Source organism: Thermobia domestica, chromosome 7, assembly GCF_964235325.1.
Source record: "Thermobia domestica chromosome 7, izTheDome1.hap1.1, whole genome shotgun sequence".
NCBI classification, from domain to species: Eukaryota; Metazoa; Arthropoda; class Insecta; order Zygentoma; family Lepismatidae; genus Thermobia; species Thermobia domestica.
The window spans coordinates 205036708-205108796 of record NC_137460.1 but is presented as its reverse complement, the minus strand read 5'-3'; the positions used below and the strand labels follow the sequence as shown (position 1 = coordinate 205108796).

Sequence of the window (72089 nt, the reverse complement as noted above, 5' to 3'; positions counted from 1 at the left end):
GCTGTGGGGGTTTTGACCTAGACCCCATTTCTGCCGTTCTTTTTCTTCCCACGACCAACTTCTTTCTCATCTCCAGGTTTTACGGCTTTTTGATAACTTGCTGAAATTGTGCTAGATTTGGGCAGGATGCTAAAAGCAAGATGCTAGATGCTAGAGACATGCAAATTATGCTAGATCTAGCATCATTATGCTAGATCTGGCAACGCTGTTCCCCACAGTAGGCGTGTCGTGCAAGTAACCAATCACACGTCAGGTACTAGCTTTTACCTATTGCTTCCTTCTCACAGCTCAGAACATTGGTAACTATGGATAGACGTACAGCAGTAATTACTTTATGGGAGTTGGAAGGTTATTCTGCAACTGCAGCTAGCAGGAGAGTAGGTGTCCCGGCCTCTACAGGAAGGCGATGGATTCGGAAATATGGTGCTACAGGTCAGACTGGTAATTTACGATCTCCTGGTCGTCCGCATGTGTCAACCGAAGCTCAGGCCGTGTCCAAAAGATACAAGTGCACATTTGAAGTACGCTTATTTCCGGAAGTGACGTCTCCTAGTGTGCGTCAAAAGGTCCAAGTTCACAAGTGTGCGAGTGCATAGTGCGTAGTGTGCGAGGATGTACACTACGTTAGTATACTTGTGTGCTTAATATGGCGATTTCTCGTAGAATGGCCCAATAAAATTTTAATAGGCATATTCTTAATATTTCTGTTTAAGTAAATATATTTGTGGACTGATTTTATAATAATTTACTTGATAAACATACAAGTTAGTGGTTTTACAAGTCGAATATAAAAATATTACGCAAATAACAATTGTATTTACGTTATGTTCTTTGAGTATGCAATAGAATTTAAAATAGTATAGGGAAAACAAATAGTTTCTTTAATAATGCTATAAAGACATTTCTGCTTAAATATTACATGGTTTATGTAGCTTAATTGAAATAGTTGCACTATCGGTAATGCGGCTAATTGCACGTAAATTACAAATTTTAATGGTGTATGAATATATTAAGTTCTAGCATAGTATACATAGATTATTCATTTCTCTATAGCTACAGCTACAGCCGCAGCCGCAAATGTTAATTCATAGACACATAAGCCTAATTTTATAGTTTTGATTCTAAACGAATTCCTTTCAACGATACCATATTTCCTTGCACTTGAGAGAGACTGTAATATACCAATTACCGTACATTGTGTATTTTTGACAGGTACCGAAAAGTGAAATACAGATCAAAAATTCCTTTCTCCACATTTATCAAAGATTTCACAAATTACTCCTGGTAAGTCTTTACTATGGCCATTTCACTTTTTTATTCTTCGTTTTAGCGATTTGATCTCTCGGTTCCGGTTTTAAGAACTTGCCTCTTCACCCATATACTGTATATAAGGTAGTAGCTAGGTTGGTTCCTTTTTGTACCAAAGTATAATATTTAATTCACATAATATTGACTAGCGAGTGAAGGCTGGTTGGAACCCCGCAGAGCACTTTCTTTTCCGTCTTCGTTACGAATCGGTTCATTGAACGATTCATTGAAAGAAATGTCCAAAGTAAAGACTTGCCTTCCTCTTAATTCATATAACCCCATTACTGTACCCAGTATTAAAAGATTATGAACAAATAATTTCTTCCGTATAGTTGAACAATGAGAGCCATTACATTACCTACTGTATTTTTTCATAAAACCGTCTCTTAATTTTCATAAAATTCTTATTATATTTTTAGTAGTTTATTTTACGTTTATATTTGGAGCAGGGGATTTGTTTCGTTACTGAATAACCATTTTCGCAGTGGGAAGCATGTAGGAGAGTATACTTCAAGAGAGATGTAGTAAAAGCGTAGTAAAGCGTAGTAAAATGCACGTAAATGTTGAAGTGTATACAATGTACAGAACTCCATTCAAGCAGGCTTATAAGATAGTAATCTCACTTTGTTTTGTTATTTTTACCATACTACTTTAATTAGGGTTATCCGCCCTGAGTATGCATTATCCTTATAAATTGGTATTTCATAGCGACATAATAGCTTTTTCCTGTAATTTTGGTCCTCATGTTGTTCAACTTTACCATTTCTTTCCTTGTCATCCTTCTATGTGTTAACTTTTGCTGTAGATTAAGAATACAGAGACACTATTTCGAAGATTTCCAGGTAAAATCAATAAATTCACAGAGAAAGAATAACATCTAAGGAACTTTAATATTAGCGCAATATGGTAGAAAGAGTTCAATCAGTATGCCTGAACTGAAAGAATACAGTAGAACTACAACAATTATACTGTCATTGTTGTGTAATCTACCGTACAGGAAGCAATTATACTCAGTATCAACCCTCTCCCAAAGTAGTTTTGTGCCACATTATTGTAAATACCGCTCCCCTCGGTGTCCTAACGCTCTTGTACGTTGCCTATTTTCAGTTGCAATAAAATTCCTAAACTAATTCGCAAAAGTGTCTTCAGCTCCCTAATCACCAGTGCTACTCTTCTTTCGGGAGATTATTAAATATTCCCTCCGCAAGCATGCCTAATAAAGTAGAATATCGCCAATAGTTTAGTGTTTTTTATGCTGTTACGAGTTTATTGTGCACATAAGACAACGCACACATATATTATATATGTATTGCATTTATGCTCCGCTCTTGTTAATCTGCGCGTGAAATACCAAAATGATAAATATTTGCAGGCACGGCAAAGCTGAAGCTGTTGGCATACATGAAAAAAACTCTTAAATCACTTTATGGTTACCCCATATAGTCAATCTGTACGGTTTATTTATCTTTAATATAACTGGAAAGTCATTCATTTAAAGAAAAAAAAGCATGCTAATTTTTTCTAGTACGCGAAATTCTCCCTTCTTTTGTCATCAATGTTCCATATTCCACCACAACGAGGCGCTGTAACCAAGTGCTGATCAAAAGCTAATTTTACGAAGTGTACACTATTTAGTGTGCACTCCATTTGTAGACTTCGAGTGTGCATCCTCGAAGTGTGCACTATGCACTTTTGGACACGGCCTCAAGATGCGAGATTAGTAAACTAAGCCCGGTTAGACCCACTAAGTACGTCTAGACAGCTAAGGGAAGCTTCTCTCTTTCCTGGTAGTAAGCATACAGCTCTGCGAAGGCTTCGTCATGCTGGGTTACGTGGCCGTGTTGCTGCCGTGAAGGAAAAACTCTCAGACGACCACAAAATTTACCGTCTCGCGTTTGCACAGGCGAATGTGGGTCTCAATTGGGAAAACTTAGTTTTCTCAGATGAATCCATATTCACAACATCAAAGGAGGGACGCCGTTTTGTGTATCGTCCGAGAGGCACCCGAAATGACCATGGATATGTGGCTGCTTGCAATCGCAGTGTCCATGTATCTATTTTATGTTGGGGTTGGATTTCCAGTCGCGGAGCAGGACAGCTTCATAGAATTGAAGGACATCTGGACAATGCTCAGTATTTAGACATTATCAGTAATATCATGGTACCATCTGTACGAGTATTTCAGCCTGATGGTGTAATTCAGTTCCAGTAATACCAGTCGCCAATACATACTTCTCATGTGGTTCAGGAATGGTTCGCAGGGCACCCTGAGATTGATTTAATCGACTGGCCGCCTCGTGGAGCAGACCTCAATCTCATGGAAAATATGTGGGCAGAAGTGAAGCGTACTCTAAGGGAAAGTTGGCCTGAGGCAGATCCACCAAGAACTCAGGATGACCTGTGGCATCTTGTTTCCGAAGCATGGCTGGAGGTAGGGGAAGGAGATAGATTTGTCACCCATGTAATAGATTCCATGCCCAGAAGAATGGAGCGTGTAATAAATTCAGAAGGGTCTTGGACACAATATTAATGCCCCCGCCTTAACTCCCGAAAACAGCCCTTTTCAGGGCTACCTAAACGCTTCTGAAAATATTTGTAGAAGTAAACCACTCCTTGTATCCGATTTCTGTGCAATCCTACTAACAAAAAAATGATAATTAGCTGTAGGCTTTGAACTCAAGACCTCTTCAGTGGCAAGTCCGTACTCTACCAGTGAGCTAACATGAACTCGCAAACCCAACCTGAAGAAACACGACTTTCAATTTCTGGTATTCGATGACAATGATGCTCATATACTTTGCAAATGTTGTATTCAACTTAAGATATTCCGCAACACACACACACACATAAACAAAGCGAAAGAGAGAGAGAGAGATGAATACACAAAAGCATATTCAACGTATTCGAATGAGACTCTAAGTAACGACATTCCGTTCTAAAGAGAACTTGTGTTTCTTCCCGTGACGTTAAGGGGATCGGGAAAAGTTATGTGTCTTGAAGCAGGATACGACTTTGGATACTCTGTTTATACACTTTCTATATCCGTAGGAATATACTGCATTTCACGAATATAAATAACATACTGTAATGAGAATATTGAGAAGTTAAATCTGTATGACAAATAGCTGCAAATAAATACACTACATAACTTATTTATTGCTATTAAACGATTTTCCTAACTTGTATTTAACATTCTCATATATAATACCGACCTACTGTGAAAATTATCTCAGATGTTATATTTTAAACATAATAATTACTATGTTCTGCAATGATTATGTTATATATAAACAACTTATGTATTTTAATGTAATTATTTTATATAATTTTTCATGCATTGCGGAAAATATAATCTTAAAAAAGTATTAACGCAGATGGGGATCGAACTCACAACCTTATGATTTGAAATCCGACAGCTTACCAATGAGCTAACACAAGAACTTCCAGAACTAAGCTTCTAGCGTTGTATAACGAATCTCAAGATAATTATGACATTCATATCCATTACAAACGCTGTTTCTGTTCTACTTTGACTTTTATTTTAGTACTCAGGCGATAATTATGTTCTATTTCTTAATTTTGAGCATTCTTTTACATATGGAAAAATTCTTTAACGTATTTAAATTTTCCATTACGTATAGAAAGCTAAACGACAAAGAAGCATGTGCTCACATTAATAAAAGGTTTCGAAATATTGTATCATTAAGTATTTCAATCAATGTTGCTTTTTTAAACACTTGGTAACAAGTCTTATTATATTTAAAAGAAGAAAAACACATCTGCAAACTTTTTCCCGATTGCAAAGGCTGGCTTGGAGGTTCGAACCTGGCTTACTTTTTCCCGAAGATACCCGAAGCTGGACTTAGAAAATTTTTGCCTCAAAACACCAATAAAGAATGCGCTCAACCTTTTTGAGACAAGGTGTACCATGATCCTAGGATAAATAGGGATGATGCTGTAGCTGCTTGACTGAAAGTCTATAATTTACCTTTAAAAAGAGCAATAATTTAAAAGGGTTAAGAAACATTGCTTGGGATTGATATAGGTTAACGACTGGGGATAATTCAAAATTCAACCCCAATATTTTCACTTAAATGGCATAATTAGCATCTAATACTAATTCCTAATGCTTTTTCTTCAGTTCGCGACTTGTATTATACGAGGAGAAAGATTTGATTTAAATCAAAAAAATCGATTTAAATCAAAAAAATCAACAAAAATTATTTTAAAAAAAAATCATGATTTTTTTCCACCCTGGCTATGACACTGTTAAACTTTGTAAAGAGTTCTACTGGTTTCAGAAAATTACCATTATTACTTGTGTAAAGTTTATGTGATGTCCCGCGTAACGGTAGATTTTGATAGTATTTTCTTTTTCAAATTTTGCCATCCATTAGACTTGCCGCCCGTCAAAGTAGACCACGTATTTTCGTGGAAGAAACTGTTGGGTGGGGCACGGACCCCTCCAAACATTTGATCATAAAATATCAGGGTGATTGTCGTAAGAAGCACATTTGGAATTCTTTTCTCACTTGGTATTGAACTTTCACCCTTCATTTTTTTACATGATTGTACCCAATATTGGCGTACATGTGAAAATGTTTTTTTTTCAACCGTACGACAAATAACAGTGTTGCCATAGTCCCATAAGTTTCGAAAAGTGTATTTTTTTTTTAATTTCTTCTTTTCTTTTACCGGTTGAGCACGGATGGCACATAAGTTACTTCATTGGAATCTGTGTCCCATAAACTTTCCAACTAGGTGCGGCTTATATCTTTGTGTCAATTAGGGGAATCAGGGTAGACAAAAATATTTCGAAAAATATATACAGGGTTATTCTCGTAGGAAACACGTTTGGATTTTTTTTCTCACTTGGTATGGAACTTACGCCTTTCACTTTTTTTTCATGATTGTACCCAATGTCTGGCGTACACGTGAAAATATTTTTTCCTGCGTACGACAAGTAACAGAGTTGCCAGCTTCTCACACATTTCCAAAAACAAAACCTTATTTTTTACCCAAAAAATCTTTTTCTTCGTCTTTTACGAGTTTGGCACGGCGGCAGAAAAGTTAGCTCGTTGGAATCTATGTTCGATAATCTTTACAACGAGATACAGTTCATGTCCCTGTGACAATTAGAACGGGTACTAGGGCCACCAACATAAAGTTCTACGATTTTCTTGAAATCCCCATCCGTCCTGTAAGTGTTTGCTCCATAATAACCGGTATTGTGATGGATCAGTTTTCGGAAACCCTTTTTTCCTCATTTTGATATCCGTTGTCTGCAATTCCTTATAAAGATTTAATTATGCAGTTTCGCACACTATCTATGATGGACAAATACAAAAGTCAATTCCAGGGATACTTATGACGTGGACCAATAAAACTGCCTTCTTTCGAGTGAGAGGGGAGAATTCGGAAGACCTATCTTTACTTGATATCTCCAGATATTGAAAAGTGTTTGGAGAAATATTTTAAGGAGTATTCTAAAACGGCATAAGTCTTAAACGGCAGATCTAAAATCTAGGGCTTATGACGTTTAGGTCTTATGAACATTACCCAGCTGATATATGCCTCTGCAGTGGCGACACCAGAGTTCTACACGAGAGAAATCAAATTGGCAGTAGAGGCACAACTGATTTTCCGCTTCCCCAATTTTAGCTTCCATTGTTTTTCACTTTTAATGTATATTTTAGATTAATACCTCAGTTCTAACGCCCTTTCTACACGGCGACAGTCATGGCTTCGTTCAGAACACTACTTTTCTTTCTTCTTGTATGCGCCAAAAATGGTCTATCACAGACCAAAACAACAGCAAATCGTTGAACAAAACGAACAATCACTCTACGCCATTTCGAAGAACAAAATTAATGGGAGGCACTTCTACAAATCGATTTTAATCGACCCGCACAATCGTGTTTCCCCGTGTTTGAAAGGAATATGTAGGACTCCCAGACAACCCGGTTTAACCGGAATAGTCCTGGATTTACATAATCTTTCCCCAGAAATGTTAAAAAATAATCCCAATGTTCCGTTTTTCCCAAAAGCAAAAGTTAATATAATTCGTGTGATATTAAAAAAAAAAAAAAAAAAAACCGCTTATATTGGTAATTGATTAAGAATGATGTCAGGGCCGGCCCTACGAAATTTACCACTCCCTTTCTCCACAACGAATAAATCTTAAAATTCAAGATTTTAAGTATGTTACCTCATCATTAACAACGGAAAAGGAAAGAGCACTCTCACTCAGAAAGGGTTAAATAATACAAATACAATCTCGTTGTCTGTTTTTTCTTTAAATAATAATCTATTATGTTAGTGAAATATAAAGCAAACACACAGGCAGAGGAAGTATGGTAAACCTTTTTGTAGAATTCAATATCATGCTTCAATCTGAATATGTCACTTTGCAATTCCAGTGCAACTAGCTCTTTTATCTTTATTTCTTGATTTTCCTTCTACATTTGTTAAAAAGCTTTTTAAAAAAATTGTTTCCACCTTTAATGATAGGGAATTAGTTTGTGACAAATTCAAGACAAGTTTTCATATCAAAATTGTGATAACTAACTAAATGGAACAGGTGTTCGCTACTGCTTGAGAGCTGTTGTTGCATTTGACAACAATCAGGCAATTCATGCTGGGATTTGTTTGACCATTTGCTGTAGCACTGTACATGTGACCTTAAACTAATGCGACCTAAACATGATTTATGAATGTAGTATTGAAATAGGTCAACTTAGTATGCTTAACTACCATCAAAATGAAATGTCTCCAACAGGAAATATGTAATTTAAATAATATAGTTATGACAGATTTTGCCGCCCCTTGAAACTTGACGCCCTGCGCAAATGCACGTGTTGTACAGTACATATGGTAGAGCCGGCCCTGGATGGTGTCAAGATGAGATTGTAAATAGTCCTGGATAAGCATCGCTAGGAAATATCAGGATTTGCGAGCAAGGGGGTATATGTATACTGTTTGCTATGGAGGGCCGGGGAGGAGTAGCAGGTATACGCTATTGTTGTAATGTCATAGAAATGGGAGCGGGTGTTTATACTATATATAGGATATGGAAAGCCTTTTCTTGTACCTATGTAAACAGTAATACAAAGGATATTGCCAAGATACTGTGCTTATGTGTCTATAAACATGTAGAAGTGTCTATCTATGACCAATACACAAATAATAGAAATAATATGCAAATATTACGAAATAAATAAAATTGATATGTAAGTATTATGATCGAATTAATTTTACCTAGAAGTAATAGAATAAGAATATTACGAACAAATTATTGTATACACTAGTACGTAAACTTTCTTTATTGAAAGGATAATAAAAGTAATATATAAATATCAGGTAACCAAGAAAGTGCATGCAGATTTCGTTACTCATCAAACATGGCCCACAAAAATCTTAAACACCCATTTTATTCTTCGAAATAATGTCTATTGGCTTCAATGACATGTTCTAAACGCAGCACAAGCTTATAAACGTGCTTTTGAAATTATATTTTTTCTGGAGTCCAAAAATTGTGATATAGGGTTTTTGACATCGTCGCGTTTTAGAAACTTCTGTTTCCGCAGGTGGTTATCCAAGGCCAAAGACGGTAATAGTCCGATGGAGCGACGCCCGGGGAATAGGGTAGATGAGGCAGAACTTCCCACCCCAGTGTTTCGATCAGCCCCTTTTGGCCGCTTTTACCTTTTGAGGTTTAGCAAGATCGTGGAGAAGGAGAACTCCCTTTTGTTAACCAGTGCTGACTGCTTCTGGAGCATTGCAGCTGAAACTCTGCAATTGTGACGAGTAGACCTCAGCTGTTATTGGTTTTCGTGCTTTCTAAATATTCATAATGGATTGTGCAGTGCTGGTTCACAAAACACACAACATTATCTTTTCTGGTGAATGTCCGATTTAGCGGCTAATGAGACTGAACCAGAAGTTGACCAATGATATTTCCTCTTCCGGTTGTCGTACATTATATATTTTTCGTCACATGTTTAAATTTGGTCCAGGGTGTAGGCTTTATTATGGCGCAAGCAGATATTCAACCGTTGGGGCTTGTTTCCCTCGGACAGGACATGAGGAACCCACTTGCTTAGCTTCCATGCTTTATCACAAGCTTATGAGGATGTGATCGAATGGTTTCTTCAGATACTCCAAACCTGTGTGCAACCTCCTGGGAAATTTAATGGGAATTCTGCTTGATTTCCTTCTCCAGCTGGACTTTACCGAGGATGGATAGACGACCAATACGAGGCTTGTTTTCAAGGCTCTCGTCTCGACAAGAAATGCGGCTGAACCACTTTGGAGCAGTCGTCTCTCCAAACGCGCATATTCTTCTAGTGGGCTCTGCAGTTTATTTCCTAATTTGTACCCTAAAGCAAAATAGGCCTCAAAATCTCCCTTTCTGACGAAACATTCTTTCGAAGATTGTGTTTTCTATAAAACCATTAACGAAACATGCGATGCACTGAACAAATCTCTACTGAATAAAGTTTGAAAGGAATGTAAACATATGATTCAATCAGAATCAATTTGACCACACTAACGCAACAAAAGTTACTGTTCTCAAACACCGCCCGTACTTTCTTGATTACCTGATATTATGATCTAATTAAAATTTATATGCAAATTACCCCTTCGGTGTTTATTTGAAGCCGACATGTAAAAGCGTCTACATTGTATACCTTTCCTTGTAAGACTGATTGAGGGTTTTCTGCGAATATATTGAATATATTGAAACTGGTGTGATTAGAAATTTTGCCGCACGGGCAAACGAAAGCGATGTGTGGGTGCGGCCAGAGAACCGGTGCACGAGGCATGAAAGCGAAATCTGGGTGGTCGGTTCGTCTACCGCTTGACGAACGAAAACTGGTGTGCGAAGTGTGAATGGGAAGGTTGATTGCGGCTGATACTGCCTGGCGTCTGGTGACCGTCCCGTGATGCGCAAAGCGAACCCTGGGCGCGACCCCTGATGTCTAGCAGATGGGGACTGGGCTGCGATCCACGAACGCGAAGTTCGATGCGCGTGGTGGTGTGGTGTGTGCGGAAACTGGGTTGGTGGCGCGACGCGAACTCACCCGAATGTTGGATGACGTAATTTTGATTTTTTAAATACCAGACTTTGAAATTTTTAGTCAATACATCGTGGTGGAAAAGCATCAGTTCGTACATGACGTTCGTACTGAAGAGGTAGGTGCGAAAAAATTAAAGATGCCAGATTACCCGAACTCAATCTTTGACGAAAATTTACCAGAGGTATACAAGTTAACGTTTACCCTTGCCTATCTTCAGACATAGAAGAGATATACATTTCCGATAACGAAGTGTCGAAGTCGAAGAATAAAACAAATTTTAACCGATAAGAGTTTTGGTTTCCCTGGTAGTATAACCACTAACTTCACCAGCTCCCATGGAGTTAGCCTCGGAACCCAGCAGTTGCACGTTAAGTGCGTAAAAGTATTTCAGAAAATGGCGATCAGATACTTATGACATGTTTTGCATGCTACTACGATGAGGGCTCGAAATAGCCACGAATGTTCTTACGATCCAACGATGATGTTTTTGGTACATTGACATGGTCCGTGTTAGTGAGTTTTACTGTGTAAAACTAAATTTTCAACATTTACGCTAAATCCCATACTGTTGTTCAGCTAATACGGGAATAATTTAATATTGTGCATCAAAAACTTAACTTTTAACCGGGCGAGAGAAATAAATATGGTACATTTTATTAAAGAAAGACTAGGATCATCAAGAAGGAATATGCCCAGTTTGTCGAGTTCGAAGAAAATTGTGACTATATATATACTAATATTGTTCCCATTACATAAAATAAACACACCTTTACTAATATATATATATATATATATATATATATATATATATATATATATATGAGTGTGTGTAGTGGGGACAATATATACAACTTAATTATATGAACTCTCCGTTGAATTTTCATAATGTCATTAAGTAGTGATCTAATCCCTTGTTGAATTGTTTGAACAAGAACATAGTGATATATCAATCACAAAGTGTGTGCGTACAACCTGTGAATTATTAAACACGGAAATTTTTAGAAAAATTATTCAATTTTTCACGCAATGTTAATCTGAAATAACACCATGTGTGAATCAACATATCGATATTCAAAGATTTAAATATTCAGACCACTTAAGGATTTTGCTTGAGTGCATGAGACGATACAGTAAATTTCCATTGCTTGGTAAAATCACAAATCTAATATATGTTATGTTGTTAAAAAGAAAATGATTTGGTTAACTATAAATTTACATGGACTAAGTTGGAACAAGAACGGATATACTGGGTCACAGATACGTAATCTTGTATACCAATCATGAATGTAAGATGCAACCTTCTATTGTAAAGGTGAAGAGAAATCCATTAGATTAAGAAACTTTTCGCATTAGATAACATTACTGATCTTGAAAGTAAACAATGTCCACCATTGAATGACTTGCATGCTAATGTATTTGATGATTTATACTCTTCTCATCAATGTTACAATGATATTGTAAAAAATCAGGATGTGCATAACGTAAGTACAAGAGTTAAATTACTGGTGGAAGGATGAGCAATCAACAGCATTTATTAATGCATTCTCAATATTGTAAACACATATACCTTGATTTTTGTTGTATTGTATGAATTTGTAAAGGAAACACACCAATTAAAATTTGTAAATAAAAAAATAATATAACTACTTGTTTTTCTTTATTATTTTATATACATTGTTATATACAATTTGATCATTGTGTTCAAGATTGATTTTATCGGGTAATTTTAAATATTTTTTTAAAGAATTGTTCCTGGTTATGTCATGGAAAAAGACTAACATCAAACGTCCGCACAATACTGACTCATCGAACTGATATAGCACGCTGTTTGCAAAATATATTTTATAAATTCTATTTTAAAAATTAACCTGCTTTTGCTGGGTATTGCGAGGCTTTGTAGAAAATATTCACGTTGATTTTTATCAATAAAGATGCATATCCAGTGGGTATCGTTAGAACGAAAGTATCCTATTTGATGATGAGTTCAACCGGTGGTTGCACAGTGACTGGAAGTTCGTAAATACCACTAACACTAGCCTTTCACTTTACAGTAATTAACAGTTTTAGTAAATCGCCCATACATATTTTTGTCTTTAAGCACCTAACAATTACTTTTAATCACACTATAAAACTTAGTGGGGAAAACTAAGCAGTCCTCCAAAAATTATTAACGGTACTAACATTAATATAGCTACCACGTTATACAATATGCTATATCTGCAGGATATTTTGTATCAATGGAATAAATGACAAGCTTCATATAAAAAAAACTGTCAGGCTACTCATAAAAAACTTATAGATGTGAACAACTAGAATAGATATACTCTTTAGAGAGGTTCGTAAGTTGATAATTGCACATGGGTTATGTTCTGGATTATTTTGTTTTGCAAATATTTCTATAATTAAAAGGTATTATTTGTATATTCATTTCTTTCTTTATCTGCATGGATGAAGGTATTAAATTGAGTATAAACTATCCAAGTAATAGGTTGTGATAAAATGCGTGGAAATGGAACTTTTAGATTTACAGTGCATCGCATACAAGATCCCAGGTAGCATCATTTAACTTACCAATGGGAGATATAATAAATGCATCCATTAAATGATTTTCAGGAGAAATAGTATATATACTACTTTTATAATGAATATCACTAGCCGAGATCAGAGAATGGTAAATTAGAAGGTGTAAGTGGTTTGCAAAATTGGTAGTGATGGAATTAATAAGGAATGATATTGATCTACTTGTAATTATACTTTATTAACTTTCAAGTGTTGGAATTCGAAAGAATTAACTTCTGATATCCCACTAAAGGCTGCTTTGGAGAGAACCATACCTTTAGGAACGTTGCCCAGAAAAATATTATCAAGATTGTAGAACTTTATATTTGTTGGAATTGTATATAATCTTATTTGTACTGTTGTAGAGGTAATTTCGCCGTATCCCGTACTATTTTACCATTAATTTCTATTGCTAAATCAGCAGCAACATCTAGCAGCGTAAATACAGGATGAAATCTTCGAGTTCCACTTTATATGCATGATCTGCACCAGACATTAAACAAAAGGTATGTTTATTATGGTGTTACTTTACGAGTAGACCTACCTTACTTATAAGTGCACGTGGTAAGCTTATAATGTCACTATGAAGACGTTCGCACATTTCAAATATTTAACGTATACTATTTTTAACATAACCTGAACGTTTTTGCAATTCTTCATTATTTTCATATAGTGTATTAAATTGTTTTGCACTGTTTATGTACCATAATGATATTTTAAAATGTTTTAGTAGCATCTCTACAGTAATTTAGTAAAGTTACCATGAATGAACGATAAGGTTAAAATTCTGATGAAGTAATTAATTTATTATTTACTGAGATATCAATTCGACTGAATAGTGAATGAAAGAAATCATTTGTTGGTGCAACAAAACCAGTTGCAGCTAATGGAGTATCATTACGTTTTACAATTTTACATCTGACATAAAGATATCCAAGATGAATAATTATCCCATTTCACCAGGAATTTGAAATGCAATGCGTCCTTCAAATTTTAAGAATAAAATTGGATAGTGTTCAGGAAAGGGTACCTTCAATGGCAGTTTGTGTCATTGGAACCAAAAATAAAATAAATTCATTAGTACATCATTCTTGACTACTTGCATTAAGTAGAGAAACTATAAAAGTATGTTTTTCCATGTTTTTTCTACATTTGTTTTCCTACGACTTTTAGTATTTTGTGAACGCTTACGTTTTATTGGTGGTCCGAAATTTACAAGAGGGGAGATTTACGTTTACAAACCCGTCTTTTATTGTTAGCAGTTAGTAACAGACCAACTTTGTTATCTTTTATCTTTATTGTATCACAAAGCTTTTTTACGCGTACACGAATTCATTCTTTAAATGGACGATCTTCTAATACATCACCAGCTTATATCTGAGTTTGTAACGCCCTGCAGCTTTGGTATCCTGCTCAAGAAATTGTAATGCCAGACGACCTACCAATATTATGTCCCTTTTGATACACAGGTAATAAGAAGTATGATATATCACGACCTCCATAATATATATATATATATATATATATATATATATATATATATATATATATATATATATATATATATATATATATATATATATATATCGCTATCATTATTTATGATTAGCAGAGCACTTAAATGATGTGTTACACTCAGTGTCCCAGAACGAAATAACAAATTTCGTCTTGAATAGTCTTTTAGTACTATGTCAATAGTATTGAAAGAAAATTTTGTGTTAAATAATATCTTGAAATGCTAAAGTTCAAAATTTTTCTTGTTTAATATTTGATATGGTTACAATACGTAATAATTGTGCCTTTATATCATCAAAAAATTTATATTGCATAATATCATAAATAAAAATATGTTGTGATATCCAATATCGACTTACAGCTGTTTAATACTGCGATATTGTACAAGATTTGAGTTTTCAATAATAATGATAATAATAATTTTAATGCTAAAGTTGGTGACTATGTTGCAAATTCAACCTGTTCATTAATTCAACATGTACAATATTTGGTATTTTATTCAATTCTTCAATTAATAGATGAATTGTTGCACAATATTCACTTATGAATTTACTTGCAATTCATTTTTATAATTTATCATATATAACATGATGCCAATCGGTTGCATTATGGTCTTTAAGCTTCCTCGTTAGCCAAGATATGTGACTGATCTATAGCACGCGAAATATGGGGTGATATCAATAAAACGGAGAAGTTACTCATTATTCTCAATTTTGTAGTAGTTACTCGCATTGGTATCAATAAAAAGAGAACTGAGCAATATTCGTCTCGGCTGACCTCGGAGAAGCCCCGCCATTTTGAAGTAACCACACCTCTATTCTCGAGCCGAGTAACTACTCTGCGTTTGATATCAATAAAAATCATAGACTCCTTTGTGATGCTAGTAACTTCTCCAAATTTGTGGAGCAAGCTAAATAGGTGACTGTGCGAAATATGGCCGAGTATATGATAGTTTTGCTACGTAGAAAACAGTGGCGGCCGGTGGATTGTGGTTTCGGGTGTTGCAGTACGAATAATAAGAGACAGAAGATATAAAGTTGACTCATTGGCTAATTAGCATAACTTTAGATGCAAATGCTATGTGACATATTAAATTAAATAAAATTCTGTTTTAAAAAAATAATAAATGCAGAACATTTTATCCGATTAATCACCTTAATTCATTATCCTCTCATGTAAGTTCATTATCCTCTCTTTGATTGGAGCAAATCTGTCTAATACATGCTGGTTGAACTCTAGTATTCTTATTGTTAGGTCTTTTTCGATGGAAAGCATAACAAATGGTGATAACCTTTCTTGGGACATTCAATTCCTTGAAAGTGTCAATTCTTTTTCATGTAGAAAAATACTTTCATCTTTTGCTGACGCCATAGGTACAGTTAATATTAATTTCAGAAGCTTTGTAGATTTACTAAATATTTTTTCTAGATTATTGCAAACGATTCATTTTAGCAAACTCAGTCCCTGACAGTGATCCGAGTTCCTTTACAGTGTTGACTGAAGAGAGTTTGTAGCAGAGATTGTTATAAAAAAATGTACATTGAACACACTTTATTCACAGTTTATTCAGGAAAATTTAAAATAAATTGAGGAAATGTATCTGGTGCAAACAACACTACTGTAAATTTAAATTGGATTTTTTTTTTCGAACACTCTCCTGAATTGCCCTTTGCTTGTTTTGTCTAAGTCTTAATTGCAAATTTTTCCTCAGTTGAAAGCTGGTCAGTGTTTTTTGTAAGTTATTTACGGAAGTCATGGTATACAATTCATTCAGAATTTGTAGGTTATTTACAGAACTAAATCACACACAAAAAATTAAACCTAATAATTAAAAACCAAAACAGCTGATATAAAAGAGGTGCTGGTATATGAATTCCGAATGTCACATATTCATACATCAATACACACACATGTGCGTAAAAGAAAAATGAAATGAAATCTTTGAGTTTTACGTCCCACGGTTATGCCGGTTAGACTAAAGGAGACGGTGATAATGAGAGGTGAGTGAAATGGTGGAATGAAGAAAGTGGGAGGAAACGGGACAACCCCGAGAAAACCCACGAGCACGGTGTTTGTCCACCACAAAGTTCACTTGGCGGGGGATCGAACCCGAGACCACAAGCACCAGAGGTGAACGCTCTACCACTGAGCCACCGCGCCCCCGTGCGTAAAAGAAAAAACTACATTCCAAATCATACGTTTTAGTTGTTACGCAATGCACGATGAACACAATATACTTCCACATGAGGCGAAACAACGCTTACCAATGTGATATGTTCTGGAAAGGAAACCTCGAAACCCGCCAGATGAAGGATCAGCATGTAACAGAAGCCAAAAATCAAAGAACATCAAAACAAACAGCATTGCCAATTCTACACCCAGAAATGTTAACTGGGAGGGGTCCAAAGTATTTGAGGGAGGTCCAATACGTCTACATAATATGGAACCTGTCTTATTCTGCACCCAAAAAGACGATAAGTAATTCTTACTTACTGTCACCTATATTTTTAGAAAAAAATTATAGAACGATTATTTCTATAAGAAAAGAAAGAATACATGATGAGACGTAAAATAAAATATTTAGCCTACATCAATCGTTTCTCTGTTAAACATGTATAGTTGGTTAAGAAAATCTACAAATGTTAGTCAATTTCAAAATTTTTGGGAGGTCCGGGCCCGGTGGACCCTCCTCATGGATACGCCGCTGAGCATTGCTAACTAGTCCCAAATTCAATGTGGCGTTCCCCATCATACAGTTTTATGTGGAAATTATCAAGAGTATAAAATATACTTATTTTATAGAAGAAATATGTTTATACTAAAATACTATTCATAGAGGGGGGGGAGCGATTCTACATACTGACTTATTAATATTTGAGTCACGAATTACTGTAGAAGAAGCCTTCATTATCAATATAAGCTAAGAATTAACTTGTAAATGCGGGTCTACTTTCGTTTGTTTTCTTCCCTACTAGATATTTTCTTTCTTATTTTGTAATTCTGCAATCACTTTTTTAATTGGCATTATATTGATTTGCTTCAGTATGGTCCCGTAATTTAAAAATATGAATGCATAAAAACAAATTCCATTTGTTAATTGCTAGTGAAAGAAAATTCAGAAATCTTATTTAGCGCGAAGAACCTTCTCGTTCAATGGAAACCGTGCTGTGTTGCAGAAGCATTGCAACGACCAGTCCCTTTAACTTCTGAGATAGGGGAAAGGAGACTTAACATTCGCTCCATTTCCCGCGCTGAAGGAATCTGGTCGTTGTATGCTCGCTGCAACACAATATAAATTAGACTCTGTGACGGATTATATTTCGCTTTTTAAAACGGATTAACGGAACGGACAGTTACAGAAGTAAAAAAATATGTTATTTAAAGTGTATATATGCGAGTATTAAAAAGTATTTTTTCTGTTCTTTACTACTATTGATAATAATATTTTTTCTTGAAATACTTTGGTCGTTGCGCAACGCTGCAACACTAACATTAGCCGCCACTGGTAGAAAAAACTTATAAACTGCATAGAAATGTTGCAAATGGAGATTACAAAAAAAAAAAAAAAAAAAAAATTATAGGTTCATGAAAGAAAGTGTAAAGTGGTTAGTACTTTTTTTTTTTTTCGAGAATCAACCGAAATTTGGGGTGGTGCACTACATAATGACGAAAATATGCGGGTTTTCTTGCGTTACGTGAGTGATCCGGGATTCCAGGTCGGAATGTCAGGGGATTCTGGTGTGGCTTAAAGTACTGTGTCTATGACTAGTACTAGAAGTGTAATGGATGCGATTATTGCGAAATCTGAAAATTGATTGTTTCCGGAAGTGCGAGTAATATACAAACAGCAAAGGCAAAGTGGCAAGAACAACATACATTTCCGGGTGCTATCGGAGCACTTGACTATACACACGTGGCAATAAAGAAACCTAGTATTTTGCAGATAAATACGCTAATAGAAAGAGCTCCTTCGTGTCTAAGCGGTTAGCGTACATGCCTTTGGCATGAGAGACCCGCGTTCGATTCCCGGCGAAAGCTCCTGTGATTCGGATTCCACGTTAATCAGTGGGTCCCGTTTCATATAGCCTCGCTACTGAAAAGGACGTTAAACTCAGAATCAACTCAACTCAACGTTGATAGGAAGGGTGTATACATGAGAATGTATTTTGTTTATGTGAAGGCGAAAGGGGACACGTATGGTGTGGAAAACGCAATTAGATGGACGTGCTTTATGACGTAAGTGGCTGGACTTTTTTTAAAAAAAAAAAAAAAAAAAAAGGAAACAAAGGAGCCAAGTGTCTGATTTCGTTCTTAAAGCCAAACAATCTACAAAGACCTTGGACAACACGTGATATGCGCTTGTCGTGTTAATCTTGATATTGCTGGATTCGAATCAACATCCATCAGCTTCAATACGTTCGTTCTCATGGTTTCAGTATTACTTTCTTGTTTCCCGTTTTTTCTTTTTGTTTTATTCTCGCTCGAATATTAAAGATTCTCTTTTGGATTTGTCTCTCAGTCGTACATGTATTTGATATTTCGTTGCATTTCACTGTAATTGCCTTCAAAGCTTCGGCTTTCCTTCGTTTACTTTCTGGTAGTTGTGACTTTGAAAGTACCACTGAAAACTTTTATAATATCCACAAATGCACTTTGATTGAAACTGTCGTTGCTACTCGCCTCTTTCATGGCGTTTAGGATACTACGCCATAGGTTAAAAACAACGAAATGACCGCGCGACGCATGGGAGAAATGAGTAATCACTTCCTTTATTGATAAGACTCACTGCTACGCGCAGAAGAAACGCGAGTGAGCGTTCATAAATCTGGAGCAGTAGAGTAGTGGCTTGTTTTATTGATACGAAATTGAGGGAGGAGATTACTCCAGATGTAGTTACTCCGATTCTCGAGCAGGACTTCTCAGGGGTAGTTACTTATTTTTATTGATATCACCCATGTTCTTTATTTTGAAACTTAACCCATTAAGGACCAAGTATATATATTTTTAAAAAGTTTGGAATTTCTTTCGTATTAACGATAAGCCTTTGCAGTTTGACAGAATTTCTAAGGACCAAGATGAAGCGGGGGCATGAGGGGCCCGTTCTCATTTGAGGACAGTGGGTTTTTATGATATACTTTCATATTTTTTTCTGAATTTCTTTATTGATAGTTTTCTAACAATGCACGCAATTGTAAACATTTATTGTCTTTAACATAAGTTAGAATATATTATTTTGTAAATAAAAATATTTATCTAAGTTCTATTATTATTTGCACATGCAATAATAAACGCATCACATACATATGGAATAAACATATATTGCATTCCAAGATACTTTTATTTTTTATCTTCTACAATGCTTTAGTGTACTATTTAATACTATTTAAAATAATACATATATTTCAGGAATTAGAACAATAAACTTTGTTAGAATACACTCTTAGTCAGTATGAGAACATGACATTTTTTAATTGCTGTTTATTACGTTATTTCTTAATCCTAGTTTTTCATATGTAAACGACAAAACACTCAATACTCAAAGACACGTTACATTTCATACAAAAGGTCTGCGGTTTTCCTTTGCAGTTTTCTTGCTGGCATCTCCTTTGCTTTTCCCTCTTCCCAGGGAAATGGTTTCTTCCATTAAATCTAATGTCATCTGGTAGACGAGGAAGTTGGGCTTTGGATTTGGTTCTTGATACAACTGATGTAGAAAGTGGTCCTGGAGATTGTCTTGATCAAGATAAAGCAATTGTTCTTCTAAAGTTTAGCATAGTAATTGGTTGCGAACTCACCCTTTTGTCTAACAGCAAAGCGTTGACGATAGCCATATCAAGCATTCGCACGAATATTGGCCAATTCAATTTTTTGCCAGGGATAGAAACTTGATACTTTGATACCAGCCAATCATGCATATCAACTCCTCCCATATTCTTGTTGTAATTTGCAACGAGTTGAGATTGCGGAATAGTAATTCTTTCTTTTCTTTCACGGGAATATCTTCTGGCTTGTCAAGTCGGATTTATCTCATTGTGATTTGTTACTAAGATGACACAATTTTTGTCATTCCATTTTACCGTTTGTTGAGTCAAATCTGAAGTCATAGGCTCCCCTTCCTTTCTTTTGGAGCTCCTTGTTGTTTGTAAGCGGACATTTCTTCAACCTATTTTTACGAACAGTTCCTGTTGCTTTGAACCCTAACGAACTAAGTTCACACATAAGTTAGAAACTAGGGAAATAATTATCAAAGAATAGTTCGTAGGAGAGCGGGTCACTTACAATACTGATAAGGTTTGCAACAATTTCTGTTCCAAGTGGTATCCTATTCTTGTTATCGTCAGATGCACGTCCACAATACATATCAAAACTGAAGCAGTAACCATCAGCTCCTCATATAGCCCAAAACTTGTAACCAAATCGAATTGGCTTTCCTTCCATTCTGTGGTGGCCGAATTTCTGACCACCTGAATTTAGCATATCTACCAAGGGTCGAACATTGAATGCCTTGTCAAGATTTACATCATTGTTGTCGTTGAAATGTAGAAATGATTTCAACTTCTGAAACCGATTTCGTGGCATTGACTGCGATACAATGGAAACACCTAGGTTTTCACTCTGACTCCAATATAGTTTCTGTTGTTGCGATCTATTGTAACCTGAAAGGGTAAGAATGCCGAGGAAATCTCTAAGTTCTTCCACTGAAAACACGAACTTGGTATCATTCCTGATAGTAGTAGCATAGAGAACACTTTCCTTCACAATATATTCTAACACATCAAACGTTATGAACTCTTCAAAAATTTGGAGCGGACTATGGCTCTGTAGTTTGTCCTTGAGATTCTGAGATGCTACAGCAGCAGCATCATAGTCACTATTCACACATTTCGAATAATACGGTTCTTTCTTCCTCCATATAGGCGTTTCATACTCAAAAGTACATTTACTATTGGTGAACAGATTATCGTATTGGTTATCAGATCATAGATGAACAACAACAGTACACTGCAACTCGAGTTCTCCCGGAACATCGACAACGTCCACTTCGCCAGTGTTCTCGTCTGTAATATCACCTGTGGCACTTGGCGGCAGAATAGTAACAACAGCATCGGTTATGGTTTCTGCTGAATCAATTCGAGCACTCATCAGTATTTTCTTCCACTGTTAGGAACCTCTGATAACGGTATCCTCAATTGTCTGCAGTCATAGCTACTGGGCATAATATAGCCGGACACCTTTTCACTTTATACCTTGGAAGCACAATTATCATAAATGTAAGGACAGGGATCAAAATAACTGCTACGAGACTTTTGTATACATCCAACAAAAGCAGTTTCCATTGATTTTGTATTAAAATTCCACATTACAAATAAACAGCAATATATTTTTCTTTATTTAACTGATAAGTAACTTAAAGTAGTTAACCCGCGTCAGGTACCATGAGGTCAAAATTGACCCCAGTGTTCTTCACAGTACTGTAACTTTTAATATAGGCTATTCGAAATTGCTTCTAGCCTTTTTTTTTTTTTTTTTGTATTTTCACTTTGGTTTCAGACAGAAATTATGCTTACTACAGACTTGTGCTCGGGTTTACCTAAGGATATTTGTTAGTATAAGTGTTTGGGGTCAAAATTGACCCCATGGTACCTGACGCGGGTTAAAAGCTCCTGTGTAAAGACTTAGTAATAATCAACTAATAGATGTAGTGCCATCTGTTGACCACAATGTAGAAACTAAATGAGATCATGCAATATAATAGCAATAGAGAACGCACTTAAGCATTTAAGGGAAAATGCCATTCAGGAGCCCACTATCTTCATTTGAGGACACCGATTTATTTTACGCGTTGACGGGAAAAAATGAAATAATTAAAATAGCCAAGTTTCCGAATGAAAATTACAATCCCTCTAGCATGTGTTCGATTACAGCTTGGTTGACTGGGAAGCATCACCAGAACAAAATTTAATTTATAATTAATACATGAGAGAGCACTTTAAACGGGCAAAATATATTTTGGCATTGAGATGAAACGTAACTTTCGGAGCATATATTATTTTAATCTCTTTGACTCTTCTTTAAGCTTTATTACAACAATATTTTCCCTGAAGAAACATTTCTTTGCTCTAGGATATTATTATTTGGCATTTCCTCATTATTTGATGCAAATGTCATTGTTATATTGTTTAATTCATTGTTCATTTTAAATACATTTTATATAAAAAAAATATCATAATAGGCGAAAGTAAAGGCTTATAATAGATACTGTTAATAATAATGACATCGGGTCGTTTGAAATTTGAGAGATGAAGTGTAGGGATTTATTGTTATGTTTCAATGTGTTTAGCTAGGTTTTAGCAATTTATTAGAAAAAGTATCTAAAGGAAGAGAAAATGATGGATAAGAAATAGGCAGAAAAAATTTGTTAGTTAAATTACGAGTTCGTCGCATTTCAAATTTTTTGTTTCTTATTATTATGGACTCAAAATCTTTGTATACGAAAATATAGAGAAATTTTTATGATTGATTTTAATGTTGCTAATTACTGGGTACATGGAAATTCAGTTTTCTTTTAGGGGGAAGAAGTTGATTTTATTTTAATTTTCTAATCTACCGAAAGATGGAAAAATACAGAAAATACAATGTTACGAGAGTACTAAATTTTATTCAATGTTTGCCAAAGATTTGGACTACATTTCTACAGACCAATTTTCTACAATTGACGTAAGAGTTTGGTTGGATTTAAAGAAGAGCGCTTTAGATACGCTCACCCACATTGAATATCATTTAGTACGAAATAGATTATTACTGCATATAAGACTAAGGCGTATGTTGTGGAGGAGATAGGGGACTTTTGAGGCTCTTTTTTTTTTTTTTTTTTTTTTTTTTTTTTTTTTTTTTTTTTTTTTGCAAGAAATAGATGCTTTAACTTATTGTTTTCTTGTTAATTAATTTTGGTATTCTAGACATAAAAATTCTTTCTGCACTTTTCTTTGCCAAGCATATCGTGGTTCATTGGTTGTACATCGAATGGCATTTGTTGACGTTTTTTCTCTTCATGTCCTTTATCGGTGTTTCGTTAGTAATTGAGACTTAGAGGCTGGTTGTTTAAAATCTTCGTTATTTTCATCTCGTCCAGAAATTCTTCTTTCGCATCTTTAAATGCTACAAGATATTTGTTTGAACTCAACAGACGTGACACGATTTCACTTTGCTTATCGTAGCGAAAATCAAAGGGAGCTGGTGTCCTTTTGTGTCTCGTTACATTCTGAATCAATACTTTTTGTTCCGATTCAAACTGCACTTTCATATTATGATCTCCATGTTTCTCCAGTTATTTTAAATATTCTTTTACAAGTTCGGATTCGCTTAATCTCTAACTAATTCAAAATTATCCACTCTTGAATTAGAACATTAAAATATTGGTCGAAGACGATCCTTGGGTCAAATCTATGCAGCAGAAAATGTTTGAATATTTATAGGTCTGATTTTGAAGATTGTTTTGGTCTAAAATAATATATAGTAACATGAGAACTCAGTTGTTTTGATATAATGACGCAACGCTTTTTGGATTGTTTCATTTGTTTCCTCTGCCAAATTGAGAGAATAGTGTGAATTCACCGGAATAAACTTCATTTCTATTCCCTGTATTTCTGCTAACATTATTTTACTTCCATGGAATACACAATCTAAGATCAAAGATGGCTTTCCAAATTGTAAATAAGACTATTATAAATAGTAGTTGAATTGTATTACTAGTTAAATCCGGAATACCTTAAGCTATTATGTACCTCCTAAAGAGATGACACATAATTAAAATATACTTACTATATTGAAGTAGGAAAAGGGCCACATTGGTAAACGCTAATCACTGAAAATGTCGTCGCCTTTGGAAAAATTTGGGGCTTAACCAAGGAATTTGATTTCCATTTTTGTTTATTTGGCAAGACATGTTTCACTTTTTGTCTAAATTTAGTTCGCATATCAGGAAAACACACCTTTTGTAATGCAAGCCGATATAAGCGATTTTGTCCTACAGTTAATGAGAATGGAAGTAATTGAAAATTTTATCTTCAAAGGAATACCCAACAAATGTTTTATGGTTTCCAAATCTATGTGAGCAGTACCATCTTTTATCCATAAATTCAATTGTCTTGGCTTGGCTTTCTAACTTATAATCTTCGAATTTACTTTCTTAGGTAAAACCAAACTCAGAAAGCATCTAATTCCGACGAAGCAACTTTAATGGCAAATTTGCTGCAGTCTTAAGATAAACCAAAAGTCGATTATATATTTTCAAATAGAAAAGTCTTCTTATCAAGTGGTATTTAAACGCTTTCGTTGCAGCCAAAACACATAAGTATTTTATAGTACATAATTTTTGCTCTGCGTGTTAACATCCTTTAATAGACTATAGGATGCCAATCTTGCAATTTTTCGTCTGTACATATTGTTAACACACTAGAATTCCTGTCTTACTAGCATATATCCATTAGCACAAAGGTTTATCCGGCCAAGAAGATAATATTGGCTTCTGAAGTAATTTTTTCCTCAAAATTTCAAACTTCTTGATGGATGGGCTCCCATGTAAATTTCACTCGCTTTCCAGTAAGCTCTGTAACGGGGCCGCAATATGGCGTAGTTGTATAAAAATTTCGTGACAAAATTACACTAGCAATGAAAACAAACGCATTTGAGGCTGTCGATGTTCAAGTTCCAAGATTTCTTGAAGTAAAAATTAAGAAACGAAATGAAATATTTGAGTTTTACGTCCCACGGTTATGCCGGTTAGGCTAAAGGGGACGGTGATGATGAGTAATGAATGAAATGGTGAAATGAAGAAAGTGGGAGGAAACGGGAGAATCCCGAGGAAACCCACGCACACGGTGTTTGTCCACCACAAAGTTAACTTGGCGGGGGCTGGGATCGAACCCGGGACCCCAACCACCAGAGGTGAACGCTCTACCACTGAGCCACCGCGGCCCTCAATAAAAATTAAAACTTTTCTACTCAAATTATGAATTCAGAGTTAAAATCTCAATTCGTTACTGCATATCAGCATAAATGTACAAATCGTCTACTTAACATGCAATACTTTCCGGATTATGGCATTGCCAAAATCATTGGTATGAATCTATTATACATAGCTTCCCTATTTACGAACTCCTGTGGCACAGAAAATGCAAATATGGATGTGAATGTGGTGTTTAACTCTGTATTAAAATATGCCGACGAAATATCTAAATTTACATACCATATGTGACTGATCATAGTTTGATCAGTCTAAACGGGCCGCAATATGGATTTCATGTATTGAAGGCAATGAAAGGGATGGTGAACGACTTTGGTGTTCCGCAATCTCATATTCGCTATCTTCCTCAATTTCCTTGATGGATTATTCTAAAAATAACACTGGCGAATTGAATGGGAAACATGACCCTTCCAGCACAACTTGCTGTATCAATGTATTCAAACTTCTGCTTGCGAAGCTTTCGGAATTTGAATTGCTTGTGTCAAATAGGAAGCTCTGACTTTAACTCCATCCTGTATTGACATCCTCACGCACGTCCCAGCTATCATAAATATTGTTCGCAAATTGCTACATCATTTTCAATGTCAGAATAATTTAAAATAAAAATAAGAGTAAGCATTTATATGGGTATGTCAACAACAAATTCTACTGACACCCGTTCAGAACCATTTTAAAATTAAGAGAAAACTACTGTTTTTAAACTTACGAAACGAATCGTCATAATCATTACAAATGCATAATTATCGATGGGAAATTATTAAATATGTACCTATAAATGTTAACAATAAATGCTGCATTACTAGCATGAAGCAGAAAATATACTTTGGTATCTATAGACGTACCTCATATTTAACGATCAAGAGTCTGATGAAATTAGTCTGGGTATCCATTAAGTACTGACTCAATGTATATGCTGTTGTGCAACTTCATCAGTTATTTTCGTAAACTCATCCGAAATAAACCCCTTTACAGATTACAATACATTACAATCAAAACACAGAAGCTCCAATACGAGTAACCGTATTCCAAAATCTTTTTATTTGTGTGATATGGTATTATCACTTAATACAAAACAGGAAACTGATAAAATTGAAACTAGTAGGAACTAAAAAGGCAAAAATTGGAATTATGCGTGTGTTGGAAAAAAAACTTCCCATTGGATCGTTAATCCAACTTAATTTTGTGGATGGTTCACCAAAACGATATTCCACTGCACAAATGAAAGAAAAAAGATAATGAACACAACTACATAAATTCGTTACACATCGTTAGTGAAAAATACAGATAAATTTCTAAGTTTGAAGTTGGCAATTAAAAAACTAAATACTTACCTACATCTGAAATTGTCTAAAAATTTTCATTTCAAATGTTTTTAAAATCTCATTTTTAGCAAATAGAAATTTTCTGACCTTTTCCGTTCTTTCATGTGTGTGGCCACCCTAGAAACTTTTCTTTATCCATCGTATCCTCTTACCAACTATCATCTCTTCTCCCATCCTCATTTCCTTTTCTACCTTCTACTTAAGCAAGAAGTGGTAGAAATCAACCATCTGCGGTTTCAACTGGATTGAACACAATTGAACAAAAACAGTAATCGACACCGAGAAGTGGATAAATCAGTCTAAATCCTTATCCCTTTACTGAAACAGGAAATAGTAGAAATTTGTTACTATTTCCGGTTGCAATAATGATCTCCAAAGATCAAAAACGGTAATAGCGAGAAATGGCTCTGATATGAATTCAGTGTCCCAAAAATAAGTTGTGTAATATGTATCCCTCCATTTAGGACGGAAGTAATGAGAATCTACGATTTCTGGTTTGAATATTGATAGTGTAATAACGGTAATAATGCCGTTTCTCAGTAATGTGGTACTGTTGCTACAGTGAGGGCCCAATAACAGCCTGCTGAACTGGCAACGTTGACGTTTTTTTCATATTGAGCGGTTTACCAGAATGAACTCTAAACGACTGATGCGACAGGAAAGATTCCACCATTTTAAACTGAAAAACCACCTATTTAAATTGAAAAACCACCTATTTCTAACAACTTGCCTCCTTCCATTTTTTTCGTGTCCTTACTCAAAGGCGTTGTCCTATGGCTCCAAACTTTTGATACACTCTGTATATAACCTACTGGGCAAGTCTTGAAAAACAAATTGTCCTGGCATTCCAAGTATATCTTTCCGAGGCAACATATCCAACCTTAAAGCCAATTCAACCTGAACTCCCTCTACCTACATACACGCTATAGACATTATCCGTAAATCATACCCTTAAAGTACTACCATCTGGATCAAGAAAGGACTTTATAAAAACACTTGTTTTCAAGGTTTATACCTTTTATTATGATTTTTAAAACATGGTCCGTTTCTTACAAAAAAAAGATACCACATTAACGGTTAGATTTGGCTACTCGCTCCAATTCGTCCTTCTTCTTGATTGCATAGGAGTTGGACGAACCCTGAAAGTATAAAATAATTACATCCATTTTGTATAAAGCGTAGACAATTAATTATATTTTGGAGAACTACTTAATGATCCTTAATAATAAAAAGCTTATTACAAGTCGCCATAATACATTTCTCTAAAATGAACTACGTATAATCAGTGGCGTATCATTTAAAAATGTGTTAGAAAAAAAAATATTTTAAAAAATATGCACGTTAAATAATACATGTACAAAAATTAAAACTGGTGAAAAACCAAACATACATATATAGTCATCAACATACATATAGGCTTCTGGTGCCATTTCGCACTCATTTTCCTCTACAAAGTCATTTTCTATTGCTATTCAGAGAGGAAATCCTTCGTAATTCCTACAGGCTAAATCTCTTGTATGCATATTTTTTACTCAAATTATCTGCTTCTATAGGTTTCATGTTTTACATGTTTATTATATAGTAGGGACAAAATTATTAGAAAGTACAAAGGTTATTAGCAGGTGGAAAAATACAATCCGATATTTACGGAGTGGTTTGTAACTTATACAAATAATTATTAAATGAAAATATGTGGAGCCAGAAACAACTAAGATGTTTTTGTCGGCAACGGTCACGCGCTAGCAGCGCCGGGCTGTTGGCAGTGCTGTGTTAGGGTAAACTCCGTACTATGTGAGGAGTAGAACAGCAGTGTGCACTGAACTCAGTAGGAGGTGTGAGTGTAAAGTTCGTGACGAAATTATGTCCAAAGAGAGGAAATTGTTAGTGCTCAGTTATGTGGTGCAAACGTGACGAAAGTGGCAAGTATGTTGAGTGTGCCGCGAGGTTAAGAACCATCGCGCAACTGCCATGCAAGTAACGAAGGAATTCAACCTGTGTCGACAATCACAGTTCGCCGTAAGTTACATGACATGTATGTACAGGGTCGGCTTGCACAGTGAAATCTGCTGGCAAGGGACCTTAACGCTTTAGTACGACGCCAAAGGTACCAGAAACATGAAACATGGACCGCTGATGACAGTAACCATGTGATATATTTGGAAGAGTTATCATTTATCTATTTCAAACCACACAGTCCGTGTTTGTTTGGCGCACGCTCAGAGAAACGTATAACTCACAGTCTCCGCCCAACCGTGAAACGTAGTGGTTGCTTGGTCATGTTGTACGCGGAATATCCTGTTTTTCAGTGGGACCTGTGATGATGCTTATCAGTTGCGTCCTTCCTGTGATTGTATCGCCATTTTAGGGGGACTATGTGCATTCTAGGGTCAGATGTTTCCAAGCAATTTCAGGATAATAAGGTGCCCATTCACATAGCTGGAGCTGTTGCGAGGCGATTTGAGGAACATTGGAATGAAGCAGAATATCTTTCGGAATCTGAATGTAAACGAATATTTGCGATCCGTTCGCCAAAGATTTTCGCCTTCATCCACTCTCACGGAACTGAGTATTGCATTCCACGAGCACGAATGCTCTAATATTCCACTTGCTACTATTCACAACTTTCATGACTCGATTCCACGTTGCATTTGTGTCTTTACCGGCCTGAATGATCTGCCAGTGCATGGATTTCTTCAAATAGATATTGCTGTATTCACTTCAGATGCTAACAGGTAACTATTTCTTTAGCTTTATTTCATAGTGCTAGATACGCTTCTAGTGTAGTTCTGCCGAGCAGTTACCACACTGTAGTTGTAATATGATGCAGTCAGTACTGGAATGGTGGCTTGGTATATGTAGTCAGTCTACTGCTAATACGCTTTCCTCTTAGGAGGCAATGGTTGAAAACATGTATTAACTAACAAGTCGTTTATTTTTTAGTTAAACTCGCTTCCTAGTTTTGAATTCATAGCTTTCCTTACTTTTTAATATAAAAATTAAACTATATAATGTACTTCGTTCTTTTATGTTTTATATGCATCATTTATAGCAAATCAAAGTTTATTATATAATATTAATAAGTTTTAAACTTTATTAATTCTTACTATATATTTATTTCAGGACATACATATCGAATTCTTGTTATGTTGGTTTTGTCCTAAATACCAGTACACACGCTTCTACTTATCTACAGAAAACTATTTTCTGACACATTATCTATAGCTGACAAGACTTCCTTTACAAGTTTACTGTTAATTTTGAATATGTAAATTGTTAACTTCCAAAATATGGTACATGAAATGAAATTTAGAAGTAGCAGGACACTGTTGGGTCCGACTCAAACTTAGTACTCCATGATCTGACTTTCAATCATCATTTCGTAATAAAATTTTTTACAACTAAATTACCTTATTAAGATTATATGCTGCTTGAGTTACGTTACTCGCATTACAGTTGCACGATAGTTCTGAGTAACATATCCGTTTTAACACTCGGCAGGACCCTGCCACTGAAGGTTTTCTTCTACCACTATTTTTCTTCGCTGAAGTGATTTTTGACGTGAGTTTTGTACGGCGTTTTCACTTTGGACACTGTCCCTCGTGTTACACCTAATAGATTTGCCACTTTCGTCACGATTTCTTCATATAACCAAGTGCCAATAATAAGCCGCCTTCGGAAACAAGAGAGGTTGCCCATTTATACTCTCACCGTCTTCTGAGTTTAGTGCACACACAGGATTTCACGTAGTACAGAGTTTGTTCTAATACAATGCTACCAAGAGACCGGGGCTGCGTTTGCCACCTGATCATTGCCAACTCAGACAATTGATGCATTTCCATTAAACTGGCACGTAACTCTAATTACAGTCAATTTGCAATACAATCCTTAGATTATATATTACTTAGCTTAATACGTAATTTCTTGCTTTCTAGTACTTCGTCAATTGTATTTACATTTGGAAAACAGTATAAGTCCAGCTCGTTTAAGGTAAAATTTGTGGTACTTTTACAAATTTACCGGAGATTGATCGCTTGAACAGTGTCCAGTATGAAAATAAAATGTTACAATTTCAAATTAAAATTACCTAAACCTTCAATATGACATTTCGAGATACCTTGGGCTCGTTTGGCTAGTGTAAGAATCGAAACGAACGACGAAGAAACAGAAAAAATGGGTATAATGCCTATGCTCGCTAATTAAAATTACTTCTAACTTGGGTAGTGCCTCAAAATTACAACTTGCCCTACTGTGAACTGTCCAACATTTGTCCAAATCTCTCGACTATAGGTTTAATCTAGTGTTCTTAGTTTTAATGGAAATAAACGCTTTCTTTACCATCCTTTCATTATGATTGCGCTCGAAAAATTTGGTGCACCTATTCATTCCTGATCAGTTCTTTTTTCATGCTAATATTTCACTTTCCTTAATCATTTCTCCATAATCTGTTGGGGTTATTCGTGTTTCTTTTTTCTCTCCTATTTTTACTATGAAGCTACTGTCTTCTTTTTTATTTTGATTTCACGCAAGGAGATAGAAACCTACGAACGGGCCACCGAATGAGTGATTCATCACTTAATACCTGATTTGAGAGACCGAGGGACGAATATCTTAAAACTGCTGTTCCCATTTAAAAAAGATCAACATTAGTATTATTATTTATGTTATGACTGAAGATGATGCTTGGATCTGGATTAACTGAGATTAACATAGTCGGTGCAGTGACAACAGAGTACTTTTACAAAAGCATAAGAATTCCATAGTTCAAGTGCTCTCATAGTAGAGAGCTCTTGTATTGTCAGATTAGAAACTTAAAAAATATAACTTAAAAATTAGCGTTATCCTGCTTCGTTAAGGTTCCTCAACCGCATATAGCCCTGATCTTGCACATTAAGATTTTCATCTCTTTGATGTAACGAGAAAGCAATTTGAGGTATCAGGTTCAGTGATTTAGAAAAGGTGAAAAGATGAAATTACGCTAAGGATGCTCTTCGGGCATAGCTCAACCGCATTTGCACAAGAAAGTCCGGTAGGGCAAATGTATCGAGTGCAGTGGAGACTATTTTGGATAGTAATGCTTATGCAGAAAGCTCTTGTGTACTTGTATGCATACTTCAACCTTTGTACTTACGTTAATAAACTATGAGCCAAACTTTCCTCCTGGCCTATGCAACTAAATCCTTAAGCCTAATCTTTTCTCTAAAAAAATGAATCCTTCTTCACAAACACTTTTCTTCTTCCTCGACAGAAGTACTGTAATGTCTTTTGCACCCATTCAACAATACGAGTACTACAATATTAACATGATACTAATAATCCATTTGCTGCTTATGTAATTATAAAGTGCGCCCATAAAGGAACCGATTTTTTTCCCCTTTTTAATTGCCAAACTCCTAAAAAAAACTTGTCATAATATGACGCCTCTGGAAAGAGATATCTACGCTTTTCGTTGATATCTGTTCAAGCTGATTTCATGCAGCTGTACCTGGGTAAGCCTGGGACAAATGCAAGTAGTGTGAAGTCGTCGTACGAAACACACACCAAAACAGAACAATGATCTAACATAAAATTTAACAACAAATTGGATAAATATTTTCTCGAAAAGTTGCAAATGATACAAATAGCGAATGTTGGCGCAGCACTATCAAGAACCCAGGCGTATCAATGGTAGAACTATTTCAGATGTGCACGTTAAAATGCTGACGATGATGATGCAAGATCAGAATGCTCTGCACCGTCAAGGAATGAGCAAAATGTGGAGAAACTTTGTGCACTGGTGAGAAATTCCCAGATTTACTGAATACTAATTTTTTCCCCTTTTTCACCCCAGGCTCAAGATGGTCATGAAAAGTCAGAAGTTTGCACGTACGCAGTTATTAAATCAAATGTTACGGGTATTTTCTGAATATTTACGTCAATCCACTATCAACAGTATTTCGAAAACCTGCACAGACGCTGGACAAATTGTCTCCTTTGGTATCTTCTTAAAATAAAGGTGATTACTTTAAATGGAAGAAATTCATTTGAATATAAATACTTTTTTTTTTTTTTTTTTTAATAAAATAAAGTAATAAATATGGTTTCTTTATGGGTGATCCATGTAGAAGTAAAGTTACAGCCTACAAAGACGAAGCACTGGTAATTTGTGACCGTTCGAACTACGATTAAGAGGACATATGAAGTTTCAAAACATCCAGCACGTATAAAGACTACTTGTACGAATTACATAGTACTTACTTTTGCTGCATTAATCAGTTCATCAGCTAAACATTCGGCGATGGTCTTGATATTTCTGAAGGCTGCTTCACGGGCGCCAGTGCACAACAACCAGATAGCCTGTGAAGCACAACACACATCTTTAGAGAAATATTTCAAACATCAAAAGTTATTAGAGTCCGTCTATACATATATATACAGGGCCGGATTTAGGGGGTGCACCGGAGCACGTGCGTCCTCCTCCTTTCTGAATATACAATGTCTAAAGTGAGAAGCTGGCAGTGGAAATAGCAATATCTTCCTAAAATTTTATGTCATGTTTCCGTTTCGGGCTTAAAAGAAAGCGGTTTTGTTAAACACAATAGTTTAACTCAGTTTCTCATACACATCACAGATGCCTAAAGGCATTTAAAAAAAATTAAATTGCATTCAAATGTACTGATAGTTATTGGCGCACCCCCCTCAGAAAATCCTGGATCCGATCCTATATATATATATTCCCCAATTTTCTACATTAACTTTCAAGTTGACTGTTAGTTCTATTATTATCTTAAAACGACGAATTACTGTTAGTAATTATGTGAACATTTCAAACAATCAGGTGTATATGAGAAAATTTCCGAACTGGCAGTGAACTTCTCCCTTACCCTTGACAGATTTCAACCCACAGGAGTAGGATGATCTTGTAGAAAAGTCCCACAGAAAATATGCGGCCATTTCGTAAAAATCGAATAATTAGCCAATAACCAGAAAGAGACGGGCAGTCGGAGAATGTACATGCTTCTCCCACGAAAAGAAAAAAAACAACGTTCTTGTTAGGATTTACAATGAAGTCGGTCATAACATAGTAAACAAGCCAACAGAGTGGCTCTTTCTATCTGTATGTGTTACTGTATGTTATTAGTATTAGTGATCGGGTGTTAAATTTTTTTTTATAATTTACGTATAATAAAAGGTATGGGTCACTGAAATAAACTTTCTTGCTCTCGTATCTTACATTGTGATTCCGCAATTACGGGAATATTTATTTACGCAGTACGTGCAAAATTATAATAGTGTTTTCGCAACACCTTGCCAGAAAATAACTCAGCCCCAAGTGTATTCTATCCTTCTAGATTTTACCCAGAGAAGTTACTTATACTATATTAACAGGGTTGTTAATGAAATATCGATTTTTGAAAATTAAGCCATTAGAGCTGTTTTCCAGAAAATCAGATTTTTAAAAATTATTTGCTTTCATTTTCTAGTGAACTACCCTTTTTTAGGGATAGGAAGAAAATTCGAATCCATTTCCCAGTCCCCTTTTCCGTGAAGATTCTTATAAAAGTCTTAAGTTTAAAATTGAGTTCGATACGACGTCTATGCGAGTGTGCACACATCGAGACGAACATCATGAAACAACTTTTTGGGTAGGTCGGTATGTAGGGACTATGAAACATAAATCCTTTGTTTTCTCTCTCTCAATTTCTTTCTTTCGCGATCACCTACATTCTCACTTCTATCGTCGCTTGAAGGTAATAAAAATATACCACTACTGCATTAGGCTTATTCTCTCCATTTTTCAAACTGAATTATATGTGGCGTAATTCCATAATTAGAACTATTAATTAATTATTTATGAAATATCAAAAAAATTTTGAGAGAATTTCCAAAAAAATCCATCCTCAACCATCAGTTTCTGAATTTTTCCTAGATACTGTAAATGGATTATATTATATTGTAGTTAAGTGAAACATTTATTTATGAAACACAAGGAAAATAGGTAAGGCCTTTTACCACAACATACTGTCTAACAAACTTACTTCCATCCGTAAAGTATCCTTAAAAATATCTTACTGATTGAAGCTATAGGGAGAATATTGATCCCAAACATGACTTACGTTGTGCCTCAATTAAAGGAAAAAAATTTAGAAGGTAATCACGCTTCTTATCTCCTAAGTAGGTGATCTGCAAAGCCAAGCCTAGACCAGATCGAGAAGAAACAGCAATAGATGATGATGTTCACCTCAACCATAGGTTGGCGGGCAACATGGAAATTTTAAAACTTTTTTCTCGCTTGGTTTTCGATAAGGTTTCTTCTGCGTAACTGCATCTATATATTCTATCCTTGGTCTTCCTTTTCCTGGTTTCCCTTCTGCCTTTCCTTCTATCAGCACGGTGATCCAATCGGAATGCCGAATAAGATAGTCAAGCATGCTGTTTCTTCTTTTTCCTATTATCTTCATGATCTGTCGTCCTTTATTAGCTTCCTTTAGTACGTCTTCATTCCTCTTCCTTTCAGTCCAGCATTCTGCGCCAACACCACATTTCAAATGCTTCCAGCTTGGATATTTCAGCTTTTCTCAATGTCCACGACTCTGATCCGTAAAGCGCCATGCTCCATACAGTGTCTTAATAAATCGTTTACGAACGTCCAGCGACACATTTCTTGATGTTAGCAGTCCTCTTTCCCTATAGAATGCTTGCTTAGCCTGCGCTATTCTGGAATTTACGTTTTTTTCACTTCTTCCAACCGAGGATATTAGACTTCCTAAATAGTGGAAAGTCTTAACGTCTTCGAGTTTCTCTCCATCTAGCCATACGTTTACATCTTCCTGTCCTGCTCTTGTACATTTATCACTTTGGTTTTCTTCTTATTTATCTTCATTTTGCATGTTTTCTCCAGTTTGTTGTTCAAGTTTGAAAGTGCTCCTGCAAGTTCTCATCGTTCTTCGTTATTAATGTTATATCATCAGCAAACCTTATTGTGCTGAAAATCTGACCATTCACTTTTACGCCTTTCTCGTTTTTCTCAAAGAATTCTTTCATAGACTCTTCTACATAGGAGAAAGCATAGAGATACATTTATAATTAAAAACTGTCTTCTATATACACGATCTTTCTTTAGGTCACCAAAAGGACTGCACTTACCTGATTAACACGTCGAAGAGGTGAAACGTCGACAGCCTGTCTTCGGACGGTTCCTGCTCGTCCAATACGTGTAGAGTCTTCACGTGGGCCTGAATTAATGATGGCTGATACAAGAACTTGTAATGGGTTCTGCGAAAATACAAAATACATATGACGATAAGGCGGCACGGTTGTTAAAAGGTTACTTTTAACAGAATACTTCTGTGCTCATAATAATAATTATTATTATTATTATTGATATTATTATTATTATTATTAATAATAATAATAATAATAATAATAATAATAATTTAATTTTGATATCTTTTTCGAATACAAATCAACATACTACTGTGTATCTATAGTCACGTTCTAAGACAGTCGCTTTCGGTGAGTGCTTTTACTGGTTATTAACAACAATAGAATAAAAACTGAACTATACTATGTAATACACATATTACAACTATATTTAAAAGTAACATGCTAACAGTAAACCCACTACAAAGTAAATGAAAAGTAAGGGAAACAATTAGAATTTGAAACGCTAATTTGAGGCATACTGAAAAAGTTTTTGCAAACTACTATTTACAATGTCGTTAGTGTTCCGATATTATGAAGTTCGGAAGAATAGAACTTTCTATGTTTAAATTATCTAAGTTTGTTTCAGCCTATTAGTTTATTTTTCACACCATTTTGTCGGAATACGTCAATAGCTGCTTCAGGAGACAAAAATCGCTCACCAAACATTATTTTTTATTTGTGGGAACAAAATGAAGTCATTAGATGTTAAATCAGGTGTGTACGGAATGAGTCATTAAAGCGGCAGACTACTAAATATTTTTGAAAAACTAATAATTTTTCTTTTGCCCGTTTTTCGTAAGTGGAAAGAGGTAATAAAATGTAACTTACCAGAATAATAGATAATGTTATTCTACACCCGAAAATACGAATCGGAAGAATTTTCAGTGTTGCCATCTATAGAAATTACAGTGTGATCAGAATTTGAATTACTCAAAAATCTAGGTAAAGGCACCGACTAGAAAAATGAACTCAACGGTAATTGATGACATAATGCTGTCTAGCTTTTTTGTTTACTACTTTTTAAATAATATTTCTGTTTATTTTATAAAACTTACATAAATTATTACAAAATAAATAGAAACATTATTTAAAAAGTAGTAAACAAGGAACATAGACAGCATGATATGTCATCAATTACCGTTGAACTCATTTTTCTAGTCGCTGCCTTTACCTAGACTTTTGAGTCATTCAAATTCTGGTCACATTGTAATTTCTATGGATGGCAACATTGAAAATTCTTCCGATTCATATTTTCGGGTGTACAATAACATTATCTATTATTGTGGTAAGTTACATTTTATTACCTCTTTCCACTTACGAAAAACGGGCAAAAGAAAAATTATTAGTTTTTCAAAAATATTTAGTAGTCTGCCCCCTTAATTTAGAATTGTTACTCGTCCAACAAAAGGAAGTTTGATGTGCTGAGTGGGAGCTGGCACTATGGTGGTGAAGAATGATGCGACGATTTGAATTTGTTTTGGCAAACAAATTGTTGTCTATCACTCAGCATATATGGCTCTTCGATCTCTTAAAGCTATAGTTGCCGCATGTCCGGTATAACCGAAGAAACAAGGAATCATTTACCTGGCAGCATTTCTCGAACGAACAACTTCTGTTTGTTTCTGCTCATTTTGAAAGACTCAGTGGATCGCTTTTTAGTTTCAGGTTCATATGAACAGATACAAGTTTCGTAAATACTGTTAACAAATTTACTTATCATAAGTCCCACATTATCTTAACTACCTTTATCCACGTTCAATTTGGAATTTTTTTTCCCCATAATAATACATTTCTTCCTATCTGAGATGGTGTTTTGTGTAATGCTCGTATCTACCTTTTATATTATGATTGGCAGTATCTGAATCCTTAAAAACATTTAAAACAGCCACATTACCCTCTTTGGAATCTCGAATACATTATTTAAATCTTTATATATATATATATATATATCTGTTACACTTAGTTATACCAACATAATAGTCAAGGTGGATTGATTTAAATCAGTCTGATTTAAATCATTTGATTTTTTTTTTAAAACAAAAATCGTTATTTAAATCACATCCCGAAATAAATTAATTTAAAATGAAAATAAGTAAACTCCCGTTTCTGTTCTGTTATTTCGATTATGAAAGTTAATAATCATAATACAATGAGACTTAAATGTACAGTAATTACAGCATAGTATGAAAGCAAATGTCACGCAGAGGATGATTAGAGGAAAATCCCATTTTGAACGGGTAACGGAGCAATCCTGCTTTCTGCTCTTCATAACATTTGGATTTTTAAATCGTTAACTATTCCAACGGGGAAACCACCATCAACCCCGTGCAAAAAATCGTTTTGTGTGCACGTCTGTTTGTTTGTTTCCAGATAATAGGACGTATTTAGGGGGGTTCTATCCCCTCTCCGATTTTTTTTTTTTTTTTTTTTAAATATAACTTTAGGTGAAATTTATGAATTTCGTGCCGCAAGCTAGTTCCAATTTTTAAAAAGTATGCCCCTGCCAAATATTAGCAACTTTTGTGACACAAAAGTGTCATTTTGATAAACGTTGTTGTACTTTTTCCTTAATGCTTAACCTTTTAAATTATATCACCTATTTTTAGGTGATAGGGTAGAATCTTCATTATTCGAATAAAAAAGTATCAATAAAGCTTTTTACAGGTTTTTTTTTTTTTTTTTTTTTTTTTCGAGACTGGAAGCATTGTAGAACACGATACATGTGCTTTCACGCCTTTTTGCGTCATTTAAACACGTATTTTTTATACCTATTATTTTTTGGCAGACTTACATTTTGCATTTAGAAGACTGAAATTTCGCACACTCATTCAGTGCACCCCCTTAGTATTTTTCAGATGCTTTCAGATCTCTGCGTGAAAACAGGGGGTCCAGAGGGGCAAAAATGTAAAATAAAATAAATAAATAAAGTATATTTTTCCCAAAAATGGCTTTTTTCGCGATTTTTCCGCCTCAGATAGGGACATATGAATGGTATCGTTTGAAAGACTGTTCTATTCTGAAGAGAGTAATGTACGAACCATGATCCTAGGATAAATAGGGATGTCTCAACAAACTGTTACCTGGGATCCTGTTTTATACGGAAATCTGGAGTACTTGGGGGATATTACTTTTTTTGCGGGCTTACTTTTGCACCTAGATGACTGAAATTTAGCACTATCACTCAGTGCACTTCTTAGTATTTTTCAGGTTTGTTTCAGATATCTGCCGTAAAACAGAGGGGGGGGGGGGGGTCCAGAGGGGTAAAAAGTAAAAAAGGAATATCTTTTAACAGAAAATCCCTTTTTCGTGATTTTCCCGCCCCCAGATATACGATGAAAACATTTGAATGGTACCGTTTGAAAATCTTTCATTCTGAAGAGAGTAATATACAAATCAGAATCCTACTATAAATAGGGGTGTCTGCGGAAATGTTTGTATTACATCCGGGTCAAGTCGGGATGTTCATCGTTCATTGTTCAATATTTTCCCCGCTCTTACTATTAAAGGTAGAAGCTTGAAGTTTAGTACACACATTTAGTGTACCCCTTAGTATTTCCCAGCTGATTTTGAGATCTGTGCGTTAACAAAGGGGTCCAGAGGGGATCAAAATTTGAAGAAACAGAAAAAATCCTGATTTCTCTCAAAATTTCCCGCTTCTGGGACATGATAGGGAAATGTGAATATTACCGTTTCAAAGACTGTTCTATTCTGAATAGAATGAAGTATAAACCATGATCCTAGAATAAATATGGATGATGCTGTAGCTGCTTGACTGAAAGTCTATAGTTTACCCTTAAAAAAACATAATTTAAAAGGGTTAAGAAATATTGTTTGGGATTGATATAGGTTAACGATTGGGGATTAATTCAAAATTCAACCCCAATACTTTCACTTAAATGGCATAATTAGCATTTAGTACTAATTCCTAATGGTTTTTCTTCAGTTCGCGGCTTGTAGTATACGAGGAGAAAGATTTGATTTAAATCAAAATCGATTTAAATAAATAAAGAAATAAATGATTTCTTAAAAACCCTGATAATAGTAATTACATTTCCTTTTTATTTAATGAACTCTAGAGTTACATTTTTGTTCAACAAGATAATGTTCGAATCCTGTGAAAGCTTTCTTTACATTTATGGATGGTTTAAAGCTGAAAAACTTCATACATGATTAGTTCAGAAGACCTATTGTGTGTGCCAAATTTAGTGGCATTGGTTGGCTTCTTTCTATATAAATTTCTGTTCACAGCTACACATTATTTTCATGTATAATGTATTTCAAGTATATATATATATATATATATATATATATATATATATATATATATATATATATATATATATCCAATATTTTCGACACAACATCCGAGCAGTCGTATATACAGGAAACACTGTACATAAATAAGATTGATTTGTACATACCTCCCCAGTGAGCAGATGTATAATTTCGAATGCATGTTTCACAATGCGCACAGCCATCAACTTCTTTCCATTGTTCCTACCATGCATCATCAAGCTATTGGTCAGCCGTTCCACGATTGGACACTGAGCCTTTCTAAATCGTTTGGCAGCATATCGTCCAGCAGAATGGGGCAAATACTTGGCGTTTTTCTCTTTCACTGCTATGTAATCCTGTAATAAGAATAAAATAGTGCTTATTCACCTTCAACAGAATCTCGATATAAAACCAAAAGCATCCAAGGATTCAGGTTTACCAATACCACAGTTCAAATTCATTTCTACTTCACTGCAGAACCCCAATTTACTACTAACTATTTCATGCTTCTAAACTTATTGTTTATAGGTTGAAAAAGATGTAGTAGTGTTGCTCAATAGGAAATGCATATATAAACTGGGAGTTTCAGTCTTCTCCCCGCGAAATTCTTAGAGCTTATTTATACATTTTACAACTATTGTAAAATTTGAACTAGTACGCTAGGGATTTTAGAACCTACTAAAGTCTGTGGAATAAAGTATAAGACCTCTAGCCTACTCTCGAGTAAAGTAAATTATATTTGTATTATTTCCTCTACTCTTCAGTCACTAACGAAATTCTTTGAATGATTATATCTCAAGTATACATCTGTATTTATCATCAGAACTAGAAACAAAATAAAATAACAGACATATATGTTAAAACATATTAGAAATTCAACAGGAACACAATGAATTTAAAATGAATGAAATGAAAGTAACTGCAATACAACCTCTAACTTTTATGCCACATTATACTTGTACTTTTTCATTTATTTATTAATTAACTTTCTGCTTTCTTCTAATTGGTATAGATTCGTACTACAAATATACTGACAGAATGTATTTGTTGGTAAATGGAAAGCAGGAGAAATATTTGTTTAAACTGGCATTCATAATCGAATGCAATTTCAAATAGGCAGCAAGGAATACATTCTCCCAATTAATGAGCTCATTGGATTTCATTTTCTAACCTGCTAGTTCTTGTTGGCAAATTATGTGAATGTTATGTGCTACATATTTCGAATATTTTTCCTCTGTAATAGTAGGCTTTCCTGCATCTTGTGAAAGGAATAGGTCATTTTTAGATGGTTTAAACTACTAGTAGAATTATATAACCACACAGGTATAAATGTAAGATACTGCTGTGTAAGTTGCTTAAGTATGGTAACGAAATCACTTATTATAACGAAGACACAAAAACGCGCATTTTTCCCCCGATAGATACTCTTCATATGGTTTGTTACAAGAACATGCAGGTATATACAATGGAATCTAATGTAAATAAATATTCCTTCCGTTCTATTAGCAACTATCCACCAAAACGCAGATAAATGGAACTTCGGCCCAGAAATATCGTCATTGTTTCATTCATTAGCGTTTGCGGGGAACCAGCGGACGCCAACGAAACGTATAATGCTTGTTGCCTTAAGGATTGTGGTTTAAATAAGTAGCAGTGTCACATGTACACCATGTGAAGAAATTTTGTTTCTACGGCGTGATATTGTCTTAATACTGTAACCGCGAGTGGTAGTAATTTCTACCATTGTCGGTTTTAGTAGAGAGATTACAGAAAAACGCTTCTCGCTATCTTTTAGGTTTTCATTTTATTGTGATTAACGTTAAAACCGGAAGTTGTTGAATTCTACCACTTTCAGATTGAACAGGGAGTTAACAGGGAAGGTGGTCACTATATTTTTAAAATGCTAAATGAATTCCAGAAAACCGTTTCTCGCTACCTCTTCCTGTTTTTGCTCTATAAAGATCAATATTGAAACAAGAAATTGTAGGGGATTTCTATCATTTCTGGTTTTAGTAGAGTTCAAAATAGATAGAAAATGTATTTTTGGAGCCTTAATCGATTGCGGAAAACCGCTTTTCGCTACCTATTGTCGTTTTCATTTATATTGACCAACGTAATAATCGGAAAATGTTGATTTTTTTTTTTTTTTTTTTTTAAATACCATTTCTGCTTTGAATATCGAATATCGACCAACGAACCTCATTCGTAACTTTTGATCCCCTACAACATGATTAAATTTGGTACTTATACATCAAGTAGTTCTTGAGATTCTTTTGTTTCCCGGACGAACGGACACAAGGACAGGGTAAATACATAAAGGAGATTTAGTATACCAAACTACTTACTATCGGCTATAGTAATTTCTTGCTAGAAGTAGGATTAAATGAAGTAATATCTCAAGTGAGCGTAGATAGGAAATAAATCAGGGAAAGAGTACAGCAAAGACTCTGGTATGAACTGTTACTATTCTTGTGTAGGGATTAAAAACTCGTTATATAGAAAATTTAAATTAATTTGATTTTAGAAAGTTGCAAAGAAGTCGCCTCATTACCGTAACAAACCCTGTAGAATAAAGTGTAACACTTCTCTACTACCTTGACGTAATAGTAAATTAGATTTCTTTTACTTCCGATCTTAAATCACTAATGAATAATATTCAACGAATATATTTACTAATCATAAAACATATGTACTAATCATAAAACCTGAAAACTAAACAGACAAACAAACAAACAAACAAAAAACATTTACATTCCTGGGCTTTCGGCATTTATGGCCATTTAGCCAGTCACGTACATGAGGGATGACTTCACTCAGTGAGCACACTATCCGGGGAAAGAGAAGGAAGAAAGGAAGCGACCTGAGACCTATAAGTTAGGTACCACCCTGGTATTTGTCTGATGTGAATGAGGAAACCCAGGAAAATCTCATTTAGGGTGGCTGGTCTGAAAAAACGTTTTACACTTTTTCGACAGTGTGTCCCCACCAGGAATCGAATCCGGGATGGCTTGCACCGAAAGCGAAAGCGTTAGCGACTACGCTACGCGAGATCACTATATATATATATATATATATATATATATATATATATATATATATATATATATATATATATATATATAAAGTTAAAGAACGCATAGATTACGAATTCAAAACAAACATATTACATTTAAACTTAAGGAAGATAACTTAATACAATTACTAAATAAGTTTACGTAAATACTCTCCCAACATAAAGAATAATAATTCCTCATCAGTGGTGACTGACAGTGTACTTTAACACTGAATAAAGTACAGGACACCAGATTCATGAAGTCACCACTGGAACCTGACGCCCGGGACTTTTTGAGCCCTTTCTTCGTCTTGTTTAAATGTATAGAAGAACTAACGTTAATTGCCACTGGTAAAAAGTGCCCACACTAGCTCTAATTGCGCTTTTTGCACTAATTTGAGGACGCTGAATCCAATGGAAGTATTTATGAACATATCTGTACACACGGTCACAAGAAAAGTGATGTAAAATTTTGGATATAAATAAATATAGAATAAACACCCGAACGCTGAGGTCATAGATATGTTTAGAAACAGTCCTATTGGTATATTAGGATACCTAAATTAGTATAAAAAGCTCAATTAGAAATGTATTCGAGAGTAGCATACGGGTAATTTAAAGATCCCAATTTTGAGATCATTTTTCTCATGACTCTATGGACGGATGCATCTAAAATATCTTCATTTGATTAAGCATCCTCTAATTAGTATAGACAATCTAAGCATGAGCACTTATTTTGCCAATGGCATTAGTTTTGTAACAAGATATTATACAAAATTAGAACTTACTTGCAATGACATATCAGACACTTGCACATCATCGCAGCTCCATCGGCCAAACAGCTTAATTTCTGGAAGTTCTGCCGGCTGTGCAATGCTCAGTGAACCCTCTTCAAATTCTTCTGTCTCCATCGTCCTGCAGAAATAAACAAGGAAAGATTAGTACAGAACAAGGATGGAATCAACAGATTCTCTTTACGCTACGACGATTTCAGTAGAAGTATGCAGCTGTTTTCGAACAGCATAGTAGTTATTCTCCCTGCACAGTAAATCAGAAACCCGGCTCAGTCCCACAATTTTTCACTCGTTAAATTTTCTAAGACAGGGGTTATCAAACTGTGGTCCTCGAAGTGAGTCTTTGTGGTTTCCTGATTGAACATTAGCAATTTGCTAGTCATGAGTGTGATTCCTGTTGGAGAACATATGGATCAAATACCACTTGTTGGTTGCTGCTAGGACGAAACCAAGGTGAATACGAGCAAAGAAAGGACACATTTGTCTCCAGGCTTTCGTAGATTCCCTCCACTACGTCATTACTTTTCTAAGGACTCGTTAACAGTTATGTGGAAGAAAAAAATGAAATGAAATCTTTCAGTTTTACGTCCCAAGACTATGCCGGTTAAGCTAAAGGAGACAGCGATGATGAGAAATGAAGAAAGTGGGAGAACCCCGAGAAAACCCACGAGCACGGTGTTTGTCCAAGTCCACACAGGGTGAGCTGGGATCGAACCAGGGACCCCAAGCACCGGAGGTGAACGCTCTACCACTGAGCCACCGCGCCCCAGTTATGTGCAAGAAATCTATGGGAAGTCTCAATTATTCCGGTCAAACTTGTTAATGTGTCTAGGACACTAGGAAAATCGGTTCATTTAATTCATACTTCTGTTATCTGTTGACTGAAAGTTTTGTTATCATCTTACGTTTTACTACATTGTTCTGATCGTGCTCTTCAGTATATCGTTGATTATCTAAGGCAGTGGTTACTAACCGTTTTTGACTGACGACCAGGGTTGCTTGAATTAAATCAAAATTATTTAAATCGAATGATTTCTTTTAAATCTGAAACTCCTATCTTAATCCGTATGATGGTAAAATCTTAATAATACAAGTTTAAACGAAGCACTGTAATTGCTTTTTAGATGTTATTTAATTGTCCAGAACTGTGATTCCAAGATCATACTGGCGCAATTACACAGGGAAAACACGCACATATCGTATATCAATCTTGGAATCAAAACATCTCAAGGGAGTGGAGGAAATAGTACAAAGCGATCAGGTAAAGCTAGCGCAACGCGGTTTTGGGGCATTCAACGTACTATCAAGCCACTGAATACTGAATTTCTTCTATAACCAGTGTAGCAAACCAACAAAGAAACACAACTGTAAACAAACTGATTAAAGTACAACTGATCAATCGATCTTGACTGGAGGCAACGTGGCACAGTTATTGAGAGCTCACCTCTGACACGATGGGTCCTTCGTTGGATACCAAACATGTAAGTCTGTGGTGAACAACAGCGTTTTCGTGGATTTTCTCGAGGTCCTCCCATTTCCTCCCACATTCTCCCTTTATCAGTATTTCATTATCATTTAGTGTCATTAATCACCCGCCTCATTTAGCTCACGTAACAGAACTACGAGACGTAAATTAGAAACTTCAATTCATTTCTAAACTCCCGACGTTAATTCACGAAGGGATCGCCCAGTCTGTTTTTAGTTGGGCAACGTGTGGTCTGCATTCAGCCTTCATCACTGCTTTCCTAGTCCAGAGTTCCATATCGCCTACGCAGTGATAATTTCACATGATGCCCTAGAGAAAAGCTCCCCATGCACTACGAAATTTTGCGCTAGCACCATACATTCGTTCTAACACAAAGGGTTTCAAACATTCGCAATAATACTTTTTACCCTCCTCTGTTGAAAGTCCTCTCCTCTGGGAAGAAATCTAAAATGCAGATCATCAGTTATTTAAGTTATATCTAAATATTGTCTGAATGATAAACGAAAAAAAAAAAAAAAAAAAAAAATCAGTTGAGTGAACAAGTAAATTTGGAAATTGCAGATTCTCTTGCGTTAAAAAAAGTCAAATGTTAAATCTGCTTGTTTGTTGAAGTTTAGTGTTTTCTTTTTAGCAGTAAAGCTATATGAAACATGGACCTATACCATAAGGCGGAATCTGAATCAGACTTTCCTCCAGAAAATTTTGTCCGGGGGCAAAATCAGAATGTAAGGGGACCGCACTGAGACATTATTAGCTGACAAACGTATTCTGCACAAGAATGACATGTAATCTCAATTTACGAGGCCTAATCACTGCGAAATTAAAATACCGCTAATTTTATAGTAATTATGTAATATCTTCAAATAGATAGAAGATCACTGAAATGTGAAACAAGACCGCGCTAGACAATATTATTTTGCATGAGGTACCGTTATCACGAGTCACCTAGTAGCTTTCCGTTTGCAGCCATTTAAAAACGTGAAAATAAACGCCGACTTTCTAAATGGCTGGGTCGTGATAACGGTATCTCATGTAAAATAATATTGTCTAGCGAGCTGTTGTTCCACTTTTCGATTATCTTTTATATATTTGAACATATCACATAATTACTGTAAAATTAGAGGTATTTTAATTTCACCGCGATGGGACCTCGTAAGTTATCTTAGCTCCAGTGCAGCAAAACTCTCCGGAAGTATGAATAGAAAAAAAAATAACAGTAAAACCTCAATACGCTAAATGCTATCCACCAAGAATCGAACCCGGTATACAATGCACCAAAGGCAAACGCATTATCAACAAAATCAGCAGGAAACGGATATCATCATTTGCCCCAGTTTAGAAGGAATTAATTACATTTATTAAGTCTTCCTACATTCTTTTATAAAATAGTTCCTTATTAGATTTGAAATTTTCACCGACTGAAAGGATTCGAATAAAGTTAGGCCTGGTTCTCCGATCTGAATAAACACAACTACTCTGCGCTATAGAAAAGTGAGCCCGTTACGTGAACAGACGTATATTGAAATCTGCTGTTTTGCATTTTGTTGCTGCTACTTCCTTTTTCTCCTGGACTCAATTAATTCTTGTCTCGGATTTGTTACTTCCTCATTGGCTGCTTTATTGATCCTCCGCACTGCTGACATCTGAACGAAAGAGGGCATAAGCTACTTTAACGACTTCAAGACTCTTTAGAAATATTTTAGTTTGCGTTAAGGGTTATTTTCCAAATGAGTCAGCGAGATGAGTCAGTGAATAGTGCATGTTCGTTAATGCCAGTCAGTAATGTAGGGTGAGCACAATGAAACTGAATGTAGAATCAGTTCCAAAGAAGCCGAGTATCTGAGAATCGATTCTCGTGCTCGATTCTTACCTTCTCTACTTTGGTGGTCATTTGTTCCGTTAAGGGTCTTCGCTACAGCGAAATTAAACTACCGCTAATTTTAGAGTTTTTCTGTAATATCTTCAAAACAAATTAAAATATTCGAAAAGCAGAAACGTAGTGAACTAGACAATACGATTTTGCATGTGATACCGTTATCACAACTCATCTATCTGCTTTCGATTTGCAACAGTAGATAGATTTAGCATTTTTTGCGGGTTCTGCAAATAGCGTATACCAAAAGCAGATAGATGAATTACGGTAAAGGTATCACATGCCAAATCGTATTGTCTAGTTCACTACGTTTCTGCTTTTCGAATATTTTCATTTGTTTTGAAGATACTATAGAAAAACTCTAAAATTAGCGGTAGTTTAATTTCGCTGTAGTGAAGACCCTTAAACTCAAATAATAGTATAGAATTTCATATTGATTGTTAATAAATTTACTTATCTGTTTTCAACAATGATCAATTTGGTTGCCACGTAACTCTATATTAAAAATGAAAATTCATGAATTTGGAACCGGTTACATATTGATAAATTTATAATGCGTTTCACAAAGGTTTCCTCACTCTACGATCTTATTTTGAAACAAATAGCTCAATACCTTATTCGAATGAAACCAGAAACGTTTACTGATATAATTACTTTCTATAAAAAGAGAAACATTTTCCATGAGTATTTCAGAGGAATACCTCAAGACATAAAGACAGTACTCATGAAATATACACTCGAATATAAACAACGAGAAAATGTGATTGTTTTGGGCGGCGATGATGATGATGATGAACTAGAACAGATACATCCTATTGCTTACGCATCTCCTGATTCCTACCCGTTATTATTATTTCTTGTAGAAATTTTAGCTTCAAACAAAATGACGAGCTTTGAAGTTACTCTTACTAATGCTTATATTAATCATAACTACGTAACAAGACTTTTAGAATTACTGAAGGAGTTTGGAGAATCACTTCTTTCTTTAAAACTCGAGGGGCTATTTACGAACTCTATCGCCATGACTTCTATAGATCAACGACTAATAAAAGACATTTTGAAATCTGCGAGAGGATTGGTCACTCTGCATCTGTGTAAATATACTACCGATGAGATAATGCAATTAATTGGTGAAGAATGTCATCAACTTGAGGAATTAGATGTAACACATTCTCCAATATCGGATGTTGGCATTAATCTTTTAACACAAGTGATAACACGCCAAAATATGCAAATCACAAATGGGAACGAGAATATAATTTTTAACGATGGTGATAAGGACGAAATCTACAGCAGAATTTGGAAAATTCCAGGAATCTTTACGTCAATTGTTCAACTGATAAATCCAACTGAACTTGTGCCACGAGATGATGGGATCGTCACTATATTTTCGAGATCTAAAACCAAACTTTGCAAAACGTTAAAAAGTTTAAAACTTTCACAATATAATGGCATATCTTCAAAAACGATTCTGATGACACTAGAACTATTGAAGAACTTAGAATACATTTCGGTAAAGCTAGAGACAATTATTTCGCATTTGAACAGTATCAAGTGGTCTCTCCCTGAGAAAAATAGCGAAAGCACTCTAAGTCTCAAAGTTATAAAATTAGATATTTTGTCACCTGATATTCTTAATTTTTTACTTATTTTATGTCCACATTTGGAAAACCTGGAATTTAGAGGTATAACTAATGACGTCGTTAGTTTCCAAGAACTAAATCCACTTAAGTCACTCACAGTATTGTTTGGCTCACAATCAGTTGATGAAAACAATATGTTGCACAATCTAATTTTACAATATATCACAAATAAGGGACAAAATCTCCGACGACTATGCTTAAGTTATAATCTCTTTTCAAACGCTTTTCTGGATTTGGGTATGCTCTTTACTTGCTGTAATAATTTGGAAATACTTGGAATATCTGCCCCAAATCCACCAAATTTCACAGTTTATTTGAAAGAAATTCACAGTATGCCTAAATTAAGGATTGTAAAGTTCTATACGTACATTTCTGAAGACAGTGTAATAAACCTATTAAAAGGTGCTGCTTCACTAAGAGATATAGTTATTGAGAAAGTAGTGAACAGATCAGAGACTTTCATATCTAAAATATTGGAGATAACGCCTAGACCTAATCTGGAGACGTTATGGATTTTTGGAGAACGCTTAACTGAAACTGAAGGAGAATTACAATCAATTATGAACCATTTTAATGAGATCAAGTATTTGGGTAAATTACCGCCAGAATTATGTAAAAAATACGATATACCGGATTATTTTATGTCGAATGATGAATAATTTGCAACTATCTGTGACATATTTTCTCTTCTGAGTATGATTGATTTTTGTTTTACTCACATGTACCGGTAATTATTAAACTTTTTACTCTTATGTGTATTTTTATTCATAACTCAAATAAATATTTTTGTTTCATATAAGAGATAAGCGAGTATTTATTTAAGGTTTGTCTAAAGGGACAAGTTTTGCTGATAGATGTCACTACAGTCTTCGTATCTCTCACATGTTTTTTTTTTTTTTATCTTTCACGAAAATTCGCGATTTCTGTTACAAATTTCAACCTACAGACTTTGAATTTTTAAGACAAGGAACTTCATAATCTATCGAAGGCAACAATCCGTGCCGATTTCTTATTTAGAATTTTCTTCATTGCTGAAATGGCTTGATTGTTGAAATGGATATCGAAACCTTTAACAATAGAACTGTTTCAAAAATGAAGAAAATTCTTAATAAAAAAGTGGCACGGACTGTTGCCTTCGACAGCTTATGAAGTTACTTCTCTAAAAATTTGAAGTCTCTAGGTTGAAATTTGTAAGAGAAATTGCAAATTTTCGTGAACGGTAAAAAAAAAAAAAAAAAAAAAATAATAATAATAATAATAATAATAATAATAATACATGATAGACACGAAGACAGTAGTGACATCTATCGGCAAAACTTGTCCCTTTAAACCAATTTTAAATTTGCCTTATCACTATTTTCACGAATAATAATTGCCTTTTAATTTTATATCCTTTTCACTAACGTTTTATGCAAATTCTCGGTAGAATTCAGAACCATTAATGGTCAGATTACGAAGAAAAGCAAATCTCTCATTATACGTACAAAATATGAAAAAACACCAAAATACTACTATTATCACAGAACAAAATAATACTAGAAATATCAATCAGTATGGGTTTATATTTTAATGTGGTATAATTTTCACAATTTGGCGTTTTCTCGGAATATCCACCACGTTTAACTGACTTCAAAAGAAAAAGAGATAGTTAGTTTTACATGTAGGTTGAAATGAAACGATATCTTTCAGTTTTACGTCCAATGTTTGTGGCGGTTAGGTTAAGAGACGCTGATGATAAATGACTGGAATTAATAAACTGGGAGGAAACGGGAGAAACCCAAGAAAATCGACACACACGGTGTTTGTCGACCACAAAGTTCACTTGGCGTACATTTATCGAGAACCATTGTTGATTTTTCGATGCGGTTTTCACCAATCGAATAAGCTATTTTCATGGAAGGCTCTTGGGTATAAAATACTTTTTGAAAAAAATAATTAATTACAATTTTTGGTTTGTTTGAAAGAGACCATAGATATCAGACTCACATCTAGTTTCAGTTTCAAAATTGAAAAATATTTTTAACCCATACTTGTTTTCTTCAATCCAACTTTGTTCTGTGACAGAAACACCATGAAAACTATTCTTGTGCAAGGAATAGTTTTTGGTTGCATAAATGTGGTTTTAAATCTGAACGAATGTGGTTCATGTCCCTTTTTTAATCTTATGCAAAATAATGCTACCAATGTGTGCACTGCGGTAAGCAAACACTTCATAAACGGATATACTTTGATCTTGTAATGGTCGTTGAATGCTAGTTTTTTTTTTTTAAGTAAGTCGCTTAACTGTGACAATGATTTCATCACAAGAAGATTTGATATGACTGTGGCAAAGAGTGACCAAGAAATTGTCAGCTCGAAAGCTTCCTTGTGGTAGAAATTGACGAAGTTTTCGCAATTTTTGTATTGCGCAGCACAACTATCTCTGAAATAATGTGTACGTTCAACACAAGGTTAGTTGCTCCTTAATGTAAGTGGTTATTTCTGACTGAATTTTTTACATCATTGAAACATCGTGATTTAGGTCATCTGGTAAAAAACAGTGACTGCTTGTTTGTAACGCATCAACAACCTGGACTTTTGTAATATATCACAACTGGATAAACTGTAGAGTATCCTTGTGTTTCATTTTTAATAACAAAAGAATAAAGTCCAACAAAGCAATAACTGTTCTAACACTTATTGTCCCTTTCGGGTGTTTTCGATAGTCTGACTGTTGTTTTGTGATATGTGTGTGGGGTATAAGCCAGGGTTTGAAAAAACCCGGGCTTTTTTGAAAAAGCCCAACCCACCTGGGCCCATATGGGTTTTTTCGGGTTTAATTGGGTTTTTTCGAAATATTTCAATGTCTTTGTGGTAAAAATGTTAAAATGTGGTTTATTTTTCAAGATTGTCATTGTCACAACTTGCAACAATTTTCTACTTACTGCTGTTTTGAAAAAAAAATGAATAGCCACCATTTTGAAATTTTACATTCGATCGCCGAGAAAATCTATACAGCAAATTTAACACATCTCGTGCTTCCACCGTCAAAGTTTCAACTTAAAAGACTGAAAATTGCGCTTCGTAGCGTGGATACTCACTGTTTTGAAATAATGGCCGCCATTTTGAAATTTTACGTTGGTATGGCGCCAAAATCTATACGGGAAATTTAGAGTGTCTCGTGCTTGTATTCTGAAAATTTTAACTTAAAAGGCCGAAAGTTGTACCCTGTAGTGTGTGTGGTAGAGGCAGACAAACGAGTTGAGTTGATTTTGTGTTTAACGTCCCTTCCAGCAGCGAGGCTTTATGAGACGGGACCTACTGATTAACGTGGAATCCGAACCACATGAGCTCCCTCCGGGAAGCAAACCCGGGTCCCACGCCGAAGACGCGTATATTAACCGCGTAGCCATGAAGGAGCTTGGCAGACAAATGAACAAATGTAGACCAAGTCATCCAGAAGCCTGACTGACGTTCGCCAAATATGAATACCAAAAGGGGTCTATTAATTTAAAACAAAGATACAATTCATATATGAAATAAATAAATGTTTTAAAATGTCTTATATGAAATTAATATCTTCCAGCGTAAATAAACTTGCCATATTTTTTCCATGAGAATACGGGACACCTCAGATTCCCCCCTTCCTCAAATTTCCAACACAATGCAATGAACTGTAGTCTGGCTACGGACAAAAGTATAATAGGCCGCGGTGGCTCAGTGGTAGAGCTTTCACCTCTAGTGCATGGGGTTCCTAGTTCGATCCCAGTTCGCGGCAAGTGAGCTTTGTGGTGGACAAACACCTTGTGTGTGGGGTTTTCTAGGGATTCTCACTTTCCTCTCACTTTCTTCATTCCGTCATTTCAATCATTTCTCATCATCACAGTCACCTTGAGCATAGCACGCATAACCGTGAGACTAAAACTAAAAGATTTCATTTTATGTATTTTTTTTTTCAATAATATAATAGGCGAAAGTTCACTAAGCAGCAGCTGCTTTTCTCTGTTCGTACCCTGCAATTAATTATATAGACTGAAGATGCATAAAAACTTCAGATGTGCTATAAAAATGCTTTACAGGAAAACAATATGCAAATTATTTAAATCAGTGGTACAATCTACTTTCAATATTTTTCGCGCGTTTAGCAATATTTATTTACATGGCTGTATCTGCCAAAATTACGTTCGTCAGTTTAATCTGATGAAAAGCTGATTTTTGTCCTTGTGTCGTGTGTAATTGTCAGGACCAGATTTACATTTTTCTAAGACCTGGACCAGACCACAATTCTGTGCCCCTAGCCTCTGAAAAAGATTATAATTCTTGTTAACTTATCTAATGTGTTGCTGAAGAAAAGATTAGTCATCTTCCCTGTGTTTGTAAATGTAGAAACACTCAAAGCCATCTTTTTATTATTATTTTATTTATTTATTTTTTGATGTTCCGGAGAGTATCCGAGTTTCCGTCAAGTGCAATGGAAAAAGTAGCATTGCAAATTTCACTCGCTATGAAGTCGGACAGAGTGGTGTTATAACTTCCTTGAAACTGTTACATGCAACAGCGCACTGTTCATTCACTAATTAGAGGATTCCCAGCCAATGTCAGAATTTTCTTGTTTTTCACTTTTCGAATAAGCTGATATTGATAGCAGAAACAGAACGGAGTTAAAATACGAGACATTTCCCTGTCCCGACTAAATTTACGGGCACGCGGGACACTCGGGCTCAAAAACGGGGCTCGTATGGCAGGCTTAAGCGTAAAATAAATAGTTTGATTGTTGAAGTATTCATTTCCGATCCTTCTGCGTTTAATTTGGGAATTTCCCGAGCACTTCTTTCACGGCATGTACATCAAAACTTTCACTAGTACGGAAATTTTAACTCAGCACTTGAAATAGTAAGCGTTACATAGTCTTCGAAACCCTAAGCATTAAGCTTCTTAAATTTGACAAGAATTTTTACGCTATTGCTGGTTTTGATTCTACAGAATGCTTATTTTAAGAGTAGCAACAAATGATTGAATTAAACTGTTATTGTTGGAAAACCAAATTTTAGTTGAACCTTGTGCTTTACATCAAAGGTGAGAAATAATACTAATAGTTTTACTAATGTATTTACATATGTACTATTAATACCGACACTTATGACCTTAAACCCGTCAAACATATGAGTGATAATGTCCCTCGGTGTCGCCAATTCGACGAGCATACTATTCACGGAAAATATTTTCTAAAGTACAAAATTGGTTATTGTACTTTAAATAGGTTATAAGCATAATTCATACATTAATTTGTTCTGTAACTATCGCAAGCTAAGTTTTTTTTTTTTTTTAATTCATTCAGTGCATTCAGAACTTTATAAAGGTCCTAAGTTGAATGTTGTTGTATACCTTAACGTGAAAGCCTCTAATCCACCCAAGGAAAGTCTAAAATGTGATAAAAATCACTTACAACGTGATCACCTTAGTTGTATTAATAATATACTAACAAATTGGTCAAAAACCCAGTGGGTTTCTTTTAGGTGGGTCCAACCCGAAAAAACCCGGTGGGTTTTTTCGGGCTGGGCCCACTTGGGCAAACTCTGGTATAAGCAGGGTGGATTGATTTAAATCACTTGATTTTTTAAATAAAAATCGTTGATTTAAATCAAATTCCGAAATAATTTAAAGTGAAAATAAGTAAAGTCCGTTTCTGTTCTGTTATTTCGATTATGGAAGATGATAATCACAACACAATGAGACTCAAATGTACAGTATGTACAGCATAGTATGAAAACAAGTGTCATGCAGATGATGATTAGAGAAAATCCCTTTTTGAACGGGTAACAGGGCAATCCTGTTTTCTTCTCTTCGTAACATAGGGTTTATATTGTAAATCGTTCACTATTCCAACGGGGAAATCACCATCGACATTTAAGACGAAGATTCTTTTGTGTGCGCGTCTATATATTTGTTAGCAGATAATAGGGCTTATTTAGAAGTGTCATACCCCCCTCTCCGAAAATTTTTTTTAGATCTTATAACTTTAGGCAAAATTTATGTATTTCGTGCCGCAAGCTAGTTACAATTTTCTTAAAAATATGCCCCTGCCAAATATCAGTAGCTTTTGTGCAAAAAAGAGTCACTTCGATAAGCGTTGCTGTACTTTTTCCTTAACGCTTAAGTTTTTACGTTATATCACCTATTTTTAGGTGATAGGATAAAATCTTCATTATTCGATTAAAAAAGTACCAATAAAGCTTTTCACTTCGTTTTTTCAGGACTGAATGCATTGTAGAGCACGTTACGTATGCTTTCACGCCTCACTGCGTCAAGACACAGAATGTGATGACGTCATAAATTTAAAAAAAATAAATTTTTTGTTATGCCTATTTTTATTATTTTTTTGCGGGCCTACACTTTGCATTCAGAAGACTGAAATTCTGCGAGACATATGAATGGTACCATCTGAAAGGCTGTTCTATTCTGAAGAGAATGATGTACGAACCACGATATTAGGATAAATAGGGATGTCTCAGGAAACTGTTACCTGAGATCCTGTTTTATACGGGAATCTGGGGTATTTGAGGATATTATTTTTCGCGGGCTTACTTTTGCATCTAGAAGTTTGAAATTTTGGACACTTATTCACTGCACCCCTTAATATTTTTCAGATTTGTTTCATATCTTTGCCTTTAAACAGAGGCAGTACAGAGGGGTAAAAAGTAAAAAAAAAGGAGGACATTTTTTAACAGAAAATCCCTTTTTTCGTGATTTTCCAGCCCCAGATAGTCTACATGATCGAGATATTAGAATGGTACCGTTTAAAATTCTGTTTTTTTTTTTTTTTTTTTTTTTTTTTCTGAAGAGAATAATGTACAAACCATGATTCTAGGATAAATATGGATGTCTGAGGAAATTTTTATATTATATCCGGGTCATCTGGGGTAGTGTGGGGATGTTCTTAGCTCTTTGGTAAATATTTTTCCCGCCCTTACTATTTAAGATAGAGCTTGAAATTTAGTACACCCTTAGTATTTCCCAGTTGATTTTGAGATCTGTGCGTTACCACAGGGGAGTCCAAAAGGGATTGAAATTACAATTAAAAAAAAAAAAATCAAAAAAATTCCGACTTCTGTCAAAATTTTCCTCTTCAGGGACATGGTAGGGAAAATGTGGATGTTACCGATTTAAAGGCTGTTCTACTCTGAAGAGAATGAGGTATGAACCATGATCCTGAGATAAATAGGGATGATGCCTGACTGAAAATCTATAATTTACCACAAAAAAAGCCGTATTTTAAAATTGTTAAGAAACATTCTTAATTGGGGTTGATATAGGTAAACGATTGGGGATTAATTCAAAATTGAACCCCAATACTTTCAATTAAATGGCATAATTGGCATTTAATACTAATTCGCAATGCTTTTTCTTCAGTTCGCAACTTGTATTATACGAGGAGAAAGACTTGATTGAAATTTTAAAAAAATCATCAAAAGTGATTCTTTTTTTAGAAAAAATCATGATTTTTTTCCACCCTGGGTATAAGAAGTTGAAGCTTTAACACTAATATTTCTATCAAATCATCGACACTTGCAGTAAGGCTTTGTAATTCTGTTCTATCGGTATTCATCTACTGGCGATTTTCAATTACATCATCTGGATCACAGTTCAAAGGAGTTGGTGCTTTCAAGTTTTCTCGAGGACAGTGTTTGTATTGTGGAAGTATACAGGCAGGATTCCCATCCTCACACATAAGAAAATATTTTTCTGTAGCTATTTTAACTTTTGATGAAGCACAGCTCAACATTTTGTTGGATGGTGCAGATACAGATTGCATGGGTTTTCAATTTCTGCCGAATCACAGCATTTTGGGCGTAGACTACACGAACTTTGCAAACCCTACTTAGAATTGGGATATTCTTCCCTAAAGGAACAGTACAACTCACGTAAGTTGCATAGCAGAAGCCTTTTCTGTATGTACACATTCCTGGATATGCTGACTATCTTTATTTCCTGGTATTTGCCTGAAAAACTCATCATCCTGATAAAAGGCCTGAATCATTTGGACTCTCTCTCCAGATAGTTTCTACCCTAGCGTGGTATGCGGTACTGCACAGATTCCGTGTTCTAATATAAATTTTCTTGCCTGCTGAACCATGTGCTCTGAAACTTCGAATTTGTTTGCAGTCTTCTTTCTGGACCACGACCGACGGGTCATTGTAAGAATTTCGAGTTTCCATTGTCTATAAAGGAATTGTAGAAAATCATCTGTCTCCTTAATACGAAAATTTTCAAAAACGCTGGACACCGTCCACTTATTTCTAACGTGGGAGGACTGGTGACATACTGTGTATATTATATATATATTTGAATCCCCTTTTCTAGGATGCGCCCTTAAATAAAATTTTTATAACAACGTAGTTAAGTTAAAATCAAGATAGGTTCAATACATCATTACAAACTGTCCAATCGTTTTTCCTGATGCGATCACAAACAACGGTAATATCGCTTTAATTGTAAAGAAAAAAATATACAGAATATACTCCCCTCAAAATCGAAATTCCTAAGACTTGGGACATGGGTCCATTTATCTTTGATGAAGAGTTATTACACAGTTTCATCTTCCTCACTTGACAGGATCGTAAGAATCTCAACTTTTCGCATAGATTTTGTCCTTTCCCCCCCATCCCAATTCAAAAAATGCACTTAAGTGATAACTACATTAAAAACTTCAAATGATTTAGTCGTTTCTCCATAATGCGATCGCAAACAAAATCCTTTCCATTTTTATACAATAGATTACAGTTGAACATTGTTACAGCAAATTTGAACGAGTAAAAACAGAATTCCCTAACATTTTTTTTTTTTTTTTAATGGCAGAATGTTCTAGTGATGATTTCTTCATAAATATGTGTTTCAAGCCAATTCTGAAACTAAGCATGTACTAAGAGACATGTTTAAAATATTATTATAATCACATTAAGTTTATTTAATCCAAGGTTTGAAGTATATTTTAGCAGGTGGATTTTCTCTATTTTATTACTGTTTTACCCCCACTTAAAAAAGAAAGTCAGTGGACTGGTCGCCTTTATAATGAACAGGTCCCGCGTTCGAACCCAGATATAGGACGACTACTTTCGGGTGGAAACAGAATAGTGGTCGAATCCCACTTTAAGCTTAGGTTTGCCAGTCCTTCGAAAGAAAAAAGGAAGATCTTATAATTTCTAGGGAAGGAATGGTAGATATACAGAAGGAATGGTAGATATACAAATAAAACACAGTTCTGACCAGAGCAGAATGAAATATATTAAAAACTATACTTACAATGTGTTACAGTTTCAAGGACCTAACGTCCTCTTCATCAGACACCAACACTCTGGTGTCAGATGAAGAGGACGTTAGGTCCTTGAAACTGTAACACATTGTAAGTATAGTTTTTAATATATTTCATTCTGCTCTGGTCAGAACTGTGTTTTATTTGTTAAGCTACTTATCCAGAGCTATGGAGTTTGTTCATAATGGTAGATACGTGATATTGAGAATTTACACATAACCATATAAGGTTTCAAATAGTAACGCAGAATAATGTTGATTGGGAACAGAAAATTTCATTAAAACCATTTCAGCTGTGTTCCTTGTCCTTCCTAACTCCGTTGTTGCATAAGGATGTTAAGGCCAAACAAACGTCGGTGCAGATTTAGTGTACGGATCCACAGAATTGTAAAATTTACAGAACAAATTGGAATATTGTAATTGACTCGTGTGTAAATAATCCAAATATGTTGTGTTCTTACCTGTGAGATGCATACCTACGTAAAAATACATCAACCACGGGTGGAACCTGTTATACCATACAGAAAGTTGAACACTATTATCTACGGGTTCGCCCACAAGTCAGTTAATAACCATAGCATACAAAGTGAAGTGAAGTATCTGAAGTCAATGTACTGAGTCACGACGCACAACTATAGAAATGTCCGATAGTTAAGGGATCTACATAATTGTGAAATATACGTCAGAAATGTGTTACGGGAACACAAATATGCACGCAAAGAAAACATGTCGGGATACTACTTATAATGTCTCTAGTAATGTACAAATACATAATTCAACACGTAAGGTAACTTTATGCCATATACAGTTTTATTCTCGTTTATATGTATACTCATATCCACTGACGCGCCTACTCCCTATGGACACCCCCCTCGCCTCCGCTAGAGCACCCTGCTGCGCTTCTCCCGTCACTCGGCTAGAAAGCATTCGTGCTTCTTAGTGGCAACCTAGTGCAAGTTGATCAGTGAATTTTGCGCAACAGTTCTTACCGTGTATGTACACTGAAGCCCCTCTAAAGTGAATCAGTTCAGAGGAATGCAAGTCCACATCCCGAAAATGATTAAGATACACAAAGTAGGGCATTTATTCTGAAGTTGGGCGTCCGCTTTCGCCACGTTTTTTCGCTGTTACCTCCTTTGCACACTTTCTGCAATTTGTTATGAGGTTCATTAATCCGTGCTCTTCACAAACTTTTAAAAGATTTTGCTCGTTATCAACGTATTGCTTCACAAAGGTTAAAACTGTTAGTTCATTGCCCCTGTACATTCGCCATGTTGATAACATAAATGCTCGTCTCTTTCCCACAATGCAACTGTTCGGTTACTTTTCGCCAAGTAGTTCTCTCCGCTCCCCGTATAGTCCCATATTTATAACCGCTTATACATAACACATAAACATATTTTTCGAGACTCTTATATATATTATCAAGCATAGAAACGATCAAATTATCCATATCTTTCCTGTAAATTTTTAAAATTTTGCTGGAAACGGACGCCCAACTTTGGAATTTAACCCCAAAGTAGACTTACTGAAAGACAAGTATATATACAATGAATTTATGTATGGATCCGTACAATACATCTGTACCGTTTGGTGGGCAGTTTTAGTATAAGGATCCATAGTATAAGTAGTGGTAGGAACGGGTTAGAAGCCCCACAGGGGTTGGTCGGGTCCTGTTGACATAAAATGGGCAAATTAAAGACTTGCACATTTTTTTTTTTTTTTGCACCTTTTACAATCTATGGATCCGTATAGTGTTGTAGAACCTTCCTTCCCATTTAGCTGTAATAAAGATAGAAAAACAACGTGCCATGCGAGGCTATAACTCACCTTCACTCGTTAACGCTCGCTCGGCAATACTGCTTGGATTAAATATTACACTTTGGTACAGAAAGAAACCAATCTAGCAACTAACCTAGATGGGAGGGCCTGCGTTCTAGAATCTTACCTAAAACAAGCGTACCTCTCCGCGAAATAGTCTGCCTGCCTCCACACCGCTTATAACATCAAAAGCAACAAACAAATACAATCACCTTTCTTTCACTAATTCTTCCTCACAAACTTAAAGCCTCCAATTAAGCCGGCAATTTCCTAACATTGGTATGGCGATACAGTGGTTAACCTGGGAATGGGGACAAGTATTCTAGAACCTTGCCCCTCACTTCATTTTGCGTACTGTGCTTCATGGCTACCTTATGTAAAAATCCGTGGGTATTTAAGAGGCAAGACTTTCGTTAATATATTTTTAGGTAGATACGCATTTCACAGGTGACAGGATATTCCGATTCACACACTAGTATATTTAAAACAATATTACACATTTTAGCAGAAGCACGTAAAGAACATAAAATTTATAGGAAAAATGGATGATGCAAGTATGTAGACCTAACATAACGTAACCTTAAGTAACCAAATGTTAGTAGAAATAAGCGAATGTATTTAAAAAGCTTGGATTCCTATTGTAATTCTGTAGCTGATGGGGAACGGCCTACTGTGAAGACTGCTCTTGCATGATGGTATGTGCATCTCCCAACTGCACCAGATTTAAGTGCTAGTAGTGGTTTGGATTCCACGTTAATAGTAGATTCCGTCCTTTATAACCTCAATAATGCGTAAGGACATAGAAGCTTAAAAATATTTTTGAAGGAACTTTATCGCTGAGTTCAATCCATTACAGCATGTGCTACGGATAAGGCTACTAGTAAACAAACCTACAGCAACCTATTTTTAATCAAAAACCTACAGAGTTAATCACAACAAGTTGCCTTGATTTTAATCTATCAATAAAATTACTTACATATTGATTTACAATATGTTTCCGTAATTTCCTCCAAACGCACGTTTCACTTCTACAACGACAACGTGTGGAAAAGAATGGTAACTTCTTCTTCCTATCTTTGGAACTATACTGTGTTCTTCTTCTTTTCCTCAAACTAATAACACGCTAGCATTTCCACTGTCTTAAACATGACCAATCGGCAATTTACAAAATATAATAACAAAGTCCAACGAAATCAAACCGGGAAGGGCAAAAATACGTGGAGAGTTGACAGAAAATATTTGCACTAGAGAAGAAAACTATGGACTGGAGGAGAACATGGAATCTATAGTTCTCAAATCTCTCTGGATTCGATTTCTTAGCCATCAGTAACAGTTTCATCAACTAATTATACATTTAACCACATCAGACACAGTATAATACAGTTATATACATACATATATATATATATATATATATATATATATATATATATATATATATATATATATATATGTGTGTGTGTGTGTGTGTGTGTGTGTGTGTGTGTGGTGACTGGTAATTCACCAGTCTTCATTTTCAGGAAATCTTCTTTCTGGCCAGTATACTGTAGCATATATTTCATTGCAAAGTCGAAACAATTCTTTCTACGCTTTGTCTCCCATATTCTTAATGAATTTAACTTGTATATTATCTATCCCGGTTTCCTTTACATTTCTAATCTCGAATATAGCTTTCCAAGTTCATTCTGAAGAACACTAATCCCTTTATCATCCTTGCGCACTTCATTCTCTACTTCGACTTCTAGGCCACACGGTCTATCACTATTGTTATGAATGTCTTCAACATATTCTTTATATTTTCCTAAGACTTCAGTCCTTTTGCTGCTTACTTGCACATTCTTATTTTCTACTGCCATTATAACACTCCCTTGTTTCCTCTAGGGGGCACTTAATGGAGTTACAGGGGGTAACTATAAAATTTTAAATAGCAACCCCCATCGTGTGGTACCTCGTTTGAAAGCTAATGACGTGTAGAGACCAGTTCTGAAAACTGCTTGTCGCTATCGTGTCTCTATCCATCATGGCGGACATCCGTAAGTACGATCGAAGTACTCGTAGTTACCTTTCGAAACCCTCTTAGGCCCCAAAATGGGGAATTTTCCTTATCAGCTTAATGTTATCTTTATGTCCCTTCAGGGTTACAAAAGGTTTCATGCTTCTATCTGCTTGGTTTCTTCAGGAGACAGATCTTAGTGTAATGCGTGGAACGTACTTCGTCCGTACTTACGGATGGTCACCATGTTGGATAGAAACACGCTAGCGACGTGTAGTTTCAAAAACTGGTCTCTACATGTGATAATTTTCAAATGAGGTATCACACAGTGGGGGTTGCTATTTAAAATTTTAGAGTTACACCCCGTAACTCCCTTAGTTCCTTCTCTTGGGGGATTCTCCTTATCAGCATATTCTTTTTTTATGTCCCTTGAAGGTTACAGAAGGTTCCATGTTTCTATCTGCTTTGATTTCTTCAGGAGACGGACCTTAGTGTTATTCATGGAACGCACTGCATGTTTTAGTCTATGTGTCCCTACTACAATTCTTACCTTAGAGTTACAGATAGCTTCTCTTCTGGCGTAATGGTCGTTTTCATTGCGGAGTCAATCCCTGTAATATTTGCAATATTAAATCGAGAAGTTCATCAAATGGTGGTTTCGATATACGAAAGTAGTTCAAAAATTTTATTTTCTATGCACACAGATCGCGGTACAAAGTATGATAAAGGGCTGTTTCCATCCTGGATGAAAGCATAGGATGCACATACATTCTTTTTTTTCCCTCTGCGTTTCTTCTTTTAGACCAGCACGAGAAGTATTTTCTTACTATTACTAGCTAATTATCAATAAAGTGGCATGACGTGAATCTGTGGAAATGCTTCTGCGAACTACGAACCTAACACTCGCCAAATAAACAAAGAAATCTCGAACAAAATAACTGACACACACACACACACACACACACACACACACACACATATATATATATATATATATATATATATATATATATATATATATATATATATATATATATATATATATAGGGTGTTAATGAACTATTCCCACAAACTGTAAGAGGTGATTCCTCACATCAAAATAAGAGAAAAAGTTCCTATCGACCTGTGGGTAAAAGTGCATAATTTCAGAGCTAGGGCTGCCCAAAATCGCGAAAAAGCCAAATTTTGAAGAGGCCCTATTTCGAATTCGTGGAGTGGTTGTCCTTGTCAGCGTAAAGGAAGTCGCGCATACAAAATACAAAAATGCATTGGGTGTAGACTATTCCATGCAGGGTGAAGTTACCCGACATGAAATCAACCGGATTTTGATAATATGCTCTGACCTTATGATTGGTCCATTGTAGGCAAACGATAAGTCTTGACAACAGTGAACACGAAATCCTTTGGCGCGATGTCGGAAGTGTTAAAGATCGTCAACAGCATGGTCTCTCGTACTCGGGAAAAAGCATGCTGCGATGTTTTCTTTCACGCTTATTAGTGAAGAAAACGTAAAATATATCGTGATGAAATACATAGCTTCACACGTTATTTCGAACACAAAAACTCGTGTAGCTGCCGGTTCCTAACACTTCCGACTTTCCTCTAAAGCATTGGATGTTCGTTGTTGTCAAGGCTTACCTCCTGCCTACTTTGGTCCCTTTTCGAAATCAGGGTATACCAGAAAACTCTATTGAGAGCATATTTGAGAATTATACCCTGTACCGAATTCCCTGAATGCCCATTGAAAATTGATGTAATATGCATTTTTGGATTGTGTATGCGTGACTTCCGTTACACTGATAAGGACCACCACCCACAGTTTCTGGAATTCGAAATATTGCAATTCGAATTTCGGTGGAATTGCTTGAAACCGTCATATGTTGTAGATATTGTGATCTTGAGAGAAAGTCTGAATTTGCACAACCACCCATCTCTGAGCATTTGGCCACTACATGGCCACTTTTTTTTTTTTTTTTTTTTAAGTTCTGAAGGTAACGTTATTCTGGATTTCGGTGGAATTACTTGAAACCATGATATGTTGTAGATATTGTAATCCTTTAAAAAAAAGCCTCAATAGACGCAGCCACCAATCAATGATCGTTTGGCCACTACAGGGCCAGTTTAGAAAAAGAACAGAAGGTAACGGTATTCGGTAGAATTACTTGAAACTGTGATATGTTGTAGACATTCTGATCCTGAGAAAAAATGTCAAGAGACACAGCCACCAATCAGTGACTATTTGGCAACTACGAGGCCACATATTTTAAAACAGCAGAAGCTAAGGACACTCTGGAATTTTGGTAGAGTGTATCAAACCCTGAAAAGTCCTATCCCACAACCCGGGGGAGGGTGTCGGCCAACGTCATTTAAGCATAGACAACATTCAGATGTTTATCTTGCGGGAAAAATGAGAACCCTGGAAAGCCCTAGACAATTTTTCTCAAGTTCACGACACCTACAATATATCACAGTTTTATTTATTTACACCGAAATCCAGAATACCGTTACCTTCAGCTCTTTTTTTAAATGGCCCTGTAGTGTCCAAAAGGTCAGTGATTGGTAGTTGTGCCTATTGAGACTTTTTTCTCAGGATCACAATATCTACAAAATATCACAGTTTCAGTTTTTTTTTTTTACCGAAATTCAGAATATCACTATCTTCGGCTGTTTTAAAAAAAGTGGTCTCGTAGTGTATAACGATCAGTGATTGGTGGTTATACCCATTAAAACTTTTCCCAGGATCACAATATCTACAAACACATCACTGTAATATTTTCCATAAGTAGAAGCTTTGCTTTGTATATACTTGAACACAAACAAACTATTTGCTGAGCAAAACAATATATTCACATAAAAAAAAACTACATACGTGTTACAGTTTCGCCAACTAACACTTTGGTTTCATCAGACACTATGAGAAACATGAAACAGAAACAGAAACAGAAAAATTATAAATAAGGACGCCCCTCAGGATAGTCCGCGTCCTGACAGAGAGTAAGGCATCAACCATCTGTCTACATGCCTCTCCTCACATGCAATTAGTAAACTATAGCATCTGTCCGGTAAACTATAGCATCTTCTTTGCATGTCTTCTTTTTGTTGGTTCATCTTTTCTCTTGGTTTAGTGGTTGTTTTTTTCTGGTTGTGCGCTCCCCTGGTCCTCATAAGAGCCGGTTGTCTCGCTGGTGTGTGGTTTCAACACCTGTGTGTGTGTTGGTTTTTCACCTGTGTGTGCTTGCTTGGTCCTCATAAGGGCCGGAGCGATGACTTTTCACCTGTATGTGCTGCGGTTTCTCTTCCTGTGTAGTTACAACTGTTTTTGTTTCTGGTATTGAAGAAGTATCTCTATGTTCGGTGTTCTGCTTGTCCACTATACTTGAGAGCGATCCGAAGGTTGTGGCAGGGTCTGCGTCCCTAAAGATCTTGAGGAAAATGTCTCTTGCAACTTCTGATTTGAAGTACACATTGTAGTCGTGATCCCGGATGTGTTCTATCTGGAACTGGCTGCGGTGCATCTTCCTCTCAATGATTCTGTGTATGTTCTTCTCAGTATACAATCCGTATACCTTCTTGATGGTCACAAGGAGGAAACTTCCTGTACTCATCTGCTTCTGGTTGGGTCTCTTCATCATCTTCAGGTGGTCGTCTTGTTGGCGTCTTCTTACGTGGTCTCGGCTTGGCTCTAAAAAGGGCCGAACTTCTTGTTTTGAGTTATGGTATTGAGTTTGTCGGGGATAGGTTTTCTCTAATTTAGTGTGCAGTGCCTCTCTATGCTATCCCAAAGAGATAATATTGCGTTCCCGTCAGCCGACTGTCGCCAAAGGCTGTACAACCTATATGGCCAGCGCGAAGCTTGACTCACAATGGGGGGTCTAGCCGACGGAAAACAATGCTTATTTCTTCAGGAAGCGTTGTGTGTAGGTGTGTTGTAGAATTTTATCTTTATTTAGCATGTAAAACTCTTCTCTAAAAGTGCTCTTTAATGAGTAGATTCTCGTGAGCACACCTTCGTTAACACCGCAAGGTCTCCCGGTGTGTCACAGTGTCTTCTTCAGCAAAGCACATCTTCTTGTACAATTCTTCTTTGGAAGGCAGGAATCTTCTCGATGAGCAATCTACCACAGACTCTCTCATCCTCCTAATTGCCTTCTAGATCAGATGGAGATGTGGCACCCGACCTATCGACTTATTTTAAATTACCTATGAGAAACATGAGAAATGTGCAGTCTTATATATAAATACAAATAAGAGCTGAGACATCTTGCCTCTGATTGGCTCCTGGCAGTAGCCAATCCCCTTCAAGTATTCTGATTTGTATTTTCCTATACCGAGGCTTTCTATCTGTTGTAAATTACACACACACATAAAAAGGACGATCTTAGAACAACTAATCTAAACTAACAAATAATTAACATAATTAATTAAATAATTGTACAAATATATATAAATATACATAAATAAACAGATAAACATACAATTACGCATACTCTTAAAAAGACGACACACACATACAGTATATACATATGCAATCACATATCTATATATAACTATACAATTACATATATACACACATACAAATAGATAGATAGATAGATAGATAGATAGATAGATAGATAGATAGATAGATAGATAGATAGATAGATAGATAGATAGATAGATAGATAGATAGATAGATAGATAGATAATGTTGACTAATAAATACATAAACACGTGTAAGACCATCAATATATATGCAACAACCATAATAGATATGTGTATTCAAATCTTATACTTTAACCTTTTTTAACAACCTATTCCACTGTTGGTCGATGATCAGTCCTGAGTTCCAGTTCATTGTTTTATTACCCTCCATTTCTATAAACCGTACCTCCTTCTATTTCCTAACTATGCTTCTTTCTTCCTGGCCTAGAATTTTTACTTTATTCCAATTAACTGAATGTCCTGTGTCCCTTACGTCTTTGTAGACCGAATTTTTGTTTCTCTCTAGCCTAACGTCATCCTTATGTTGTTTTATATGCTCTCTTAGTCTCTTTCCAGTTTTCCCAATATAACAATATCACACTCGCCGTACTGAATTTTATAAATCACTCCTTTTTTCTCCATCATTACCCCTTGTTCTTCTTCTGTCTTCTTCCTTCTTTTTCCCTTTATTACTTCCAGAAGCCTCTTGCTCCCTTTTCTGTAAGTTGAGTTGCCCCCTATCTTCTTAAGCATTCTTTTAATGATTTCTGTTTCTTCTCTCAAACTTTCTATCCCCCACCACATTTTTCTTCTTTCTTCTATTCTTCCTTCACTTTGCTCTCCTTCTCGGCTTCTTTCTTCTTTTTCTTCGTTTTGGTTTTCTCAACTCCTTCTGTCTTTCAGCCTCTTTCTATCGTATCCATTATTCTCCAGCTGCTTATGGAATGACTGTATAGTCTGTTCCGCCTTGTCTCTTTCATTGCTTATTTGCATAATTCTATTCTCCATGTTGATGAAATTCCTCTTGGTCGAGTAATCTACATCACTTCTGGCGTGGCAATAGTTTCCCGACGCGCAACTTTTTTGATACCATTTTGTGTATATCACTCCTTGTTTCCTCCTTATTCTCATACCCAGGAAAACTATAGTCTCTTCCTTTCCTACCTCTTGCTCATGTTGTATGCCTTTCTCTGTACCCTCAATTTAGTGGTTATGCCCATTAAGACTTCTTCTCAGGATCACAATAGCTACAAAATATCACGGTTTAGGTCATTTTTTATATCGAAATTCAGAGATAGTGATATTACTATCTTCGGCTGTTTTCAAAAAAGTCTCCCTGTAGTGGCCAAACGGTTGTGCCCATCGAGACCTTTTCTCAGTTACCGAAATCCAATTTCCGTAATAATTGTGCGCGGTCCTTTGTCATTTCGAAGGGGGCATTGCCCCTGCATCCGTTTACTCGGAAAAACGTCAAAACCCGTATTTTTTTTTTTTTAACTTTGAAGTCATCTTTGTATCGCCAGAATTTCGTTTCTTTAAAGTGGCTCTTTTAAACAAGGGGACCATTTCTTGAAAAGAGGCCCTTTGCTCCTCTTATTTTCCGGAAGAAAAAAAAATACGTGTCGATTTATTTTTGATCTAATATATAGGTGTAAAGTTTGAAGAAAATCGGATGATGAGAAACCCTTGTAAAGCTATGTCCTTTACACTTTCACTTTTAGACCTAACGGGTTTTTGCCCTAAAGTCTTCAACTCTTCTTTCACTTTATTTCAAGGGGCGTTACTTTTAAGATGAACACCTGCATATATGTAGTACATATTATGTACAGTGAGCCACATAAATTCTTGAGGTGTAATATCCGTGAGTTAGATAACAGTCGGGAGACTTAGTTAATCTTATAATTAACTCAAATGAGGATTACACAAAGAAGTTTACTTAGTCGAAATAACTATACATATCCGCGTATCAAATAATATACGGATAGATTATGCGGTATACATTAGGGTGGAGCGAAAAAACTTTTTTTCGAAATTCGAATTTGGATAGGGGGCAAAAGTTCCATCATATCGTAGTACTTTACCATAGAAAATTTCAATTCTCTAAAATAATTTTTAGCCGGGGCGCAAGGGGCTTTAATTTTGAGTTTTTGCGAATCAATTTCCGTTTACTATGTAACTATGTAGCAAATCTTCGCTGAATGTAGATTTTAATTTGTATTGTGGATAGAGGGCAAAAGATAACAACATGAATTTTTAATTCTCTAAAATTATTTTTAGCCGGGGCGCAGTGGTCCTGAAATTTGGGAATAATAAGACGAAAAGTGAGTGATCAACTATAAGCATTTTGCGAGTTTGTCATAAAAAAGCTTTTTGCTATTTAATAAGTCTTCTGATATCCTACAAGAACTTTTGGCAGTATTGTTAGTAGTATAATAGTTCGGTTGGTGATGACAGTGACGTAACTAGGGGGAAACGGGGCTTGTGCCCCGGGCGCCGAATTGGGGGCGCAAAACTGGGCAAATAATTATTTTCACTATAAAGCAAGGAAAGGAGTTTTAGCAAACTAAAGATCATAAAAAAAATACCTCAGAAACTTAAGAGGACAAGAACGACTCACCAACCTTAGGATCATATCCACATCAGAGCCCTGCAAACCCAGGCCCGAAGACGGCCCGGCCCGACCCGAATGGATCTGAATTCTGTGCCCGGCTCGACCCGGCCCGGCCCGGCCCGGCCCGGCCCGAATCTCGAGCCGGGTTCTAACCGGGCCGGGCACATTTCGGTCCGAGCCGGGCCGGCCCGACTCGGCCCGAACACTGTGAAAGACGGATCGGAAACTAATGTTGGCAGCCTGTGTTAATCGTAATGTGTTTGGTATGGGCGGCGATTAGGGGGGCAAAGGGGGGCAGTTGCCCCCGCACTTTTTTTAAGTAACCAATTAATGTATATAGTTTCATTTGGAAATGTAACGATTTTGTATGTGTTACTGATTAATAGGAAAAAATGCTGCCATATAATATTGCTGTTGCGTGAATACGTATTGGTTGTCTTCCCGTGGAGTAAAGAAAGCTACAGTAATTGCGTTTTAATCGCCACAGAAAATAACCCCAAAAACTAACCTATTGGAGCACAATTTCAGCATACTTTCATTTCTTCTTACAAGGGCTCGATATGTTAGTGAGCTGCTTTGAAGCTAATCGAAAGAATATTATGCAATAAAAGTAGAGCCTATTTCACAAGTTATTCTTTAATTGCACAAAAATTGACAGTTCCTAAAATGCCTTTTCTTCTTTCTAAAGTAAGGAATATCGATTAAAAAGAGCGTGATAAGAAACAACTTCTACCTTTTCCATTGTTTTGTAGTGTAATATACGAGTGAAGTGTTGTGTTTAAGGATGTACGAGTGTATATACAATGAAATTTAGTAAATTGAACATAATTCTAGGTTTTAAGTTTATTTTGTATAACTGAAGTGTGGATTGATTCTAAGTATTGTTGTGTTTTGATGTGTTCCAAGAAAGTGAAAACTGCACCTAATGGCAACGAACATATTTCAAGAAGTTGCAAAAGCAAATATTTTTTTTAAATGTCGTAGCATATGCTTGTAGTATTTACTGCCTTTCATTTTCTAAGAGTAATAACATACATTTAATAGCATGTGTGGAATTAAATATTAAGTTTTTCATTAATCCTCAGTTTCAATATAACTTTTGCAAAACAAGCATCATTATTCATTACTATGATTAATATTATCCTTTCTATTTATTTGTTTTGCAAATTTATTAAATAATCTGATCACACAATTTTCCAGACAGAATTTTAAGATGTTCATGAGCAAGGAATCAAATCTCTTCTTACACTTTCGTTGTTTAAGAGTACAAAGGGCTAGTATCTACTTGCGTTGTTCTTCTCAATTTATTTAATAAACTATTATATACGATATACGGTATTTTAACTGAAAATATAGTATCCTATTAGTTGTACAACCTTTCGTCAAACAAAATGTTAGAAACAACCAGGAAAACTAACATTTATATACAAATATTCAGATCATGTCTTGCCCCCTCACTTTTAACGTCCAACCGCCGCCACTGGTATTTGGGAAATTAACTCTTTATTCAAGACTGTAAAGTACTGTACTTCTACTACTCTTATTACTACTACTACTCCTACTGCTATTATTATTATTATTATTATTATTATTATTATTATTATTATTATTATTATTATTATTATTATTATTATTATTATTATTACTTCTACTACTACAACTGCTACGAGCGTCAGAGTTGACATGTCTGGTGGTACATACTTTACAATCTAAGTACAGAAAAAATCGAAGAAATACTAGTTATTATGGCCAGTCTGCGTAGTCTGGCCAGTAGAATGCATTCACATCTGGTGCTAGAGGTCGTCGGATTGATCCGTCCTCGTGTTATGTGAGCTTTGTGGTGGACAAACATCGTGAGCGTGGGAGTTTTTGGATTAGCCCGTTTTCGTCCACTGTCTTCATTCCACCAATTCATCCATCATCATCCATACGTCTTGAGCCGTAATTGCCTAAAGAACATATGAGAAAGTCAAGTCCTTGACCTACTAATTAGAATTTGTTCCGCTACCATTAGACCACGGAGACCAAAACCATGAACTGGCATGTTCATAAGATTAGCGCAATTTGTAGTAATGTTCAATTAGCACGGCAGATTCCAAATCATATTACATGTTCCTGTATTCTTTATAATTCGATGCTACAATAATAATAACAAAAAACAATGATCAAATAAATCACCCAGACCCCAGGATCGATGAAGTGTTCCTGGAACGGTGCGTAACAAGTAAATAACAGAGCTATATGACGGAATGCGAGGCAGTAATTCAAAACAAAATCCACACATATCATTGTTGATCATAAAATACCTCAAAAGTCCCCTGAATGAAAAATGTATAGATATCAGCTATCAAAAATGCCTCTTAAGGGTCTTCACTACAGTGATATTAAACTACCGCTATTTTTTTTAGTTTTTCTGTAATATCTTCAAATCAAATACAAATACTCGAAAAACAGAAACGTAGTGAACTAGACAATACGATTTTGCATGTGATACTTTTACCACAATTCACATATCCGCTTTTGGTATCACGCTATTTACAGAACCCGCAAAAAATGCTAAATCTATCTACAGTTGCAAATCGAGAGCAGATAGATGAGTTGTGATAACGGTATCACATGCAAAATCGTATTGTCTAGTTCACTACGTTTTCGCTTTTCGAGTATTTTTATTTGTTTTGAAGATATTATAGAAAAACTCTAAAATTAGCGGAAGTTTAATTTCGCTGTAGTGAAGACCCTTAACATCCTATATAATAGAAGGGATAGTTGATATTAAGAAAATGAAAATATAAGGTTTCC

At 35.5% G+C, this 72089-nt stretch overlaps 1 protein-coding gene across 1 annotated transcript; it reads right to left on the bottom strand.

Moving 5' to 3' along the window:
• Positions 1-27806: 27806 nt before the first annotated feature.
• LOC145690681 (small ribosomal subunit protein uS7) lies at positions 27807-61356 on the bottom strand. The gene is made up of 6 exons (XM_081765821.1): positions 61202-61356; positions 44109-44235; positions 40415-40624; positions 35934-36062; positions 33045-33143; positions 27807-27949 (listed from the first exon to the last, which is right to left on the bottom strand). Coding segments are annotated over exons 1-6 (636 nt in total). The 5' UTR covers positions 61204-61356; the 3' UTR covers positions 27807-27880.
• Between the last annotated feature and the right edge of the window lie 10733 nt (positions 61357-72089).

Bases quoted from the DNA above. Each gene is read 5' to 3' on its own strand.
- LOC145690681 (XM_081765821.1), bottom strand. The intron at 40,625-44,108 runs GTAAGTTCTAAT...TTCTTATTACAG, and splicing joins TGTCTGATATGTCATTGCAA to GATTACATAGCAGTGAAAGA. The intron at 27,950-33,044 runs GTAAGTACTATG...TTATACTTTCAG, and splicing joins AACTGATTAATGCAGCAAAA to GGTTCGTCCAACTCCTATGC.